This window comes from Sphaerodactylus townsendi, linkage group LG03, assembly GCF_021028975.2.
Source record: "Sphaerodactylus townsendi isolate TG3544 linkage group LG03, MPM_Stown_v2.3, whole genome shotgun sequence".
Lineage (NCBI taxonomy): Eukaryota > Metazoa > Chordata > Lepidosauria > Squamata > Sphaerodactylidae > Sphaerodactylus > Sphaerodactylus townsendi.
The window spans coordinates 44,987,442-45,059,530 of record NC_059427.1 but is presented as its reverse complement, the minus strand read 5'-3'; the positions used below and the strand labels follow the sequence as shown (position 1 = coordinate 45,059,530).

The following is a 72,089-nucleotide window of genomic DNA, read 5'->3' as shown; positions in this document are numbered from 1 at the left end:
ACCCAAATAAGCATGTTAACTTCAGTAGATTTACAAGGATGCAACTCTGCTTATTGTGACACTGTCACAGCAATTGGCCAAGAAAAACCATGTTCAGAAGGATTGTGCTGAGGGCAAGGAGTACCAAACTCATTTCAGATTGCTTGGGACATTCTTATCCTGTGCCTCTGTGACAAGCATCCATTATTTTGAGGTGTCATGTATGAGCCCAGCAGATTAGGCCTTGTAAGGCTAACTGTACTGTTGTGGGAATGATACCGTTTCCTAAAAATAATCAAAGGAATGAATGCCAGCCTAAATATAGGAGATTTATGGATGCATGAAAGTCTGCTGATTTATGGCTGAATTACAGCCTGTGTTCAGCGATGTATGGCTATAATATTCCTATTCAGTTTTCTGAGGCATGAGAACAGGGGCTCTGAAAAGATTGTAGATCTTGGGTGTAGTGCAGTGGTTCTCAACCTGGGGGTCGAATGACCCTTTCACAGGGGTTGCCTAAGACTCTCTGCATCAGTGTTCTCCATCTGTAAAATGGATAAATGTTAGGGTTGGGGGTCACCACAACATGAGGAACTGTATGAAAGGGTCATGGCATTAGGAAGGTTGAGAACCACTGGTGTAGTGGATAAAAGCAGGGGGACTCTGATCTGAAGAACTGGGTTTGATTCCCCACTCCTCAACATGAGCAATAGACTCTTATCTGGTGAACTGGATTTGTTTCCCTGCTCTTCCACATGAAGCCTGCTGGGTGACCTTGGGCCAGTCACAGTTCTCTCAGACCTGTCTCAGTCTCACCTACTTCACAAGATGTCTGCTGTGGAGAGAGGAAGGGAAGATGATTGTAAGACACTTAAAGAGTTCTTACAGTAGAGAAAAGCAGGTTATAAATCCAACTCTTGTTCTTCAGTAGACCAATAAAGATGAATAATACCTCTGTGTTATCTGCAATTGTAAGAGGAAGAAATGGTAGTAACTGATGTTTTTAAGGTACCGTATATACTCGTGTATAAGTTGACCCGCATATAAGTCGAGGCACCTAATTTTACCACAAAAAACTGGGAAAACTTATTGACTCGAGTATAAGTCGAGGGTGGGAAATGCAGCAGCTACTGATAAATTTCAAAAATAAAAATAAATACCAATAAAATTACATTAATTGAGGCATCAGTAGGTTAAATGTTTTTGAATATTTATTTCAAAGAAAAACAGTAAACTAGCTCTGTAAGTGGAAAAGAAGGTCAAAATATGGTATCAACAATAACTTTAAAAGCACAAAAACCTTAGCTTTTTTGTAAGGAAGGGTTTTCAACAATGGATCTTACAATAAAAACTGGAATGAACATGCCTGTTCACTGTGACTCAAAACTACTCTGCTTTTTAAAAGAATAGTTCATGATTTTTAGTGTACATATTTTTAAAATTGGACATGGCAGGTGTCATTTTAGAAGGGACATTCACACAACCTGTCAGGGGAGGAATGTTTATGTTAGCAGTAGCACCATTTCAGAGTATCTTTAGGAGATCCTCCTGATGATACCACCCAGGTTTGGTGAAGTTTGGTTCTGGGGGTCCAAAGTTATGGATCCTCAAAAGGGTAACCCCATCTACTATTAGCTTCCATTGGAAACAATGTGGGATGAGAGCATTGTTTGAGAGCATTGTTTGAGAGCAACTTTGGACCCCCTAAACCAAACATCGCCAAACCTGGCTGGTATCAGCAAAAGATTATCCTGATGATACCACCCAGGTTTGGTGAAGTTTGGTTCAGGGGGTCCAAGGTTATGTAGCCCCATCTACTATTAGCCCCCATTGGAAACATGTGATTGTCCAGAGTATTTATCTAGACTTATTTGCTGAGATGTATTTTCAGGACTTCACTGGAAGTGGATATGAAATCCAAAATTAGAGTGGTTTGTTCAGGATATGCTCCAATCTTAAGGGATTATCATTTTAAAAGTTCTGTTCACTGATACCCCACTAGCATTTCAGAAGCTAATGATCCAGGAGACTGTGAATATAAACAGTATCCTTATCATTTCAGAGGGTAGCCATCTTGGTCTGCAGTAGAACAGCTAAATTTGAGTCCAGTAGTACCTTAGGGATCAACAAGATGTTTAGGATATGAGCTCTCAAGAGTCAAAGCTCCCTGACTCTTGAAAGCTCATAAACCCAAAATCCTACTGGTCTCTGTCATGCTTATGTATGAATCCGAATGCCTAAGACTAGTGTGTGGTCAGCCTCAGCAATTTTGAGAACCTAAACAGCGTTACTCCCATCTAAGCTCTATAGGTTATAGACTTAGAAAGCTGTAACTCTTCTTAGGATTGTACTGTAAATATCCACCAGTCGGCATCAAGTCAGACACGACCTTAATGAGGTTTCTTTTTCCTTTCATATGGAAATGAATTCCTGCATGTGATACTCAGCCCTGAACAATGCTTTGCAACATTGCTGGCATTAGAGTTTTTGTTTGTTTGTATATAGGGTTGGATACAGGTTACATTTTCATTCAGTAGAATGGAACTTCCCCTGCCTCCTTGCCCCTTCCACTTGTGCTCTGTGATCTCCATGGAATGAAGTTTCTGAGAATAAGGGAGTGGGCAATTTTATCTGGTTTAGCCCTTGATTAAACAGCATGGTCCTTCATGAGTTTGGTATGCTGAGGTTGTATTAACCTTAGGGACGCATACACATAGCAGTTTGCACATATGATGGGACATTTGTTCAGTTTATATAACATACTACAAACAGCTGCCAACTGTAATGATATGTTCAATAATTCCTTCACTTATTGTTACAAAATTAGCCTCAGTCTTATTTAGTCAGGCCATTTCTTGTTCCTTTATGCAAAGCTTCTTATGGTCTATATAAGCTTCAAGCAAATAAACTGATGAAGGATGGTGGTCGACTATTTCACTTGTTATATAATGTACTCTTTACAAAGGTATGAGAGGTCTGCTCAGTTCCCAACCAAGGGCTTGCTCCAGTGAAAGTTAAGAATGTTAACTTGACCTTAGATTGCATCTACTGACCATGTCTCCTGACTCTTGCCATAACCAGCTAACTGACTCGGGACTGTACATGTTGGTGGTCACCTGGACTGTCACCCCAGGTTCTGTTGATGGCAGCCTCCTCAGTGGGCTGTTCTCTGGCAATTCTCTTCTGGCTGAGTGATGTGCTGCTTGTTGCAGCTGCTGGGGTGTGGCCATCACCCCTGGCTGGAAGAGGAACCTGCCTGATTGTTTGCGAGCTGCCACTGTGATGTGAGATGCCAAGTCCCATGTTTCTGGGGCTGACTAATGTGGTCCTGTGCCGCCTGACTTGATATTGGGCCGGCTTATGCATAGAACAGGTATTAATTTGGTTGCTGTGTTCCATCACCGGCTGTGTTCAGGCTTGGGGGTTTGTCTGTATGCCTGCTCAAAACAATATTATTTGCAGAAACTTTTGATTAAGTTGCCACTTCCTTTTAGTATGTCTGCTATTTTTATGACAGGCTGTTCTGTTTTACTAGCACTGTTACCTTTTAAAAAGTGCAATTTATTTGTTATTTTATTGAGTTCCTCTTGTTTTGGAAAGTGCCATGGGGGAATAATCTTTCCAAAGAAGAGGGACAAGTGATTTTAAAGGCTTGTCTGATTTCATCAGATCTCAGAAGCTATGTAGGGCTGATCTTGGTTAATATGAGGATGGGAGAACACCTGGCATGTCTAGGGTTGCAATTCAGAGGTAGGCGATAGCAAAGCACCTTTGAATATCTGTTGAAAATCCTATGGGGTTGCCATAAACCATCTACAAATTCATGGTGCTTTCCACCATCATGTAGATATATGTATGCTAACTTCTACATACACACTAATTTATAGCAATAAGGCATTCAGAAATGGAGGACTATCATGACCTCTCACACACCTCTGTCTTTCAGGAACGTTGGGTAAATTCTCTCTCTTCCCTTCTTACATTTGGCCATTAGAATAAAATAATCCATCCAGGATCTGTGCATGAACGTTGCAGTTTTTAACATGAGCACATAAGACACTTGGGAAAAGGAAAAAAAAATCAAACTGCATTTTCTTCTTTTATATTAAAAGGAAATGATGAGGGAACCTCAGGTGCCTGGAGCAATCCTTTTTAAACCTACCAAAAAGAAATAGAAAAGTTTGAATACTTTAAAACCTGAAGAGCTTTAAAGTTTTGAATATTTTGATATAGGCATGTAACGGTGCGATCCTAGGCAGAGTTTTGAGAGTTTAGAGTTAGGGTTAAACAATGGATCCAGATAGATGTAACTGCTTAGGATTCCACCTAACCATAATAATAAATCCAGTCAGGGTGTCCTTCCACCTTCCAGTCAGTCTTCTTGTTTTGGCTGAATCTTGATCCATGGTTGTAATGGAAATCGAAACACGTTTCCACTTTTTAAAACCCATTTTTCCCCTTAGTATCGGCAGAGATCACACGCACACACAGGACTGTTACAATAGAAAACATTCTTAGGTCCAGCAAGACACAGGTGTAAACATAACACTCACCTTCTCCAGTTTGGTGAGTAAAGATGGACTCAAATGAAAATAAGTAGTCCAGCACTGACTCACTGTATGTAGGTGGACCTCCCCCATAAGAAGATTTGAACCCTTGAAACAACCTTAAACACTTCACTGATCATCGGAGCATGGCTGGGTGAAGTATGATTAATCTCCCTTACTACCTGCAATACTTTCTATTCCTCTCAGCATTTCTTTTGTGATATTTTCTTCTAACCCCTAGCCTCTTCCTCTCTGTTTTGCCTGCCATTCAACCACTATCAGACTCCCATCTAACACTCTGTTTACACTCCAGCCTTCCTCCCTTCCTGAACCAACTCTTCTCCTCCTCCTTTCCAGAGCAGCTCTTGTGAAAGATCACAGCATCGCTTGGCTCCCTTTCTATGCTTATCCACTCAACTCTTCTTCTTATAAATTCTCAAAACTTTCCCATCTAATAATCTTAGCCCTAGCAGAGCTTCGCCTGGACCTTCCTCTATACTCCCACACCTGTGCCTGTTGTCCTCTCTCTCTTCATGGCTCTGCAAGGAGTAAGATGCAACTATAGGTCTTTCCTAAAGAAGCCAAGCAGTCCTGCACAGGTGTACTGCTGGAGCACCTAGCCATTTGTAAAAGGGAATAGTATTATTTAAATTAAACTTCTCTCTCAACTTTCAACTGTAATATGAATATATGAAATATGACCCTTCTATAGCTGTGCAACTCTGCTATATTAATTAATATCTATCCTCAATACGACAGAGGATATACTTCTATACTAGGGTTCTGCAACCTGCGGCTCTCCAGATGTTCATGGACTACAATTCCCATCAGCCCCTGCCACCATGGCAAATTGGCTGATGGGAATTGTAGTCCATGAACATTTGGAGAGCTGCAGGTTGCAGACCCCTGTTCTATACTGTCCTCAAAGTCCTCTCACTAAAGAGGGTCTACTCAAAGATACCCCATCCTACTTCTCTTTCTCTATGTGGCTCACCCCTCTATTTCCCTAACAGTTACCAGTAAAAGTTATAGGAGACCCCTTCACTTTTTTCTTCTACCTTACAGCTTCCTCCATTCCCCTCTCCAGCTCACCTGCCTCCAGTCTAGCCTTGGCATGTCCCCTCTTATGCAGCTTTCTCCATAAGCACATGTGCACACGCATGCACACACACACCGGGTACATCATACTTCACATGCAATTATACATGGGGAAATACTGTGCCATAAGAGCATACGCTTGCTACTTCAAGGTTCAGGGACTGCTAATAATGCCCTTCACAGATTCCGTAAGAATCTTTGACACCTACCAAGCAATGGACATTGGTGAGCCCTCCGGGGGAGGGCGGTATAAAAGTGGAACAAACAAACAAACAAACAAACAAACAAACAAACAAACAAACAAACAAACAAACAAACAAACAAACAAACAAACAAATAAATAAAAATCCCCTTAGGTCCTGGAGCCTTTAGATCTCTAGAAATGTGCATCTCTCATTCAGAGTCTCTCAAGCTAATTTTGTGCTTATCTAGTGTCATTTGATATTAATATTGCATTAGCGAAAATGAGCACCCAGAGACCTTAGGAAAAAAAAATCTCCATCCTCAGTACTGGATACACCACAGAGAAGCAATGAGAGTGCATTTTGACTGCACTGCAGTTTAGAGCTCCTGGCAAATTAATTACAATGACTAAGATTCTCCAATGCATCTGGCAACTGGGGCCACTGGGGAAAATGTTTTAAATCTATAGAAAAGAATTTCTTCGGTACTATGGAACATCAATGTTTTTGTCCCTATAATCATTGTTTGCGTGATATAAAAGTGTCCCTTCCAAGTTACACTGCTCTGGTGTTTAGAACCACCCTCCACAGTCTCTGCAAATGTTGAAAACAAGTTTGGGGGTGGGGCGTTGTGGGGTTTCTGGGCTGTATAGCCATGTTCTGTGGATGCCAGAGGATCCTCTGAAGATGCCAGCCACAGATGCAGGCAAAACGTCAGGAGAAAATGCTACTGGAACATGGCCATACTGCCCAGAAAACCCCACAACACCCCAGTGATTCCGGCTGTGAAAGCCTTCGACAATACAATAAGTTGGGGGGGGGGGGGGGACCTGGTAATTTGAAGGATCCTTTCTCTATGATCCTCTTCAGACTTTGTAGACTTGGACTGGTGAACTTCAGATCAAATCCCTAGAAGTGGAGAGGGATCAAATCCTATATCAGGACACATCCAGAGAAATAATTGCTACTGAAATCTTGTGGAAACTAGTTTTTTGCCAAAACGTTAATACTTACAACGACATTACTGTATTAATTCTTGGTGTTTGAACTGCCCCTACCAACTGCTGGGTAGGAAAAGTCCCTTGAGCTCAGCTGATAGAGTCTGGAAAAAAAATTTCCTCCCCAGTGGGTTTGAAATACAAAAACATGCTGTCTCCTCTAGCCACTTATGTTATGGCTCCCTACAGTGACTAATTAATCAGAAGGCTTTTAGAAGTCTTGAAATTAATACAGCTTCGCTGCTACTCACTTGCCTGGGGTGTGTAAGAATTCCTCCCAGAAGAATAATTTGGCACACCCACTATTCAAGCAACCCAGTGGTGCTAAGGGATATGGGAGTGGATAGGCAGAAGAATAAGAACCTTTGGTGAGCAGATACCTTTTTAAATGTGCTTATCGGCAAGGAAGGTCTAACGCCCTAATGAGTTAATCACAGACATTAATCTATTAAAGCTTTTGGGCCAGTTGTTTTATAGCTGGTTGTAGGTCAGAGTTGTCCTTTTCAGTAAACAGCTTTTTCCCTTGGCCACCATTTTTTTCCAGACATTTGACAAAATTGTTGGCTCAGAGATTTAGAGAGGAAATAAGCATTACGGCTGCCAGGCCTTAAAGTGACTGGCCGAGGCCTGAACATGGCTGATAGAATAAGCAGAGCTTTCATGCCACTGAATCACTTGGTTCACTTCACTGTTTGCAGCTACAGAGTGACTCATCAAACACAAGTTAGGGTGTTTCCCCACTTACCTTTGCTGCCCTTTGCTGTGCGCTACTCTCAACAAGCGGCATCTCTGGCACGCGCCCGGGTGTCCCCACGACCCCGCGCTCTGCGCAGGGTCATCAAAAGGCACCATTTCGAGGAGCGCCAGGGATGCCGCGCGCTGAGGGGGCACAAGAGCAGCAGCGTCGGGGCGGCTGCATTGTCACCACCCCTGTAGTGGGGAGTGCCCCGGGACCCCACGCTACTTGAGGAGAGTAGCGCGGGGCTTAAGGTAAGTGGGGAAAGGGCTGTCGTTTTGCTGTCTCTTGTTTTGCAAGCCATAATTGTTATTTTAAAAAATAAAAGAAAATCAAAGAACCATCAATAACATTTCATGATAAGAACATTCAGAAGGTTGGATGGCAACCTTATAGATACCAGTCTTGCCTTTTCACCTAGGAAATGACACATTGATTTTGTTACACAAAATGAACCTGAGAATGTAGAATGCAGACTAACCCTGCTGGATCAGTCCATCTGGTCCAATGTCCTTTTGTGTACCATGGTGAGCTAGATGCTCTGGAAATCCTGCAAGGTGTATTCACACATCTTGTGTGTGTGTAACAGACTTCTCTCTGTGATACACCTCTGAAGATGCCAGCCACAGATGCAGGCGAAACGTTAGGAACAAGATCTTCCAGACCATGGCCACACATCCTGGAAAACTCACAACAACCAGTTGAATCCAGCCGTGAAAGCCTTCAACAATACATTAATATATGTTACGTTTTCATAATGTTATGATATGGAACACTTATGTCAATAAAGGATGGATTTGCACAAAAAAGAAAAGAAAAATATTTTTTAAAAGTGGCTTATAAACTCTTTTCATTTCCTCCTCTTGCAACAAGCACCTTATGACGTAGGTGGAGCTGAGAGAGTTTTTAAAGAACTAAGATTATTTATTTATTTATTTATTTATTTATTTATTTTATATACCGCCCCATCCCCGAGATTAGCTCAAAGTCACTCAGCAGGAATGTAGGAACGGGGAAATAAATCCAGTTCACCAGATAAGAGTCTGCCACTCATGTGGAGAAGTGGGGAATCAAACCTGATTCTACATTTTGGAGTCCACCTACTCTTAACCACTACACCATGGTGGCTGATTGCATCCTCCTCAAGCTAAGTTGGTACCTGTCACAGTTTGTTTAAGTTATGTATTTCTAGGCCATGTTACCCCACTAGAGTATGATATCAGGTAGGATATAAATTAAAGGATACCAGATAGCTTGCACCCAAGGGATTTAGGAGCTGCGAGCATAGCTTAGCAGTAGAGCACATGTTTTGTGAAAGCACATATTTATTTATTCATTTATTAATTTACCACATTCATTTATAGCCTCCTGCTGAGCCTGAAGGCAGATTGCAAAAATTAAAACCAAAGCAATAAAAATAGTGAAATATATACCATAAGAAATGTAACCAAATGGCATCACATTACCACAAACAACGCAATAAAACTGCCTAAGATGTTTTTCAGACATTAAAACCATAAACTTATTCTCTTTAAGAAAATTCCTCTTAGGACAATTCAGTTCCATGCAAGTGTCATTACCACCAGGTAAAGGGTTTCATATTGTAGGCCTGGTGGTATAAGCCCCTGGATAGCTGCTGCCATTCCAAAGAGATAATATCAGACTGTATAAGGCAGGTGCATACCTCCTGTCTTTTTTCTGGCCTTATTTATGTTATCTATAGTCCACCTTTTCCACAGAGACTCAAAGGCCCCTTCTGCACATGCAAAATAATGCATTTTCAAACCACTTTCACAACTGTTTGCAAGTGGATTTGGCTATTCTGCACAGCTTCAAAGAGCACTGAAAGCAGTTTGAAAGTGCATTATTCTGCATGTGCGGAATGAGCCAAAGAGGGTTACCCAGTGCTAGTCAAATATAATCAAAAGTATGGGACATCCAATAAACAGTCAATGGGGTGTGAACTGGAGAACTCTGAAAACAAACAGAAATCTGAAACTAGGCGGAAACAAACTTGCAATGAAGAACAAGCATTTAAACACAGCATGTTAAATGATGCAGAAATAACATAGGAGGCACAGACTTACAGCAACAGCCATCAAAGTCACTAGTTGTGACATCCTAAGCAGTGACACCCTTCTAAATCCCTTGAAATCAATGGCCTTTGAATGGTGGAACTCTGGTCAGGGTGGCATTGTTCACAGGGATTGCACTGTGATTATCAGAAGGCACCAGATGGTTTCACTCTGAGAAACATATCCTGCAGCGAGCTACAGAAGAAAACTCTCAGGCAGGTGCAGCCTCCCAACCTCACACAGTTCCATCTCACTGTCACTCCCAATGACATGGTGACCAGCAGGGGTGCAAAACAGATGGAAAGGAGAAAATTTCATTATTATGTAAAGGATACATTAGATTTAGGGGTGGTGGTGCAAAATCAGTATTCTTTCAGATTGAGATATATTGGAGCGGAAAAATATTGGCAGTCTCAATTTTTCAGGATCAATGGTGGTAGTCAGGTTTGTATTTTAATCAGGAATTTGAAAATGTTTGGCTCCATCATAGCCTTTGGAGAAGTTATCCATGGATTTAGCCAAGGGGGTGGGGGGTGGGAGTTTTGTAAGCCAGAGGAACCGGAACTGCAGCAGAGCTGCTGGAACATGCCCACAGAAGGATCTCCAAGTCTGAAAATTGGGTTGGGGGTCTGATGCTATTTGTTCTTCTGGGATTCTGTGGTTAGACATTGGTTGTGTTGGACTTGCCACATTGGCTTGTGGCTCTGCTGGGATTCCGGGGTTCTGCTCTGGTTCTGTTGGACATCTAGCTGGTTCTTGGCATGGGAGGCATTGACCTCTAGTTGCTGCATGCATGCATCTTTGCTTTTGCCCTGGAGGGAGAAAAGGTCATTTACCCTCTATTGGAAACATAAGTTCTGAGATTGGATACTACAATTTTGGGTATTTTCCAAGCTATTCAACAAATGTAGACTTTTCTGGGATCAGGGTGCTTTACATTAAAACACAGCAAGATAGTATAATTATGGATTAAAACATTACAATACATCTAAAGAAAAGAAATTAAGCAGCCATAAAACCACTCGCTCAGGACAGCTTCTTCATCAGCGTAACCTTTTGAAGTCATCCCTATAGGTCTTATGCTTGTAAGTGTTCTCAAGTTGCAACTGACTTAGGGTGACCCCAGAAAGGGCTTTCAAGGAAAGTGAGAAGCAGAGGTGGTTTGGTAATAGATCTAAAAAGGTATAACTCTATTTAGCAATGCACTGAGACCAGTCCCTTACGAAAGCTGAGGGAAATACATAAAGCAGGTTAGTGGCAGAGATTTAGATCAGCAGAATGGTTGAAGGGAAAGGTTACCCTTCCTTTTCCTGTTACCATCATTCTGATCTGAGTCAGTCTCCCTGACTGCTTTGAACAACAAAAGAACCGCATGAGAGGAAATCCAGCCACAAACCATCTATTTCATGTAATCGGGCCTTTACAAATCACTCCCCTCAATGTTATCTCCCCCTCACTTTCACATTGGTCTGTCTTTTCTTCCCAGAGCCAGTTCACAGAGGCTGTTACACGCAAGCAATTATCATCTCATCTTCAGCCATGACCTCAGTTGATGTGCGAAAAGGTAGGTGCATGACTTCAGCAACAATAATGATGAAGGGAAGGGGGGAAAAAGTATTGCCATAACTGCAGAAGTCAGTCAGTTGTGTCCGTAGACCAGGGGTAGGGAACCTGCGGCTCTCCAGATGTTCAGGAACTACAATTCCCATCAGCCCCTACCAGCATGGCCAATTGGCCATGCTGACAGAGGCTGATGGGAATTGTAGCTCCTGAACATCTGGAGAACCGCAGGTTCCCTACCCCTGCCGTAGACAGATCTACGCCATTTAACTTACAGGAAAATTTCCCAGTAGGCCACTGTCCTTGACAGCCACCTGTGACAAGTGGCAAGAAGTGGAGTCCCAACAGCTCTACCTGTGCCTCAGGGCCCATCTGAGGAAACAATAACCAGTTTCAGCTCTCCATTTGCCACCTTCTGTACTGCTGCCAGGTTGGGTGAGGAAGCAATGTGTGAGTGGGTAATTATTGGTGGTACCTCTAAGCAGAGTGCCCCCTGTAGTGTTAATGTGTAACATAGCATGGACCACACAGCTTGACTCACTCCAAGGCCCTTTGCACAGATGGGCCCTTATGCTTACCAAGAGTACTAGGAGCATCTTTTCAGTGAAAAGAGAACGCTGGTTGAGATCTTTGGTCTGAATCTGCAGTGTAGTTCTTATCATCTAAATTTTAGTGAGAATTCTTAAGACCAAAGGAGTTTGTGGATCACAGCCCAAATTGGTTAGGATTTCTTTTGTTCATTCGCTTCTGCCCTTGGTGGAATCTTTTATAAAGCATTTGATGATGAGCATCACCATCTGGTTCACTTAATATGCTCCCCAGCTTCCCCCCCCCCCCATTTCATCAAACTCTAACTAGTCAACTACTTGTGGATTAGATCAATAGAATATATTTTCAGTTGGGTGCAGGCCCCTCAAGAACTTGGCCTGTTGTCACAGCAATCGGCACTTCAATATTTGTCTGTCTGCAGGTAGCATTGAACATTTGTCTAGTTAATGGATTTGAAATGCTCTTTTCTCTTCCAGCTGTCACTTCCACTTGTGGTCCCTGAAGTAAAGTTAAAATGGACTGTAATGGAACTGTTGCAACAAACTTCATTATCCCAGTTCCCAATGGTTTTGTTCTCACAGGTGCATTGGCAGCCAAACTCTGGTCTCATATTGCTGGTGAAACATTAAACTTCATGAAATTGATGTCAAGTATTGTGGTTCAGTGGCTTCCCATTTTAATGCTAGAAATCCTGGCTGCCGTTCCAAAACCTGCCATGCTATTGACAAATCTGTGCACATCATGTTTATAGCAACAAGTACTGTAGTCTGTTCCTACAGGATATTTCTAATCTTGCAATATTTAAGGTTTTTCACTCCAAAACTTCTTGAAATATTTCTCCAAAGGTCCCCCCTTCCCTCCCTTCCCTTGCATGCCACCCCACACTCCCTTCCTTTCCCTCCTTCCCTCCTTTCCTACCTCCCTCACCTTCCCTTGCATGCCACCCCTCCTTCCCTTCCCCCTCCCTCTGCTAGGGTGGGTGGGCCATGTCCAGATGCTGGGGCCCCTCCCCGTCCCCCTCCTCCCTGAGATGACCTCAGCTGGTTTGTGCCATAGACGCTGAAGCTCGATTTTCAAATCGCAGTATCTAGTGACCTTCTCGTGTTCTTTTTCAATGACCCTGCTGTCACTGGGAACTGTTTTTATTATTATTATTATTATTATTATTATTATTATTATTATTATTATTATTATTATTATTATTATTATTATTATTATTATTATTATTATTATTATTATTATTAATTACATGCCACCCCTCCCTCCCCTCCCCTCCCTCCCCTTCTCTTGCATGTCACCCCTCCCTCCCCTCCCCCACCCTCCGTTAGGGAGACTGATTATAATGTGAAGCCAATAAAATATTTCTGCTGTGTAATGATTGTGCTAAAGCCCAGACTGCTTTTGACTGCAATGGAGGTGAGGAGCCCAGTGATTTACATAGACCTGGAGGATGAAGATGACTTCGAAAATTTCATACCTCCCTCCTCAGTTACCTCCACGGCTCTGGAGCCGCATGCGGCTCTTTCAGCCTTATACTGCGGCTCCGCATGGCCTGGAGGTCAGAGGGTAGCATGGGCGTGTCCCTCCAGCCCTTCAGAGCAGCACTGGAAGGAAAGGTGAGTGTTTGCAAATTGGTCTGAAACCTGACGCACTTCTGTCCTTTTCTCAGGTCCTCCAACCATCTTCTCCAGAATGGACACCAGCACTGCTTCACTTAGACTACTCTGCACAGGCCATTATTCATAAACGCAAGTTTAGAAAGGGAAAAAATCCATTGTGGGTGAAGGGACTTGCACTGATCCTGCTCCTAAAGCGAGTCTGCCCTGTGTTATTTCCCCTAACTGGGTTTTTTGAGAACTGCGCTATTTGTGAGTTTTTTAAAAAATCCTGGGTTGCAGCCACTTGTGAGCGAACGGCCAGGCAGGAGGCGCTTTATTTGGCTACGCTTTCCTTTTAAAAAATTTCACGGCTTGCATCTGCATAGTCACGCAGGTGCAGATGGTTGTATCGTGGCATCGTGAGATGTCAGCATGGCTGTGCGGGTTCATTTGTGCATGCCTGTGTAGCTATGCATGGATGTGAGGTAAATAAAAAAAATAGACGTGCCTCTGGGCAAAGGAGCAACAGCAACTCGGATTGTTTCCAATCGCTGTCTGCACGGATGCTTGCGAACGTGAAAACAGGAAAGCAGGTTACTTTATCTTACTGCAACTCACTATATATTTGCTGTGCAGAGTGGGCCTTACATTTGCCTGATTGTTCATTTATTTATTTGAGGCAGATCCATTTTGTATTTTACATATCTTTGGTAAAAATAAAAAAAATGCTTTTGTACAGAGAATCCAAAATGAATAGAATTTGGATGGATTTCATTGATCTGTAAAATCCATTTTGTATTGTGTGCATTTTTTTCCTAGGCACCAGATTTGGGAGGCATACAGAATACAAACAACCCTGACTGTACGAGCAAACCCTGATTATGCATTTCGTTTCCATCACTTGCATCAAATGATTGATGGTTTGCATGAGCTACCGGCAAATCACAACGTACCATGCTTCTAAATGTTGACATGCATGAGTTAAAACCCGATAAGGTGCTTTGACCTTGCCTGGCTGCCCTCTGCTGCAGATTTTGTATCACTTCCTTCTCGCCCAAAGTATATTACTCTGCAGTGCACATTCAGAAGACTTGGATGCAATTACTCCAGGGATCCCTTCCAGCCTTCTGATGCTATGATTAGCAATGCTCTAGTTTACAGCACTGCATTGTTGTGTGAAGTGAATGACCTGCCTCTAAATCACTAGCTTGTCATCCATGGAGGTATAACACTCAGGCTGAAAAGACAGAGACTTGGCTCTGCTTTTCCCTCAAGACAGCTTTGCTGCAGTGTTATTTATCTCTCTTTCTTTGTAATTTGCTTTCCACAAAGAAAAAAAAGCAGGATTTCTTCTCCGCTCCCCCCTGTGGGAAGAGAAGGCCTGAGAGAGCAGGAGGAATAGCTGGTTTGCTGGTTTGATCAAATGCCACTCGCAAGATGAAGCAGTGGGATTGAGTTCTATTACACATGCAGGGCACAGCCCTGCTCTGCTGTCTGCTAAGATAGCTCTTCTTTCCAAACAGAAATGTCTGCCTATCACACTGCCATGCCACCAAGTTTACTGCTCAGGAGAAACAAAAATATATTTCATGACAGAACTTTCCTGAGCTGAAAAGTTCAAGATGAGATTTCAGCTATAAAAGTCCTAGATAAAGGCATCCAGAGCAGTGGGTTTTAATAGAGGATGAAATGATAGGTCGTCTGTGGCTTCAGACTTGAAGAGGGAAAAAGTCAACATTCACATTTAGGGTCTGCAAAATTTTGCAGGGTCTCCAAGCAGGTCAAGGCAGCGTACGCAGTTTTTCCCTTCACCATTTTATTCTCTCAGCAATCCATTGGGTACGCTATGCTAATGAGAAATGAAATGATGAAAGTAGAAAGTGATTTTGGTGCACCTGCGTAAGCAAGATTTGAACATGAGTTGTCCACTCCAAACTCTATATAACTTCTCTGATGACTCCTGCAACACGATTAATTGCATTGATTTGCTGAAACATTTTAAAATCACGGGGGGGGGGGGTGTTGTACCCTATTGTAGTCACATTATTAAAAGTTATTATAAAATGCTAGGTTCATTGAGCAGCCATCAACGACAGTCATAGGGCAATCATCTGTTAGCTATCCCATTACTTAGTGTGGCCCATCTAGCATCAGTCAGAGCTTGGTCCTTTTTCATTGTGGCTCTGGTTTTATGGGTTGGGCTCCCTGAAGAGGTGAGGGTAGTTCCTCTCTAAAGATCTTCAAAAGGGAGCATGTCCAGGCAAAGCTGGCAAATTTGCCTTGCTCTGGTGGTGAAGCAAATTGAAGTCACAGTAGAGATGGTGTCTCTTGCCGCAGAGAGAATGGAAAGTGAAGGCAGGACTCAGAAATAAATCTGTACAAGAAATCTTGCCCCAACAGACATTCACCTCTGCAGGACAGCAGACGCCATGTGCATAAATTGGCCACTGCTTGCGTGCTGGGGCTTTTGAAGGCGTTTAAAGTTCAAGTAGCTTTTTAAAAGGGGAGGGAAAAATTTGGGGTTGCCATTTTCTTTTTAACTGGAAATGTTAACAATTATAATAAGCTATCTTGAACCACAATGAAAGGAAGGGCATAAATATTTTCATGAATAAATAAATTGTTTTCAGATGGCCAAAATGGCTTTGGGTGCTATTTAATTTGGTCACTCCTTATCCTGACTATATCCCAGTTTATGAGACATTGCCACTCCCTGTTTTGTGATGGATGGAGCTAGGGGTGTGTTGGCACCATTAGTAGCTTGTGAGTACAATGCAATGGTACTATTCATCCCATTTCTTTAAGTGGTTATCAACATGCTAATCTTAAGGTTTACCAAAATGCTAAATTATAAAAGTCTGTGATACTGCCAGGGAAATAAGACAGAAAAAGAACAATAGGACCTTGACATCCTTTAACACTTCCTGAATAGGCATGGCCTTGTGAGCCTCTGTATGATAGACTTCCAGAAATCAGGACATTCTCTTATTCAAACAATATGGATGTCTCACAAATCTTTCTGATAGAAGGAAACCACAGAAATGCATACCAAAACAAGCTTTACATTACTCGGTTTACTTTTTTGTCTCAGCACTTGCTTATTTCAATGAATTGCTAAGTTATACGTTACCACTGCCATCTGGGACATCCTTTCCTTTATGGCTTCACACGCTTTGTAGAGGCTTTCACCTGACACCCTGGTCCCATGAGAAACGTTGTTTCCATTATCTGGAGGGGGTCGGGGGAGGAAGCCAGTTGGCTCTCTATCATTAGCTGTTACCGACCTTGGGGCACCTCGGCTCCACAAACTCCTTTTCACTACTTCTTTGGAAAATGGGAGGGGAAGATTGACAATGGGGATAAAGGGGGTGGCAAAGGCCAGGGTTGTTAGAACTGGCTTTATTAAGCTTTGGTACTCTGACACTGATCAATAAATGTTACTGATTAGCAATACAGAGTCCGTTCATTGGCTTAAAGTTTGAGACCTAACAGTTGCCAGGATAACATAAAACACTCATCCCAGCCATTCATTCATCACACCTTCATGTTCAGTCTGATTTTTTACGGACCTCAAAGCATCCAATCTATGCCAGATCAATGAGATTTCACTTAGCAGTTCCTGGGCTAGCTATAGCTAGATGGTTCAAGCGTATCTACTTTTTAATCCAATCAGATTCATTGTTGACCTTAATAGATAGTAGCAATTTTTTTTGTCCAATGGTATGAACATTTCTAAAAGATTAGAGCCCAAAGGATGGTAACAGCAGTTTTTGCTGCAACCAACCATTTGATAAGTTCTTGCTAATCTCTCAAGCGAGGAAGGGAGCTCTTTAATGAATTCAGGTTTTAGTGGAAAAGGAGGTGTGGGGAGAGTTTTGTTAGATGTTTCTACTGAATTAACGATGTCACAGATTAACATGTCCCAGTTTGATTTAAGAATGAGCGTGGGATTGTGAAGGAGAAAAATATTTGCCAGAACTAATTTGGAATATTTTGAAGTCCTGCTGAAATCCTCTTATAAAAGAGTTCCAGCTCAGTTAAATGTTTTTCAAAGTTTCCTTTTTAAGCGGTGGGAGCTTTCTGTGTATTTTGCAGTCATTAATCATTAACTGCTTTTAGGGACCATTGGCATTTAATAGACATATTGAAAATCTTGTAGACCAGTGGATCTCAACCTTCCTAATGCCGTGACCCTTTAACACAGTTCCTCATGTTATGGTGACCCCCAACCCTAACATTTATCCATTTTACAGATGGAGAACACTGATGCAGAGAGTCTTAGGCTACCCCTATGAAAGGGTCGTTCGACCCCCAAAGGGTTCCCAATCCCTAAGTTGAGAACCACTGTTTTAGAATGACCATAGTTTATATCTGCTTCCTAAGTTTACTTTGTGATTTTGTGTATGTAATTAGATTTTTATCTGTAGTATTGTTTAGAGTTCATCCATAGTTTTGGACTTTCTTATAAAAGACACACACACAAGTGTATTACATTCATTTTATGGATTATTTTTATGATCCTGCCTTTCTTTATACAATTTATTATTATTGAGGTTCCTTTCTCCCTTTGGTTTTTCTGCAGCTTAGCTTTTTCTTTATGTGAGATATTTATATCCTACCTCTTCTCAATGTGTTTGATGTGGCTTACAAGGAAATGATATAGTAAAATATAATCAATCACACAGTCAGCAGTAAACAGCGACGACAGCATGTATAAAAATCTCAAGATAAATTTAAATATTTGACAGAATACTTGCCTTAATAAATTTACCTTTATCTGCCACAGCCTGGGGGAACTGAGAACTTCCAATGAGAGAATATTCCTGAGATGGAGGGAGAATCTCTCTCTCTCTCTCTCTCTCTCTCTCTCATTTGGCAACCCTCCTCACTACATTTGGTAGACATATAAGAGGATATCTGGGCAGGACAATAGGAGACTTTACTGAAACAGCAGACTTTTATATGTTAAAACTAGCACTTGGGAGTGGGCCTAAAGATCTTTTAAAGCTGAGGTAATGCTTTGAGAGCAACTGACTCCTGTAACTGACTTAGCATAGTCTAGTTCAATGTAGCCTACAATGTAGCACATCTATTATTCCATTTGAATATTACAATTGCAAACTTAGAGCTTTGCTGCCATGCCTTGGGTTATATATTTGCTCTCTTCCCTTTTTTATTTATGCTTTTCATACTGAACAAAAGTGTGCCAAAAAATTCCAAAGTTTTAACACTGTTCTGATGATTTTGTGTGTGGGGCTTGGAAGGCATTATATGCCATTTTTGTTTTGGAGATAACTATCATAAGATGTCAGTCTTCCCATGTCATTTAGGGAATGTCTGCATAGTACGACCAGCTATGTGGGTATCTGAACACAATTAATGATCATTGATTAGCTCTGGTAGAAGCCACTGAATTTCTTGTTGACATTGCTCTTCTTAAGAACAAAAGTACCATCCAGCCTGGCAGTAAATGAATCAGCTGGGCTTGTGGGATATAGCTGCCCTTTGGGGAGTTTAGCTCCCTGTACCAGTTCAATTTTACAATTAGTTTTTCGGTGTGGGGGCAAGGAGTCGCATTTGGTTTCTTCGAACACCCAGCTTAAATCCCTGTACAGTGACGGAATACCCATGTCAGATCTGCCCTGGCTCATAATGGAAGCAGTGATCCTCTCCCCTTTTGGTGGGATTGGGGTAGATGCGTCCCTGGATTGAATGTGGTCCCCACAGGGAGGGTTGGTGAGCCTTATAATCCGGTCTGTCCATTTGATGGTTGGATCATGCTCTGCCAGCCAAGGCATTCCCAGAACTACTGGGTATTTGGCTATATTGGCGATTACAAAACTGCACAGCTCCCAATGCTCAGCACACTGCACCAAGACTTACTCAGTTTTAAAAGCAGCTGGGGGCCCCTCCATAGGCCACCCATTCATTTGAGTGAAAAAAGGGGTCTTCATAGGGGAATGGGTGTTAATGCCAGCCCCTCCACTACACTAGGGTGCATGAGACGGTTCGAGCACCCTGTGTCCACTAAGGCTTGGACCAACATTCATGTGCCTTTGGGAGAGTTGGTTACCATCATGGGAAGAACAAGGGGCCCCGTGTCTTCACTCATTCTTTTTGGTGCACCCTGAGGCTGGACCTGGCTACGGGTCTTGTCCATTTCCCGCCGGCTCCCCACTGGATTCAGCAGAAGCCTTGCCAGAGGAGGGCTGTTCCTTGGTCCACTGCTCTAAACAATTACACCACACCGCCTCTGGCTCTAAAACAGAAGTATAGGCTGTCATTTATATTAAAGAGGATAAGGATGGGAGCCAGACCCAGTGTTTTAATCAGGGCTGTGTTTTAATCAGAACATCTGAATCTGTAAGGATACACACACCTGCAATGTCTTTGTGAACACGCTGTAATAGAGCAAAATATCTACCAAGCAGTCCAAAGCAGCCCAGTGAACTAAAGCACCTAATACTTTCTTGAAACCCATTCTAAGCAATAACCAGAATTTTTTTTTTCAGATGGAACGGGAGAGTCCAAAGAGGGGTAAGGATGCTAAGCCAGTCCGTAAGCTGAGTGTGGTGCAGTTGAATTGGCTAAATGGGATTGACAGCTTTCAACTTTCATAACGATGAGCTTCAATTCAACCCAGTCTGACTGACTGGTAGAGAGCAATTCAAATCTCTGCCAAACACCTTTAAGTTCGTTCCTGTCCTGCGGCTTCAATCCGCATTTGAGTCAACGCAGCGGCAGCTGGCATCCGTAAGTTGTGACGCTGGTTATTGGTCGTCGCCTTTCAAAGCTACGACAAAAATCCAAGGGTTGTTATTTCTTAACCACAGCATTTCATATTTATAATTTTCAGAACATTTCTAATAATCTATGAATGGCTGTAAAATCCTTTACAGTAGAACAAACTACCATTTTCTCTCCATTTTTCACTTGGAAGGTTATTGCAGGTTCATTCTTGTTTTAATAATTACTGTTGCTCAGTTCTGAATTGTGGATGAGTGCAAAACAATGAGCATTCATGGTTAACAGTGGAAGGCCGCACTCCAATCTGGGCAATGCGCGAATGCGGTTTGCAGGAAGACAGGCGGTTTACAGCAAGGATAATCCTAGGTGATTGAGTCTGTGGACCGAAGGTGCAGGAGAAAGCCACCTGGGTAACGAAACAAAAAAGTCCAAAATATGGGCAACACAACAGTCCAAATATGAAACCGGTGGAGTATACATTAGTTTAAAGGCTGAACAGTGAGTGGATTATATTCCCTGGTAGGCAGGCCAGGTTCCCTACTCCCTACTAGTTCTGCCCCTGCCCCTGCTCCATAGATCAGGAAATAAAAATCTATCAAAGTCACAATGTCTCATCTCGTTGCATAGCCAGAAGTAACATCACTGCTCTAGGATTTATCTGAAAATCCACCGTTTTAGAAAAATCCACTGCTTCATTATAAATTATAAGTGATTTCTAGAGCAATCCATGATGTGGTGATGTCATTTCTGGTCACCCAGCTGGAAGAGATGTTGTGGCATTGATAGACACCATTTGGATCAGTTCTGCCCTCCCCAGTTTCCTAGGCTTTGGCAGCCCTTATTGCCTAGGCTAGTGATTATTAGAAAAGGCTATGCTGTGAATGAGGAACTGGGTTCTTAGGTAATTGTTTAGAAAACTTGAGTCATTGCATACACATGATTGTAAATGGCCAGAAAGTTTCCTATAAGTCTTAAGTTTGTGACAGAACTGCTTTTGGTCTCTGAAGCATCTCTCTGAAAGAGTGCACTACTTCCTCAAGTTTAAGAGTGTCCAAGGGATAATTCCTAATCATTCAGCAGGTACCTGCTTTTGCGATACTTCAATAAACGTGGATATTTTTTTACTCAAGTCCTCTGGTAGCCAAGGAGTCAGCTATGGGTAACATCTTTCTTCTCAGAAGGGGTAAGCACATACAGGAATCCCCAGGTGGAACACATTTTATGCAAAGGTTTCCAGAGGGGTAGCAGTAAAAATGATAGTTATGGCTGCAGGAAAAGCCAATTGTACTGCACTGTTAAGAAAGCATATGTGTAAATGCATAAACGTTGAATTCCATGACATGATAAAGCCAGCAGACACGCCAAACCTATTTTCACTTCGAAAGATTGACTCCCCTTATTTGTGCGCAATTGGGAAATGTTCGGTTGAAGAACGGTTGACATTCAAGCATACCAAATATAATCTGTTTTGTAAGAAGCTTCTTGGCATTATTCTCCTGACCGTAAGCATTCATGACAACCGTCCCAAGCGAACCAGGTTCAGAGGGTGCCGTACTGGCAGGAGATATTTTAATCCGAGTTCAGCAAATATGCCAGATGTACGAATACGATTGAAACCAGCGCACAACGCTATTCCTGAATTGTCTGTTTTACAGTTCTTTACTCCACAAAACTGGAGTGCCTGGTTTCTGTGTGGTGGTTAAGAGCAGGTGGATTCTAATCTGGAGAACCGGGTTTGATTCCCAACTCCTCCACCTGAGTGGTGGTGGCTTATCTAGTGAACCAGATGTGTTTCCATGCTCCTACATCCCTGCTGGGTGACCTTGGGCTAGTCACAGTTCTTCAGAACTCTCTCAGCCCCACCTTCCTTACAAGGTGTCTGTTGTGTGGAGAGGAGAGGAAAGGAGTTTGTAGGCTCACCTTGAGTCTTCTTGCAGGAGAGAAAGGTAGGGTATAAATCCAAACTACTACTACTACTCCTCCTTCTGTGTGCTTGTGTGAGTGTGTATCACTGTTTCTTTGCTTTGGTTCTGATCACAGTTGCATGATAGCTAGCACCTGGCAGGAGATGAGGAAGTGGACACATGGGATGGGATATCACTTTTGGGAGAATGCAGAAATGATGTTACAATGCTTGAAGAATTGGTGAAAACTTTACGGTGAAACTATAATGTGTCTGGTGTTTTCTAGAATGGCATGACAGTGATATCATATAGTTCTACTAGTGGTGATTTAAAAAAAATTCGCACAGCCTAAATAAATGGCAGTGCAGAGCACTGGTTGCTGACAGCCGCAGTTTCTGATGTCACACATAACCATTTTTAAATTAATCTGGTTTGTATGATAATTCAAACTGTAGATAATTAGAGGCCAAGTCAAAGCTTGAAGTTGGTCTTGACTATGCTATCATGTGAGATGAGGACATCTTGACTTATTCTGAGCTTGTTCTCAGTCTAGTACTACCATTGCTCCAGTGCAGGCTGGGATATAAGCTGTGTTAAATGAGGCAGTAATAGCCAGTCATACCGAAATCCAGTATTCTGTCAAAGCAGATCAGAATTTGAATGGTTGGTCAGCTGTGACTTGAATTCTGTTTTACCAGCTAACCATAATTGATATAATTCAGGATTCTATGCTCTATATGCTCTATGCTCAGCCAATAAGAACAAGGCAATAACACGCTGGGAAATACATTTTGCTTTCCTTTTGGGAAAAAATGCATACGTTGCTTTCAAAGCATGGTAGTATTAGCTGACATATAATTTGACTGGTTTTATAGAAGTGATTTATGGCTCTACAGTGTCCATACAACATAGTTCCAAGTCACAGAATATGGTTTTTATTTAGATGAAATTTTGTGTTTTTTTTTTAAACTAGCCCCTGTGACTGTACAATATGTAAATAAACCATTGTGATTTTTTACGCTGGAACACTTCTCAGAATAGTTCACGCGATACGCAAATAAGAACAAAGTCACCGTACAGGTAACAGTACTGAAACAACTGTGTAACGGTAACCAAACATTTCAAATCAGCAACTATTAATGAAGATGCAAACTGAACTGGCCGAATGATTCTATTTCCCTGGTCATCAGTTATGCATTACGGCAACTTCTTAGGAAGGAATTTATAGCTCTGTTTCCATCGCAGTCTTGAACAGCCTGGGGTGTGTTAAGTGTTCCAATTTCTCTTTGCCAAGATGAGAGAATGCATACATTTGCTTGCCCAATTTATTTAAGGCAGAAGGTTGGGATACAAAGTTTTGATTTTTTGTTTAACAGTCATACAGATCTCCAGAACACCTAGAAATTGCCTGCCCTCCTTGCAAAAAAGCTAGGAAAGTCCGCAAGCAGTGTTCCTGCACTTCTAAACAACACATCAATCCCCGGGAGCTGGATCCTACCCTTGCCTTCCCCTCGTCAGTAAATACTGCAAATAGGAAAGCTACTTTTCATTAGTGCTTGACATTCTTTTATGCAGTCTGATTATCAACACAAAAGGAGAGTAATTAAACTGCAGCTCCATCCCAGGCTAACAGATGGGGCTTTCCCTCAAAGTTTTTACCACAGAACTAAATTGTTACTATAAGAAATCAGCATCTCGTCTATTCACTGCAAAGAGGATCCATATGCCTCACGCTTTGTCAGACGATGAGGACAGGGGGGTGGGCGGGAGATAAAAGAGATCAGATTAGTGAAAGAAGGGCCGAAATCTAGGCTGGGATGAAATAAGTAACCATTGATGCCTTCTTGAACAAGGATTTTGAAGAAAATTCTAAATTCTAAATTAAACACTTAAGAAGGCCCACCACTCCAGTGGTAGCTCCAACATGCACTTAATGAGAACCAAAGCAGCCAGTTACCTTTGAGCACACAAGAACCAAACAAAACTATCCCCAGAACTGCTTTTGGTAAGTTCAATCCGTGAGAACCTACAAGGAGGCACAAACACAACATCTCTCCTTCTAAATGTGCCTAAGATTTTGCTGAGATGATCAACGTCCTGCCCATAAGCACCCAACTCACCCCAACTGTGCAAAGCATGAACTGATCCCTGAGAGTCTCTAATAAAAAAATCTGTTTTGGAATGATTTGAAGAAAAATGAAATTAAAAAAGTGTCCGTCTCGATAAAGATGGGCTAGGAAGATCCAGCTCAAATCCCAACCCAGTCCTGAAGTTCACTGGTGGTCTTTTTGTTCTTTCTCAACCTAATTTCTTCCCATGAAAGGCAGTTCTGTTTATCAGTGCTGGAACGATGAGTGGTTGATAGGTGTGATAACTATTTAAACAAGCACTGTTGTCAGGATTAGTTAGTTGTGGATAAACCTTTGCTTTTATTCCTTTTCATTTACATGCTGTCACTGTGAGCCTTTTATTTTGCCCATATTTCATTGTTGTGTAGGGTTACCAATCTCCAGGTGGTGGCTGGGGATCTCCTGAGATTACATCAGTTTCCCTGGAGAAAATGGCTGGCAACTTTATTGTTGATGTTCTCGAGACTCTTGTTTCTGATAATGGCATTTTTGGCTATTATATTCCACTTATACTACAAAACAGCACAGTAGTCATTCATTGAAGTGATACTATTTCCAACTACTTTTGTTAACTATTCAGAAATTCCCAGACCCAAGCACAAACAATGTTCAAGGAACCTAGTAATAGTGCTAGTTTGAAATGTTAGATTTGAAATCGTTACATTGTTTCATGACCAGAACCATTCTCAATTGCATCGTCTCCTTCGAAGAGGTTGTGTTCTCACATACTTGTTCACCAACAAGAGTCTGAAAAGTAACATTATACTTTATTTATAACACACCCTGAGATTCAAGGTGGGTTAGACAATATAAAAAGATACTGTATGAGGCAGCTCACGGAAACGCTCCAAAGTACCTTGATTTTTTCTGAAGAAGTCAAGTGTAAATTCTATTCTTGTGAGAAGATTGATTTAAAATTCCTTTTTGGAAGGGAAGTAGTTAAATCCTTATATAACTTCAACATCACATTTTTTCATCCCAATGCTCTGACTCCAACTAATGTAGTCTCATTCAGAGGGATTCTCATGCTAGGTTGAATAGCGTAATTGAGATTTGAGTAGCTGATCCCACCAAGTGCCACCACAACATATTTTGAGATGTCCTCTCATATTCAAAAGGAGAAGGTTGTCCTGTAATGCAAAGCAGGGTGGATTTACAACCACTTCCTGGTTTGTATGATAAAATCAAGTAAAACTCTAATTTTGGACTCAGGAAACAAATTTTACAAGTTTTTGCATCCCTGTATAATTTTGCCACACATCTTGGGGAGATAACTGTGCTGCACTCTTCACAATTAAAGTAATGTAGACGGCTAAATTCTAGTTAAGGGAGACTTCACTCTGGTCTACTGATCTTGCTAGTTTACTTGGCTGGGGAATGAAGAGGTGGCCTATTGTGCCACCTAATGGATAAGACTAAACCTGGCACTACATAGAGGCAAGCAATATATTTTGCTCATGAATGACTCTGAAAGCTGACGGCAACCCCTGTTCCTCCTCCCCTTTCCTCCTCTCTGTCCTCCTGAATTCATTTGTGAGCAAACTTGTGGAGCAGTTAGATGTATCACTGGGACTAAAAACTCACCTGAAATTCTTGGATAATCTCCTTTGGACAAGATTAGCCTTCCATATTCCATTGCAGCTGAATGAAAGAATCCTTCGACCCAGGAGTTTTTTTAGAAGAAAGGTATGCACTAAAGGTTAGAGGAAAGAATTCCTTTGCAACTGGGAAAGCAAAGATATGTGCCATGTGTGTATGTGTGTATAACTGCTGGCTGTTCGGGGGATAGGTGGTAGGGTCTTTATCTTCTTTATCTGCATGCAGTGATTTTTTTAAAAAAATATATGCAGATGCTAGAATAAACACTGCAGCTCCACAGGGACTCCGGCAGCCAATGAGCAGTGCTTCAGCATTGCTTTAAAGTAAACTGTAACAAAATGTGGAAATGAATGAAACCCTCTTCAGTGAATGAGTGCCTAGGTGGGTTTAGGAGGGAGATGGGGATGAACAGTAGCATGGTTTTCTGGTAAAGCTCCTTGTTTTGTTTGTCTGTGATTGGAGCAGAAGCCCTGGGGGAACACCTCAACTTGTTGGGAGGATAACAGCACAGAGCTGGATGCTCAGACCTTTCCGGCATCCGACCTTCATCGGGAAAGCTGAGTCTGCAGAAGAAAGGAGAAACTGAAAACTCAGCCATCCTTCCATGTGAAAAACAAGTAAAGGACACAAACTCCACAGTGCATGGACTGGATTAAGAAGTATACAAGGTAAACCCCCAAATGGGACTAGAAGACTTTACAGGAAAAGGAACCAAGAACTGAAAGACCTGGTTCCCACAGGGGAGAGGCTGTAAAGAGGACTGCAGTGCACTGAAGGAGGCTCCTGTCTCAGATCCACTCAGCCAAAGGCACTGGATGGAAAGGAGTTTGCAATGGATTCTTCATGCTTACTGGGCAATGATTTGTGCTCTTATTATAACAGCTCCCTGAGCAACTCCACTATGGAGAATCAAACATGTCAGACGAACCGAACCAAACAGATCAGGAATGAGGAAGTTGCCAAGGTGGAGGTGGCCGTGCTCTGCCTCATCTTCTTCCTCGCCCTAACTGGGAACCTGTGCGTACTGCTGGCCATCCATACGACCCGCCACAAACATTCCCGCATGTATTTCTTCATGAAGCACCTGAGCATTGCTGACCTGGCCGTGGCCATTTTCCAGGTCTTCCCTCAGCTCATTTGGGACATCACTTTCCGGTTCTATGGGCCCGATTACCTCTGCAGGGTGATCAAATACCTGCAGGTGGTGGGAATGTTTGCTTCGACTTACATGCTCTTGTTGATGTCCCTGGATCGGTGCTTAGCCATCTGTCAGCCCTTGAGATCTTTACACAGGAGGTCTGACCGGTTGTCCGTTCTCCTCACCTGGATTGTGTGTCTTCTGTTCAGCCTTCCGCAGCTCCAGATATTTTCCATGAGGGATGTGGGCAATGGGGAGATAGACTGCTGGGCAAATTTCATCAAGCCTTGGGGTTCCAAAGCCTACATCACCTGGATGACCTTGACTGTCGCGGCGATTATCCCTGTGTTCATAACGAGGTTCTGTTATGGTCTGACTTAGCTTCACAATCTGTTTAGTCAAAGTGAAGTCGAAAATCGTCCACTTAGACAAACATGACTCTGACCTCTAGCCATCCTCACAGGGGCACCCTCTCCAGGGTCAGCAGTGTGAAACTCATTTCCAAAGCAAAGATCCGGACTGTGAAAATGACCTTCATCATAGTCTTAGCTTTCATTCTGTGCTGGACTCCTTTTTTCATTGTGCAGATGTGGATTGCATGGGATGCTAATGCACCAAAAGAAGGTACAGTAAGTCCCCTTTCCTAGGTCTGTACAACTTCATGCCGTAACTGTAGAGAATTTCCACACAATAATTTATTTAAAATATGGATGTATTTCTAAATGAACTCATTATCAGGATAGTTAGTCTGCAGTGGAAGAGATAACAGCAATATAAGGGTTGGACAGATATTTCAGCTAGAAAAGTCAGGTAGCATTATTTAAGTGGTCCAGTTAGATTTGAGTCCAATTACAATTCAGAGAGTGATTCAATAATAAAAGTTCTGGCCTCCTCGCATAACTGCAACACCGCTACTTCTCTGACAATTATTTCATGGGATGAGAGCAAAAGATCACCTACAAAGGCCGGTAACAGGGTAGGAGTGCATGAACGAGAGATGTGCTGCTTTTAGACATCTTGAGCATTATCTATTTGACCCTGGTCAGATTATCTGATGCCTTTCCCCCTTACCATCTTGTCTGTCAAATGTGACATTTGGAAACTTCCGAAATGGTATGGTAGGACAGGAAAATAAGTAAGGAATAAAGAAAATGCACATGCATTTAGAATATTAGAAAACTGTTTCTTTTATGGTAGTAATGTCTGTGAGCCTCTTGTGTGAGAGGAAGTCTCCTCATGCCAGAGGAAAGCACCATAATTCATGGGTCCAGGATCCAGCCTTAAGGTCTTACATGTATAGCTTCAGCAAAGTCACTCTGGTCAACTGTGAAGGCATACTTAGTACAGGGATGATCTTGTTCCGTTTCGTAATGTTGGGACTTTGTGAGGGAGCCAGAGGCATTTTGTGAATGTGTGGCCAGGTTGTCAATAGTGACTGATGAGTTCAGAGCTGATTAGTAGGCTAATAAGGAACTGCTTTCCAGGTCAGAGATGGGGTTGCCACATGGGTTTTAAGTAAAGACAAATGTATAGCAACAGCATTCTTTGGTAAAAAGTGCAGTTACCAATGTTCTGATTCTCGTCTGCTTCTAAGCTGCTTCCAACTTGCTCATAATGGGGAGGTTGAAGTTCTCTCCAAGTGCACAAATGTTGAGCAGGACTTGCTGAGGGAATATGACTGGATTCATTTCTTTGCACCTTTACATTGCCTCCCTCCATTATGGAGAAGGTTTATTTCAAACTTGTCCCTCTGGTGCAGGGGTAGGGAACCCAGAACCGTTTTCCAGATAACGGTCCTGAACTATTATCCCCATTCAGTTTCTACCAGCATGGCCAATTGGCCATGCTGACAGAGGCTGATGGGAATTGTAGTTCCTGAACATCTGGAGAGCCGCAGGTTCCCTACCCCTGCTCTGGTGGATTCTGCATGGGCCAAAAACAGCAGTGTGAAAATGGTGTGAAAACGGTGTAAAATGGTTTAAAAGGGTTTACACCATTTTCACACTGCTGTTTTTGGCGTTTCACCCCATCTTCAGTTTTCAGTTCCAAATGAGAGAAGCAGGGAAGAGACAGTGGTCGCATTGCAAAGCACTAGTTTTTAACCTGAGTAGTTTGAGGACCTTTTCAACCACTTCAGCCTTAGGCATATAGCATGCAGATTTCAGTAAGTAAAATCAGTCCTGCAACAGATTGGATTAGTGGGTTTCACCCATGCAGGCTCATGACTTAACAGGTATAACATCACGGGGTGAACTTTCATATCATACCTTGCACATCCAATCACTTCTCTTTCCTCTCTATATATTTTCATGGACACTGCAGTCTGGAGACCAGAAATATGTTGTGCTTTATAGTCTGAAATTCTTCATAGGAAACTAGGATTTGTATTAAAAATTGTGCTACTTAGTAATAAGGACTTAGTAATAAGGACTACTTAGGGTTACTTAGTAATAAGGACTTCTGAACTTGGCTACTTAGTAATAAGGGCTACTTAGTAATAAGGACTTCTGAACTGGGGAAAAAGGTGTAGTCTGGCATTTTTATACCCCCAATGAAACGCTGTGTCTGCTGGCCATTATGGGTTTTCTGGGCTGTATGGTCATGGTCTGGTAGTTTTAGTTCCTTCACCTGTATTTATGGTTGGCATCTTCAAAGGCAGGTCATGGTAAGATATGTTTCTCTCCATGGCACACTGTGTCTACCTCTCATACATTTATCTTCCTTTCAAATGGAAAAATGGGCCAAATATTTAACATAACACTGATCGATTTTTGGCATCATGTGCTATTTTTTTTTTGAAGAACTGGATCTGGGCCACAGATTGGTCATTTTTAGACTAGGGGGATCCCCCATGTTCCTTCCTGTCTTATTTTGTAAGCTTAGTAACAGCTTTCATGGGCATAGCTTCAAATATAAAAGCTAAGTGCCAGGAATCCTTAAGGACCTTATTACATAGGTCTAAGCGGTCATGGCTGGAAACTGTACAAACTGTGTTCTGATTCCTGCCTTCCTGCCTTTCTTCCACACTCAGGAGTCTACAAGTTAAAGCAAAGGAATTGCACAGTGAAGGGATGTTTAACACTTTCTCATACTACCATTTTCAGTTCAAAATTATCCCACCAGCATTTTGTGGAGGGGAAAGGGAACAATGACTGTTATCCCATGTCTAGTTTGATTCTCATAATCTATGCTCTCCAGTGGTTCATGAATTTGGGCCATAGAAACCCAGATTCAAGTCTCTGCTCAGCAATGGAGCTCACATGGGAGAGACCTTGGGCAAGTCACTATTTCTCAGCAGAGCCTACCTCACAGGATTGCTGTGAAAATGCTACGTACACCATGCCATAAATGTTACAAGGCAGAATATAAATGTGATGAAATAAGTCACAGTAACATTTAAATGTGATGAAACAGAGGACCCATCTTTGTCGGCAGGTGCTGACAATTCTTTGAACCTCTTGTCTATGCCAGTGGTAATTCAGGCATGGTAAATCCAGTGACAGCAGCTATTTTTCTACTCAAGAATAGTAGGAGACAATGCAGGTCAGGGGTCACCCCAGACAAATATTTCATTAATGTACGGCTGAAAACTGCTACGACTAGAATCAACGGGCCATTGTGGGTTTTCTTGGCTGTGAGGTAATGGGCTGGTTGTTTTGCTCCTAATGTTTCACTTGCATCTATGTCTGGCATCTTCAGAGGTATGTGACAGTAAGATGTGCTTCTGTCTGTAGCATAGTGTAGAGTGAGTGTGTCCTGGGGTTTATGCTTTGTCCATCTCACAGGTAGGTGTGTTTGAATGTGTGAGTTTTTATTAACATTGAAATGTTTATATTCTGCTTTTTTTCCCCAGTGGGAATTCCCAAAAGGATTACAACATCATTTTTCTTGCCTCCATTTTACCATCAACAACCCTGTGAGTGACAGTAGTAGAAGAAGCTACCTAGGGAGGTGATCAGCTCCTCCTCACTGTCAGTCTTTAAGCAGCGGTTGGACAACCACTTGTCTGGGATGCTCTAGGCTGATCCTGCATTGAGCAGGGTGTTGGGCTAGATGACCTGTATGGCCCCTTCCAATTCTATGATTCTATGATAGGCCCAAGGTTACCAGCGATCTCATTTATAGCTGAACAAGGATTTCAACCTGGCCTTATACTTTATCTGCTGCCCACACACCCCTATTGGTGGACAGTGAGAACCTGGCAACCCAACCACTTCATCATACTGACTCCTGATAAGTTTCTGAAAAATCTGTGTACTTCAACACCATTTTTATTGTTGAATAGCAGCTGACCAGGATGGTCCAGGCTATGATCTCATGAAATTTCAGTATCTAAGCAGGATAGGGCCTGGTTAGTATTTGGATGAGAGCTCAACAAGGAAGTCCAGGGTTGCCACCCAGGGCAGGCAATGGGAAAGCACTTCTGAACCTTTTTTTGACTTAAAAACTCTATCAGGTCACCATTAGTTGGCTGTGACTTGATGTCTCTTTCCACCGGCAGCTGTGGGGCCTCAACTTAGATTGTTGTCATAGTAGAAAGAGGCGGAAAGGATTTAACTCATCTAACCAACATATCTCTGAGCTCCCCTCAGAACTTCTGTTCACCTTTCTGGGTGGGGTTTGGGGGGTAGGGTGGGGGGCACACACAGGTTACAGTACATGCTGGTAGAAGCTTAAAAAACTGGAGGTTCCCATAGGCTCTATTTAAAAATCAAAAACATGTCAGAGATCTAGTCATACATCTTCGTTCATCTTTTTTTTCCTGGTTTGACCCTTCACTTGCTGGTGAAAGTGGAAAGTAGTTCAGTTAGTTGGACAGACATAGCCCCATTTGCTCTAATCAACACATCACCTTGGCCACACTGGGCAACTGCATGTCATGATTGGGTAATTCTACTGATAAAGATGAAATGATTCAGTCTTATGTTTGTGGTGTAATGGTAAGAGGATTAGGATCTGAGAAACCCACATTTGAATTCCAGCTCTGCCATAGAAGCTCTCAGGGTGGTGCTGGGTCCCTGTCTCTTTGTAAACCTAATCTACCTCATTGCATTGTTGTTAGGAAGATAAAATAGAGGAGGGCAGAAGAGGAGTTTGGATTTATACCCTCCCCTTCTCTCCTATAAGGAAACTCAAAGGGGCTTACAAAACACCTTTCCCTTACTCTCCCCACAACAGACTCCTCGTGAAGCAGGTGGGGCTGAGAGAGTTCTGACAGAAGTGTGACAATCCCAAGGTCACCTAGCAGGCTTAATGTGTAGAAGCAGGGAAACAAGTCCAGTTCACCAGATAAGAGTCTGATACTCAGGTGGAGGAGTAGAAAATCCAACCAACCGCATTAGAGTCTGCTGCTCTTAGCCACTATACCATGCTGGCTCTCGTGTTGTAAGCTGGTTTGCAGAGGCGTAGTGCCAAAGGGATGGGGGGGGGGTGCGTGACGTACTTGTTGTGTGCCCCTGCAGAGGTGTTCTGGGTGTGTTCTGGGGACAGGGTGGGAAGGGGTGCTCTGGTGGCAGGATGGGGTGTTCCGGGGGTGGTCAGGGGCTTGGAGGGGCACAGGGCGCACGCACACACTGGGGGCAATTCCTCCTCGCTCTGTCCCTACTGGTTTGGGTTTCCATTGGAGATAGTGATGTGGTATCAATATGTACACACATCAGCATATTTGTACTAAACTTGATTTGGCCCATCCAAATCAATGAATCTTTGCCATTTTATGCAATTATTGCTTTAACATCCCAGGAAAGATAGAGGATTTTTGTGACAATTACCTGAAATGATTATGTGGATGTTCTGCTTTCTGGTCAGAAAGACAAAGGTATTTTTGAGGAAGAGCCTGGTGAAGTTCAAAAACCTTCGCATACCCTCTAATGAAAAGGGATTTCACAAAAGTCACTTTGTCCATAAAAGGAAACAAAAATAAGAGAAAATAAAAGCAGTAGGTGGGAAAGGGGAGGGAAGAGATGCTACTGTGTCTCTCAGCAGGGGCAATAGCAAAATGAAACATGAGGAAGAAGCTCATTTAGAAAAAAACTTTAAATAGTCTAGATAGATATATCAGAGTAAGAGAATGGGGCTGGTTGGCTCTGTGATCTTTTGTGAGGGCAAAAGTGCTTGAGATTACATCACTTTCAGTTCTTATGTTCTCATGGTCCCTTATGAGCCAAACAAATTTATAAGATAGTTGCCAAACCTAATATGTCTTTGGATATTTTTCTTACCACCTATTCCCATAGCGGATAAGGACAGAGGAAAAATAAATGAAACTCTAATTATGTTGGTGACCTTCACACTGAAAAATGCCGGTGACAGATTGAGAACAAGAAACATCCTACTTTAGTTTAAGGGGGGAAATAGACAAAAATCCTTTTTGGAATACCTGTTCCCAAACTCTGATGTCCAAGGACATTGTCAAGTGTACACTCCAAGGTGTGCGAAAGGATCAACATCTTAGATACTGAGTTGTGTTTAGCATGGCAGCCTGCTGTTTTAGTAACTTCCTGCTAAAATTGGCTGGTTCACGGATGCATTGACATCGCTTAATTACATACCAGTCGATGGCTCACAGTTGTGGATTAAGGGAAGTGCTTGTTCTTGTGTCAGCTTTTTAAAAGATGCTCCGTCCTTTCTGGAGAAGAACCTGGTGACTGTACTCTTTTCCACAGTGGAATTCAGAGAGCAATCCTAAGCAGGTCTATTTGGAAATAAGTCCTATTTCTGTGGTGGTGAACCTTTGGCACTCCAGATGTTATGGACTACAATTCCCATCAGCCCCTGCCAATTGGCCATGCTGGCAGGGGCTGCTGGGAATAGTCCATTACATCTGGAGTGCCAAAGGTTCACCACCACTGTCCTATTTTATTCAGTGGAGTAAAGTGTTCTTGGGATTGCAGCACTAGCAACAATCAAACATGATTTTGCCACCCAAAGGCAGACAGACACGTAGAGAGAAGGGCTGACAGGTCCTCCCAGCCAGTGACTACATATGGGAGGCTGAGCTGGGAAACACCTGAAGATTTGAGAATGGAGCGTGGGGAGAACAGGGACCTCAGTGGGGTACAATACCATAGAGTCCACCCTCCAAAGCAGCCATTTTCTCAAGGGGAATTCCAAGGTCCCACCTGGAAGATAAGCTGTAATTCTGGGGAATCCCCAGATCCCACCTGGAAGTGGGCATCCCTATGAGAGAGTTGAAATAAGTTTGTTTAAAAACTTAAGTAAGATTGCTAGTTAATCAATCCGATCATTCAATGGGATGCTCATGGACATAACAAAACATTCTGCAGGATTACACAAAGGGATCCCATGCCCCAAATTTCAGATGAAACAGGAGAAAGCATCCTATTTCTATTGACAATTACATTTCTTATTTATTTGTGGCTCAGGAAAGCTTATAAACCAGAATGAAAAAACACAATCTAATGTCGATAATTGGAATCCACAAATAATTCTCTTCCCAGCAGAAAACACTTGCAATTTACACCTCATTAAAAGCCCTGGAAAGGAGCCACGTGGTGTAGTGGTTAAGTGCTTGCACTGCCACTCACATGGTCAGGAGTTCAAGCCCACTGTGGGTCAGATATCCTGGCATCTGGCTCATGGTCAACTCAGCCATCCACCATTTCTTAGTCGGTAAATGAGTACCTAGGGTCATTAATACCAGGGCCATTATGCAGAGAAAGGTTACAGTGAATTACCTCTGACTCTCTCGTGCCTTGATAACCCTATGGATGACTTGACAACACTTTCCACCATCATCCATCTAACTTTGCTGCACTCGGGTGTTTCCTGCATTTTCTGCCAACCTCGTATCATTACTTGGCCAGAAGAAAATATTCTTCAACTAGTAGGGTGCAGCCAGGTAAGGAGGGTGGGACAACAAGGTTATCTCCCCTCTTCCATTTTTTAAAAAATGAAGTTTTACAGCTGTACAGATATCCACAGGTTCAAAACAGCACATCAGATCTTCCCAGGTCCAAAACAGCCATTTCCTCCTGTCATCGTTCTCTGTCAATTGGAGATCAATTGTAATTCCAGGAGATTTCAGACCTCACCTGGAAGTTGGCAACTCTACATATGAGTCTTTTTGACAGCTCTGTACTAGAAAATACCTGGAGATTAGGGAGAGGAGTCTGGGGAGGGTGAGTTTGGGGAGGGGAGGGACCTCACCTGGAGGTCCCACCTGGAAGCTGGCATCCCTGACCCTCACCACCCACAAGCATGTAACAATGGTGTTAGAAAACAGATGCTGTGTACATATGAGAAATAATAAGGACAATTCTGTTTGGTGGGGTAGACAGACAAAATGTTTGAGATGAGCAGCAGCATTCCTTTCAGGCATAGTAGTCTACCCCTTCCACACCAGCTGCCTAGGAAAAATCAATAGGACAACTGTCAGTTCTGAAGGTTTATAATGGTTGGATTGTTGTTGTTTTTATCCCAACTGTCCTGACTAAAGCCAGGTTCAGAGTGGCTGATAACTTGGAATTACAATTAAAATCATAAATATTATATAAATATTTAAAACATTATTGGGAGTGAAAGAATTTATTATATTTATCAGCTGCGTGTGGCTGGGGTGAGACTGAGCAATCATTTCTGATTGCTCAGACTGAGACCTAAAACAGAGATGAACAAATGGCTGATCAGCATCCAAACACAGCAGATATTTTATGAAACTGCAAATCCGGCTGTGATGTAACAGAAAGCCCTTGCCAGAGTTTTTCAAGGCCCCTTAAACTTTCACAAAATATAATTTCCCATAAAACCTCCCCTAGCCCTTTAGTAGTTTCTCTCCAGCTGATCACACTGGCCTAAAAAGGTAACACCCTCAGAAGAAAAAAGGCTTTAAAATGCTTCCTTAATTGCAGTCTGATGTTGGGAGTCAAAGAACGGCTTATTGTTATTGTTAAGCGTGTTCTTACAGATCTTTTTTCTCAGATAGCCAAAAAGCCGCCACATGACCTTTGTGTGTGTTTGTTTGTGTATATGTGATGGTTCTGATAATGGGGAAACAAGATGCTGGTTGGTGTGTCAGCTAACTGACCAGGAAAAGGCTCCAAATGGTCCACATTGTGGCCAGAGGAAACTGATGTAACATGATGATAAACCTATCATTTGCAAGCTCTTGTAAATATTCATCTAACCAGTGACTAAACTTCACTCTTTGGAAGAAACTAGGGTTTTTCAGAAAGATACATTTTTTTTGTTTTAATCCCACCCTTGCTCCAAGGAGTTCAGAACAGTGCATGTAGTTCTCCTCTCCTCCGTTATACCCCAACAAAAATCCTGTAAGGTTAGTTAGGCTGAATTTTCTTGTACGGTTGCTTATAGGCTTGGAGGAAAATGCCCTGCTCCTTAATAGGAGATAATGGGCAGATGAAGCTTTTATGGTATGGTGGAATCTAGCATCGCCTGGTTGACGACATTCTATCGAAACTGAAAGCATTTTTTTCCCTCCAAGCCTGTTGGCAATCACATTCTGCACAACACAAATAAAATGTCTTCAGGACTTTTTTTAAAAGCCTTTTAAGGGGGAATTCTGCAGTTTTCTCCCAAAAATGTTTGGAAGATGCTTTATTTTTACTCAAAATGGACTTTTCCGAAAACGCTAAACTAGCGACTTTTCCTCCTGAAGTTATTTTGAAAACATTTCCTGCTTGCTGTGTAGAGCGCAGGAAACATTTTTCCCATCTGACTCATATTGAGTCTTTGAAGATATCTTATTGAAAACAAATAAAAACAACAAAAGAGAGAGGAAAAATGACATCTGTGCAGAATCAGCAGTCAAAATCAACTTTATTCATATACTTTCCACACTGAAATGGTAGGCAGAGGAGCTGCTAGCAGAGGAAACTTCTGTGGGAACATTCTGCAAATGGCAGGTGGCTCTGAAGCAGCAGAAAATGGTGGGCACAAGCAGCTCAGAAACGAAAGTGAGAGCTGGTGAGTGAAGGGAGCGGACAAAAGAAACATTTACCCCAAAATGCTTCCCCCCCCACACTATGCAGACAAAAAAAAGCCAAAAGAGTTCTTTTTAAAAATTATCTGCAAGATGTTTTATTTGTGTTGTGTTGTGTGTCGAGCCCTTCGGGGAAGAGGCGGCCTATAAATCTAAAATATAAATAAAATAAAAAATAAATGGGCCCTACTCAGTGACCTTCACAGTGGCTTGAACATGTGTCTCCCTGGTTCTAGTTTAATTATACACAGCTTTTAGGCAATTTCTTGGTTTACCGTAAAAAGAGCACTGATACATCAGACCAGTTGCCCATCTAATCCAGCATCCTGTCTCACTGTGATCAATCAGAGGGCTGACAACAAGGCCAAGGCTTTCCCCGATGTTATCACTTAATGTGGAGGCTTACTTTGGTTTTATTTTGCAAGTACAAAAACTGATTTATAATTTTATATATATAAATATAATATATATATAATATATATATATATATATATATATATATAATATATATATATATAAAATATAATATATAAAATATAATATATAATATATATATATAAAAATATATATATATAAGCGAATTCCACTCACTGACTCACTCGCCAATGTAACTCAAAAATCGCTGAACCTACGCACTTGAAATTTGGCATGCCAGCTCCTCCTGTGCCCGAGGCGCTAAATAAGGATGTGCCCGAGGCGCTAAATAAGGATTTCCAAAAATATTGACTTCAACTTGAGATATTAGCTATTTACTGTTTTTCCTATTCATCTCTGCCTATCTGCCTCAACATTTCATGGATGACAGTTGAGCACCAAGGCACTTCAGCTGGCTTCCCAGTTCCTCTGATGAGTCACTCACTCTAACAGTGATTGGTACTCCACATTTACATCTACAGCTTCCTGTCACGGGACTTTTCCGTGACCGCCACGTTGCTGTTCTAACTCCACTATCCCCATCGACCAGTTGTGGTACTGCCCACCAAACAACAGGCACGCTTGATCCACTGGTGCGATGTCTTAAATACACACAGCAACTTACACATTGCATTACACACAGACAGCGCCAGAAAGCTGCTGCAAAATATGCAAAACCCACCCCGCCATTCCACAGGCATGCTGTGAGGAAACAAGCTACATGTCACCCCTCAGTTCACAAACACACTGTACAGAACTATGCTGACTATCACTCTGAAATTCACAGAGACACCACTCTCACCAACACGTAGCAAACCACAGGTGCCCTGCTATCCAACAGCAACCTGGTCCTTCTGCTGCAACCGCTACAGGGGGACTCAACAAATTCATGCAGACGCTGTGATCACCAACATGTAGCGATTCACAGGGGCCCTGTCTAACATTGCGCTCCTCAGCACATAGGAACCTGTTCCTTCTGCTGAAACTGCTAAAGGGAGAACATGCTCCACTGCTGTGCCACCTGCCTTCTAACACAGCACTCCTCAACACATAGGCTGTGCTGAAGCATGCGCACTGTCACCCCAAAATTCACACACAGCCTGTGTGGGAGCATGCTGAATGTCACCCTCGGGACAACAGACAAGTGAAAGAGAGCAATTTCATGCCAACATTCAAAGTGCACCGATAGGTCTACTACAGGATAGGAAGCCTCAAACCCAGATTCCAGCACCATGACTGTACCATGGATCACACAGGAGGTATCGAGGCCCTAAGTAGGATGCTCCAAGATATTACTGGCCACAACCGTCTTATGGATGGAGTTCTTTGAATTTCTTTTGGGTGGAGTATTTTGCATTTCTGCATACCACTTTTCTCAACTCCCCGTAGTGAAGCACCCTGCTAGTACTAATATATAAAAGAAGTATTCAAAGAAATTGGTCCAAATAGGTGACATAATAAAGGGAAATGGCATTAAAATCACAGTCCTAAGTACTGGACAGTAATTTCTACAGAATTTAACTTTTAACCCAACAACATCAACATTCCCATAAATTATTTTTTACATTTTTTACAATCTATATATAAAAATATGCCCCCATCTTTGGATATTTAAATACAGAGACTGGAGCCATGGACAAACAAGTCAGAGGTTTCTACTAAAAGCCCCAAGTTTGCAGAAAAATCTGAAATCTAAAGGAAATATATTAGAGGGTTAAAACCAGAGGTGGGATCCAACCAGTTCTCACCACTTCTCTAGAAGTGGTTACTAATTTTTTCTGAGTGCCGAGAAGGGGTTACTAAAGCAACCTCCTTGCCCAATAGGGACTGAAGGTGCGTGTGTGTGGCAGCACCACTGTTTGAATCCCACCACCATCGTAACCTGTTATTAAAATTTTTGGATCCCACCACTGGTTAAAACCAGTTGTGGGATTCAGCAAATTCGCACCACTTCGGCAGAACTGGTTGTTAAAATAGTGCTTGTAAATAAACAGTTGTTAAATTATTTAAATTCCACCACCAGAACCGGTTGTTAAATTATTGAATCCCACCACTGGTTAAAATCCTCCTAAATTATGGAAGCAGCACCTGTAGCTTTTAGAAAGTGATGCCTTCAGGGCCTGATGTTAGGAAACAACAACAGTACCAGCATTCAAGCCTTGCTTTTAGTCAGCAAAAGATGAGGACAGGAACAGGGCCTTTTGGACATCACTGCACCCAGGCTCAGCAGCAACCACCACGCATCTTGCTGCCAAGTGACTTACTTGTCTCACCTGGGCCTGGTTGGCTGCTTATGTTTAACAGCAGCCATCCCATCAAAACCATTGTGGTGTTGTAATTAAAGTTTCAGATTACGATCTGGAAGACCCAGATTCATATCCCCATTCTGCTGTGGAAGCTCACTGGAAGATCTTCAACTAATCCCATACACTTAGCCTAATATACCTCAGAGGGCAGTTGTGAGGGTAAAATGGAAGACGGAATGATGTTTTGAATCTCTATAGTGGAGAAAATAAATAACATATAACTGAAGATGGGGGAGCACATAAATGTAGTTGGCGGTTGGGTGAGAAGGAGAGAAGGAAGCAAGGAAAGTTAGTGATATCAGAGCTGCCAAGAGGAGGCAGAGAAGAAATAGTGTAGGGAGGAGGAATACAGGGAAAAGTGAGATGTCCACATAAGTCCTTGCTGTTCCCCATCATGCAACTGAGCCTTGCCTGGCTGGCACTAAACAACTGGGCCCACCTCAGCTGACACTGCACAACTGGGTCCAGCCTAGAGATTGGTGCCACAGACCTTGGCCATAGTTTTCGTGTAGAGGGTCTGCCAGGGAGTCAGAAGTGCAAGCTGAACACAAAAGGACAAATAAAGGTAGGTTGTCTGGTGGATGAGAAAAAGAGAAATAATCAGGAAAAGGGGAGAGGCTGTGGAGGCTTTTTGTAAAGGAAAAATGAGATGCCTTCCACAAGTCCATGTAGGTGCCCTGCTTCTATTATATTACGTCTCTCCTATCCCAATTCCACGAAATGTACTATAAAACAACTGTAAAGCTTTGTCAATAGATAGCAGGATATGAAGCTGCCTCCGTCCCTTAGACTGTATTTGTCAGGATATTACAATATTTTGCTCAGTTATGTGACTTAGTGTAATAAAAATGTGTGACTGAATTATTTGATTCTGGCAATAATGGGAATAAAAACTCTTTCTCTTAAGGGAGGAACTACCAACTTCTATATTTTCAAAGGAAGATACTCCCTTTTTGTGTCTTCATCCCAGAATCCTCTGGGCATCTCAAAATCTATCTTCTATACATAACCCTATAATCTAAATAAATTTCCACACAAATGTTTTGTTCCTTGTTGGCTTGCTTACAGCAGTGCTTTTCAGGGAGCATTCACATGATATCATTCTAAGTTTGTCCTGCTTTAGTGTTTTCTGTGTCTTGTGAGATGAGTCCCAGGATTTTTTTTAAAAAAACTTGTACTCCATGGCAAATTATAATATGCATTAAACAAACAAAAGCCAAGAAATGCTGATTACTCTAAATACTAACAGTAGTGGATGCTTAGGGTTTTTCTTACAGTGCACCAAGCCTCACCATTCTTTTGGTTGCAACTTCTCTTAATATCCACCGCTTTGTTGAAATATTATTCTTTGTGTCATTTTTATCCCTAGTTGCCAAAATGAAGGCTGCAGACATAACCCCAAAGGCCACACCTTTATCAATGCCATTAACTGATCTGCAGGTGAATAATAGTTAGTAAACCCAGTGGTGGGATCCAAAAATTTTAGTAACAGGTTCCCATGGTGATGGGATTCAAACTGTGGCGTAGCACCAATGGGGCTGGGCGGGGCACGACAGGGGTGTGGCCGGGCATTCCGGGGGTGGGGCATTCCTGGGCAGGGCTGTGGCAAAGACGCAGCCACTGCGCTGGTCCTTGGGCGGGAAACGAATGCACGCAGGCACAGGCTGCCACGCACACCGGTGCACCTCCTGCTAGACTGCTTCAAGTTCTGCGCGCCACTGCTGAGAGGAGGGTGTAACTAAGGCAAAAATCACATGGCAAAATCACCAGTTAGTAACTCCCTCTCGGCACACGCAAATAATTAGTAACCTACTTTCAGGAACCTGTGAGAACCTGCTGGATCCCATCTCTGAGTAAACCTAACTGTGATGAGTATAACATGCTCCATGCTCTGTGCTTCCCTTATGGTTGGTGGAGCTTCTTCACAGTATTACACATCCAGTACATACATTCAGTCTGGAAATGATGGCTATGCAGATAAAAAGGGAGATCTGGCAATGTGTGTGTATGAAAATCAAAAAAGTGATAGTAGCAATAGAAAACAATGGCCAAACTTGGGGAGGAGAAAGGAGCAGTGAGTAAAAGTTTGGGGGTAGTGGATGGAAAGCTTTCAAAGTTGTGGGAAACCTAACTTTCTAAACCTGGTTTCTCTACAGGCCAAATGAGGGTTTACTTCTAAAGTCTTAATATCTGGAAAGAACTGATTTTGTGCATTAAGTGAAACATCTGGAAATTCATGCCTAAAAATGATATGGGATAGTCTGCCAGTTTTCTCTCAACAGTAAAACTGAATTAGGCACAGTGGGATTACTAACAATTTATTTTTGAATGAGTAAAGAAGTTGGTAAATTTAATGGATGTAGGCAAAACCTTTTTTTCTGAAGAGGCTGCAAAATATTATTTCCTCACACTTGAACACGCAGTGGCTTCCTCTCTTCTGTGTAATTTTTTTCTAAGTTGTCCCTCAGGAAATAAAACAGTTTGAGTTCAGTGTTAAGGTGCGGTTGAGCGCCACCAATTCAAAAGGCAGGGCGGAGATGTTCATTCAAGCTGCTGCCCAAAAACAACAGCCAATCAGAACGCGGGATACTGGGGATGTTTGTGCATGTGAAGATAGATTTGCGGTGTACATACAAAAAGGCCTGGGAATGTGCAAAACACACTGCAGTATTTCCTCCTGGTCTTCACTTGATTCCTTCACAGAAACAGGCAGCCATGCAAAGGGAGAAACCAGGATAAAATAAACCCAGATTGTAAGACACTGATTGTAGCCCAGTATATTAGTGCTGTGTGGAAATAGCCTGAGTGCCACAAAAATTCTGTTTACTTACCTTGTTGGATTTACTAAAGCATACTATGTTCTGACCTCACACCTACCACACATTATTTCATTCCATCTGTCTTTCTGTTGCCATTGCCTGTGCCATATTGTCACAAAGAGTAAGGGTTGCCAACTTCCAGGTAGCAACTGGAGATCTCCTGCTATTCCAGTTGACCTCCAGACAACCAAGATCAGTTCCACTTGAGAAAATGGCTGCTTTGGAAAGTGGACAGTATGGCATTATGCCCTGCTAAGGTCTGTCCGCTCTCCAAATCCTGCCCTCCTGAAACTCCACCCCCAAAATATCAAGATATTTCCCAGTTCAGAGCTGGCAAACTTAGGTAGATTCCGCATGGGCCAAAAACAGTGATGTGAAAACAGTGTAAAAGGGTTTACATCGTTTTCACAACGCTATTTTTGGCCCATGCGGAATCCGCCTTAGTAAAAGTTGCAATTTGTTAAACATTTTTCCCTGACTCTCATGACCTTGGGAGCATTGGTAATTTCTGTTTTACTGAAAATTCACAGAACTGCAGAGTATTTATTTCCTTCTTAATTATTCTCTTGAACAGCATTGCCATTCATAATAACTATGCTGCTGGCGAGTTTGAACAGTTGTTGCAACCCTTGGATCTACATGCTTTTCACGGGTCATCTTTTCCATGACCTTTTGCACCGATTCGTCTGTTGCTCCTCCCACTATTTAAAATCACGACAAGGATGTGACCTCAGCGTCAGCAAGAAAAGCAACTCCTCCACATTTGTCCTGAGTCTCAAGAGCTCCAGCCAGAGAAGCTTCACACAACCATCCACAGCATGAAGGACAACCTAGGTCTCCATGAAGTGCATCACAGTCAGCTGGGTGAACTGATTTCAGTATGTGTGTGTTTATGGATGTAAAGCAATGGCAAATGGTGTTTGGATGTAAATACATATATACATACATATATATTATATACAAAATATATTAAAATGTGTGTATGTAAATGTGCAGGATATTCATTATTTAACTGAAAAACAGGATAACGGGAAAACTGTTGTAGTCTAAAGAATATTTCACATAAAGGCTTGGATTCCTCATCCTGTGAAGAGAAGGAGGGAGTTGTTGATTTCCTTCTCCCACTGCAGAACTCCAATTGAAGAAGAAGAGTAGGTTTGTACACCCTACTTTTCTCTAGCTTAAGAATATCAAAGCAGCTTACAATCACCTTTTCTTCCCCTCCCCACAACAGACACCTTGTGAGGTAGGTGGAACTGCGAGAATTCTGAGAAAATTATGACTAGCCCAAGGTCACCCAGAAGGCTTCATGTGGAAGAGGGGAATCAAACCTGATTCTCCAGATTAAAGCCTGCTGCTCTTAACCACTATGTCATGCTGACCACTTCATGGTGAGCCAGGTCCCTCAGAAGCAGCATTTTGGGATCATTTAGGCTATAATGGGAGGGGGACATGAGGAAGGATGGAAGTCCTTTTCATTGGCAGTAATTGACCATGGGATCATCTAAGCCAGGGGTAGGGAACCTGCGGCTCTCCAGATGTTTAGGAACTACAATTCCCATCAGCCTCTGTCAGCATGGCCAATTATCTAAGCCAATAAATAATTTACAGCAAGCTTGCTATGCTTTTACAAGCACAGGTCAGTGAAGTCCCAAATCAGTCAAGACACACATGCTCAAAGAAGGGAGAAGAGCTTTCCTATTTGAGAGGTAGTGGAGCACTAGCCAGATGGAATTGGTCATTTTTCATGCCAGACCACATGCGCAGCAGAATCATATGGCACAGCTGTTTGCCGGGGGCGGGGGCATGGAGGGGAAGGGCTGTCTGTCCTTTTCCTTTACCTGGGCTAATAACTGCTTGGTAGGAGTCATTTTTATTGGGAATGGTGAGGATGGAGCATTAAGCCCTTCCTGCGGCTATTTTAAATAAAATTAAAGATGATGAGGGATCTGGTCATAGAACTTTCACATGAAGTTTAGTTGTGCCCCATATATGAGTCTGTGTCAGTTGTTTATTTTTTAATCTACATTTCAGCAAGTTCTAATGTTTGTATTCTTCAACTAGTTTAGGGTGGGAAACACATTTAAAAATTAATGAATAATGCTATTTGTGCTGAGATTGTGATCTGTTTAAAAGGAGTACCCGACAATGGCCAAAATAGTTATGAAAATGCAGGGCTGGCTCCATGGTGTCTCAGTGTACTGTAATCAACTCAGTAGGACTGGATTCAGAAACCTTTCTTTTAAGCCTTTTCTTTTTCAGAGAATGGACGTTTGTGTGAATATTGTTTAAGAGCGAAGCTTGTGTAAGCTTACTTACTCAAGAAAATGCACTGAAGAGGTTGGGCCAAAGCACAGAACCACAGATGTATTTTATGGACCTGCATCAAAATGAAAAGACTATCCCAGTGATTCTGAAGAATTCACAGTGACTTGTGGGAGTTGTAACTCCACCAATTAATAATATGAATGTCCGTAGGGCTTCTTTACATATCAATGCAACTTTTTCATTTTTGAAAGATTCTTATGACACATAGACCTAGCTGGATTGATTGTAGGGGAAGATCGGACTCAGTTCAAGTGACGGCAGAATTAAATCTGAGTATAAATCATTTGATGGCTACTTTCAAAAAGCTTTATTTAAGATGGATACTACTTTATTGTACATAGCTTTGATGAATCTGATGTGGATATAATTTCTCTTCTGTGTAACTCATTCAAGCACTATGGGAAAAATCTTCTTTGTAAATAAAATTTTATGTTCTTGTTTAAGAGAAAAACGTGGACAATAAAAAACAGATATTAACCCATGGGGGAAAAAACCAATGCATCACACACAAAATGTAAAACAAATGTAAATGTAAAATGTACAGTAAATGGGAAAATAATGCACCAAACATGTACCACACGATGCCTTCACAGATTTTATGGCTCTTGATTTCATCTCTGCAGCAAATCTTCCTGCTCCTGCTGTGACTACTGTAAGGTAAAATAAGAGTCCTGCTTTCCAAAGAATATGAAGGAGTAGGGTGGAGGGGACCACAAAAGGAGAAAGGGGGCAGGTTGGAGCCTGTTTCCTGTTTCAAAGGCTCATTCCGCACATGCAGAATAATGCACTTTCAAACTGCTTTCAGTGCTCTTTGAAGCTGTGCGGAATGGCAAAAACCACTTGCAAACAGTTGTGAAAGTGGTTTGAAAACACATTATTTTGCGTGTGCGGAAGGGGCCATAGCCTTTAAGCACAATATATTTTAAGCCTATAAGGCAGCCAGGTAAGCAGTGGTACAGGGGGAGAAAATGGCACTTGGCCCCTCCCCCAGCACCTCCCATGGCACCCTGCCCCCTGCAGCGCCCCCACTCCTTGGGGCTCGCAAGGTCTCATGGGAAGTGTAGTTCCCACCAGGGCACTTTTTCAGCCTGAACTGGCCACTTTTTCAGCCTGAATTAAGGAAAGTGGAGGTGGGGCGCTGAGGGAAAAGGGAGGGGTGTTGGGGCGATTTTCCACCCCACATGCCCCCAATGGGTCACGGCACCACTACCACCACCCCGCCCCATTGTAGCTCTGCCTATCTAGGTAAGAGTCATCTTTGAAAATTATTGTTCATGTCATCGATGTCAAAGAAATCCCTATAACAACGGGTCTTTAACTGGTCTTTAACTCTGTGAACCAACTGCTAAAAATATATGGTGTTACGGTGACATGCTGTGTTCAGAATCTCAGATAAGAAACTGACCATGCATTATTATGCAGAATAAGCACTTTCAGAAAGGTGTAATATAACATAGTTTGGTACAATTGGCATTAATCATGACAGATACTCTGAAACGACATTCCTAAGATTAGCTAAGTTGACTGCGTGCAGGCAAAAGAGTAAAGAAACATTGAAAGAGTCCTTTAGGGATGTTTGAACACCCAACAGTGTGGCTCACATCCTATTTGCTGGTAGTGTATAGGGAGCTAATTTTGCAAGAAGTGGTTCAACTGTTGGTTGGCACTTTCAAGACCCAGCTTGTTCTTGTTTCACGATATTCTTTCCTAACCATGCAGTACAGTGTAATGAACTCTTTGTCCATGCATATTCTCACACAGTTCGATTGAGTTCCATTATTCCCCATTCTTTCTGCATAACTACTCTGCTCAGCAGGCAATTATTTACATAAACAAATAAATCAGTCACAAATCATCTAAATTAATCATGTTTTAATAAAATCCTACCCTTTGTCGTTTTGTGAAAGTAGCCTCAAGTAATGCATTTTGCGAAGGCCTTTTCCACATACACGGCTTACCACAGATTTTCCCAGTGGTCAAACACGGTGTCTTGGAAATGTTTTCTGTTTTCTGCATGCCTCCTTTCCCTCCCCATCATTTTGGCTCCCCCCCCTTTGTCTCTTCAGTTGTACTCCACATGCTGTTGCTGAGAATATATACTTCCTAATGGCAGTTACAGAAAAACAATCCTCCCCCCCTTTTTTCACAGACACTGTAATGTTTCTGCACAGTTACAATAGCAATTCAGAAATGTCCCAGTCTTCATTTCTACTATTGAGAAACTCAAACAACTGCTAAAATAGGCAGCAAAATGAAAGCCCAAACCATACCTGGAGCAGGCACCAATACATGAGGAAACAGCAATACATAGGCCCGTTCCTCACAACCAGTGGTGGGATCCAAAAATTTTAATAACAGGTTCCGATGCTGGTGGGATTCAAACAGTGGCGCCGCCGCACACACGCACCTCCAGTCCCTATTGGGCAGGGAGGTTGCTTTAGTAACCCCTTCTGGGCACTCAGAAAAAATTAGTAACCACTTCTAGAGAATTGGTGAGAACTGGTTGGATCCCACCTCTGCTCACAACACAAATAAAATGTCTCGCAAATGTTTTAAAAAGAACGTTTTGGCTTTTTCTTTTTTGTCCTCATAGCGTGGGGGGGGGGGGTTGGTAGCATTCCAGGAGAAAATGGCTCTCTTGTCCACTCCCCCACCAGATCTCACGTTCCGTTTGTGCAGATTGTGCCCCCCATTTTCTGCTGCTTCTGGCTTCTCCATGCCACCTACCATTTGCAGAAGGTTCCCACAGATGTTTGCTCTGCTTGCAGCTCATCTGACTGCCATTTCCATTTGCACATGAATAAAGTTAGTTTTGACTGCCAATTCTTCAGGCATGCTGTTTTTCCTTTTTCTGTTTTGTTTTCAATAAGATGTCTTTGAATCTACGACTCAATATGAGAATTGGCTATGATTCTCACATCGTGTCTTCATAGCTTTGAAAACACCTCATAAAAAAAGAAAAATGACGTGTGTGCAATCAGCAGTCAAAACTAACTTTATTCATGTATTTTACCAAAGAAAATGGTGGTAGGATGAGTTGCAAGTTTGATATGAAATTGTCAAAAACTGATCCAGTTGCTTCTTCTTCTTTTTACTGCTGCCTCAACATTACATCACTCGTTCGATGTGACAAAAATAAAGATAAAATAAAATTCCTTTTGAAAATGGAGGGGGAGAAAAATGGCTGAAGGGGAGATTGGACAACTACATGGGGTGTGGATAAGGACCATGCATTTTGTGGGGTGGAGAAATAAAGACTCTTTCAACATGATCACACACTCAAGGGAAGCTGGCTCAGAGATGGGAAAAAAAAACACTGCACTTAAAGTGCTCAAGAAAACAATGGAGGAAAAATGAAGGGAAAACATTTCCTAAACCGAACAGACGAAACAACACGTGGAATTCAAAGAAAAATAGTAGCATTTGGTGGCAAGAAATATTGGAAACATCTCATGTATAAAAGGCCTAATTCCTGATGCAAATAGCAATGTTGCTTGGCGCTCGGTTGCAGCTATTTGGCATGAACTGAACTAGCTGGCTGATTGGTTCACATCTGACTGGCACCTTTGAACATAATAAATTCAACAGCCTAACATGTTCATGGCAAAATCTGCAGCCCTAGAGTCCTTTCCTCATGCCTACCACCAAGTTATTCTGAAAATATAGAGGTGAAGACCAAGGAAATAATCTATTTCCTTCAGAAAGCCCTTCAGAGAGTCAGTGGAAGGTTTTGGCTTTTATAGCCAGTTTGTGGTCCCTCTGTGGCAACTATGGACGCTACACTAGATTAATTACAGATCTGATCCAGTAGGACTTTTATGTCCTTCCAACCAGTGGGTTTTTACAAATACATTCACAGAAGAAGGCAATTTCTGTCTCCATGCTGTTCCTTCACCATTCAGGTATTAGAAAGATAGGCAGTATATAGAAGACATTAAGGAACTGCAAACAATTGGAAATGCGATGGAAAAGAAATACAGAGAAATTTATTTGGGGTCTAGCTCTTTCTGCAAATGAGAAACCCAAGAAAAAGTGAATACATTATGATTTAATGTTCCTCTATCACCCCCAACCACTGGACATGCTAGCACATCTGAGAAGAAGGCTAGGCTGAAACAGCATGCCCTGACAAGCAAACTTGGGATTTTAGGGAGTAGAACAGCACTCTATCATTTGAGGAGTTACCCCAACTTGTAGCTTAAGGGATCACAACTCAGACACAGTTTTATAATTGTGTAATGAGGACTAGGCTATAAAAATACTGTTAAACCTCTGGATTTTTGTGATAATTAAACTAGGGCATAGCATTCTTACAAAAAAATTATCTTGGATTTGTCTTTAGGATTTAATTCCTCAGATCTCTGGCCTGGTGGCTTTCAGAATTTTTTTGCCAGCTGGTTTCCCACAACACCAGGTGTCTCCTGGGAAAGAATGTGCCAGCATCAAGCATGCTCCTGAAACAGTAAATAGCATCTCTGAATTGCAAGGCATGTCTCAGTTGGTTGAGTTGGGAAAGGAGGTGCTCTTTGAAGATAAAGTCCCAGATGTTACAAATGCTCATTTGCAGGCTTCTTGTTAACCTTGTTAACTAGCATGAAGACTGTTTTATCCATTATCCTTACCAGTTGGCCAAAATAGAAAAATTAGCATTTAGCATGCCACAGCTATGGGCTATTAATATTCAGTTCCATTCTTAATATCTTCCTTCCCAAGGCTGATCTGCTGATGTAAGCCTTACTCGTAAATGAAGTGAAAAGCGTTCATTTTTAAAATGGAAGTTTCTATTGCTCTCACCAGGTAACTATTTTTCTTCTGTCGTTCTGCCTTATTGATCAGGAATTGAATATAGTTTTTCAAAAAGAAATGCTGAAGATTTATTGAGATCCATAAGTCAAATATTCAGGGTTTTTTTAAAATTTATTCTACAAACAGCACTTGCAGTCCAAACCTTAAATGAAAGACTGAGGCTTCAAAATCCAGTCTATGACTATCTCTTCCTAAAGTCACCAATTACTCAATAGTCATCCATGTGAAGATCTGGGCTGCTAAAATGCAGGTTTTTATAGAAAACAATTCCCTTCTAATGAGTGGGTAATTTAAGGAGAACTGGAAAACTGAATGGAATAAAGGAAAGAAGTTGAAACCTTGTTGCCATGAAAAGCTTAAAGATCAGTTGTCTCTTGGGGCATTGTGGACTTTCTTTCTTTCTTTCTTTCTTTCTTTCTTTCTTTCTTTCTTTCTTTCTTTCTTTCTTTCTTTCTTATTTATTTATTATCAGTTTTATATACCACCCCTCCCCCGAAGGGCTTCTTGCTTTCTTGCTTGCTTTCTGTCTCCTGCATTGTGGAAATGGGTAAGAGGTCCTTAGGGCAAGAAAAAGCAACACACAAAGAATGCCTAAAATACTTCAGAGGCACATCTAAAGAAATATGTTTGAAACAGCCCTGGTCTAAGGTGGGTTTTTCCTTCTGTCCATACTTTTCTTTTTGGTTAAACACACACATATGTGCATGCATGCACACATGCACACACACCATTATGTACAGGGCAATCCTAAAAAAAGTTATACTCCTAGTAATGCCTTCAGAATCGATTGAATGTACCAAACCCGTGCTAAACTGAATGAGCGAAATGAAGCACAACTGCCCACTAGTGGAAAGAAAGCAAATACACATATATAAATTCTCCTCGCTTCTTCCAACTACTTTGTTAAACCAAACCCTGTGCAGTACCTATTCCCATCCATACCATTCACACAGTGGTATCAGTGAAAATAGTACTGTTGGGTCCTCAATGCTAGGCATCAAATTGAGGAGGCAACACAATTTCAAACAGGAACATAGTTTAATAGGTCCAGTTTTTTTTCCTCTGTCTGGAGCTGCAGTGGCAACTTCTTTTCTTCCTATTCCTGCCCACACCTAGTCCTGGAATAGATTATGAGAGTCTAAAGCTGAGAATGGAGGACAAATGCCAAACATGATGATCCAGTAGTAGGCGGCAGAGTTTAGCGAGCTTCTTTTTAAACATGGTCTCTATAATCATAGCTTCCCTTCCTGTTGTTTATGCTTCATCACAGACTCTCCAGTCCCAAAGTTTCAACAAACCTTGCAACTTTATCCTGAGTCCCTTTATTTGTACACCACCTTGAGGGCCCAATTTGGATTAAAAAGCAAACTAAACATTAAAAAAAATACGTTTTCAATATCCTGTTGAAACAGATTTCAATTTTAAATATTGCTAGCCAAGCTTTGTACATATTTTCTGATATTAAGACTGTAAAATCCTGGACTTTTATAAAAAGGCCACACATAGACTCTGAGGTAAACATAACTCAAGTTTATGAAAAAAATATTTTCACATTTTGGGGAGATTTTTTAAAATGTTTCTAGAGCCAGCTAAAGACATTTTGCTTGCACAGGTTTTTTTTGTCGATCGTAACTTTTAAATGTGATTTTATTCCATGATCATTGTATGCTGGTCTTTTAACTGTTTATATTGGTTTAGCTGTCCACTTCAGCTTTTGGACAGAGAGACTGCTGACATTCTGGGTGAGTGGAAAAAAACACAGAGAATGGGCAAAAAGTAGGATCAATCATAAATTGTGGATTCTCTGAGGGGAAAAAAGCCACTGAAGACAGAATTAATTATTTTTTCCTTTGTGTAGCAAATGCATTTAGGAAGCAGCTTCAAAGCAACACAGCTAGGATGAAATGTAGTCATAAGAGAGGCCTGCTAAGATGATGCCTTGATAATACATAGTGCCGATGGTGCTGATACGTTTGGAGATTGCCCTTGAAAAGAAGGGTAGCAATATGAACAGCTTGGCATATTCTGTTTTTTTTTCCTCCAGAGGGAGGCCGTCTTTGAAACCCAATGATAAAGATAGGTAGAACAGAGAGAGCAAAGCTTTTGAAGATCTGGTCTGTTTTTGGACTATGAGATTACTCAACTGTTCTAGGATGAGGAGAACCACAATCCAATTAATTTAAGGGTTCAAGAAGGAGTAGCAGGATTCATAACAAGACTCAAAGGCCCATTCATAGATATATCCGGTTCAAATTCCACAACAAAGTATAATTTAAAACGTTTGTTGTGGTAACTACGCATAGTTCAAAATTATTGTAGAACATGCATGAGTTTTTGTCAGTAGGAAACCAACGAAACTTGAAGGAGAGTCAGCTTTGCTCTTGCTGGATATCCCTGCCACAACTGTCACTCTCTGCTATTGTTTCTCTTATTACAAACCATCTTTTCTTTATGTAAAGTGCTTTATAGCCTCCGCTTTTATGATCAAAACAACCTTGTGTTGTAACTTTGGCAAGGACAGTAAATAGTTCTGAGCTTGTACAGGGGTTTCTTCTGGGATCCAAATTGTACATCTCACCACAGTTCATCACTATACCACATTTATGTATGCATCCCTGTGTTTGCAGCATCTATTCACATGTATACAGGAACCACATTCTGACCTTCTATATGCTATAATCTTAGTGCTCCTTCACAACCCATAAAATTATTGTATTGAAAGAATTTCAGAGTAGGAGTTTGACGGAAACTTGAGTATGAATTCTAATGTTGACAACTGTATGTTGTGAGTGCTGCGATGATGAATGGCCATCCTGTGCTTCACCTTGACCAGAAACAAAGAAAATGATTTGGTAATATGACCATTACCAAATAACGACCATGCCATTAATGGTTGTTCAGATAAATTCCAGATCTCTTCTTTCAATCAGGTCAACATTGCAATGTATCCATCAGAGACTCATCAGCTACTTTCCGGAGAATATTGGATTTGTCTCACTTTTAGGGATTTCCAGACAGGGACCCTGCAGGATCTTGTGTGTGTGTGTGTGGGGGGGTCATTTTTCCACAACCCACAAATTCCATTTTCTCTCCCCAGAAAGCCCTCATAACCCATTCCTTTTTCTTCCTGCCTCCTCTGCTTTCTACTACTGTGCAACTACTTTTATCTCATGCCCCCTCCCCTTGAGCTTTCCCTTTTTATCTTTATCCTTCTACCCTAAAAAACTAGGGCCCAGTTGTGTGATGTTAGACACCATCCCAACACAACTGCATGGTAGGCAATCCACAGGGACTTATGGAAGGGCATTTCACTTTCCCCTATATCTCTTCTCCACACCATATCATTTCCCCCTTCTCTTGGCAATCCCTAATATCCTCACTTTCCCCTGCTCCTTCGATAATGACAGGCCAGCTGCTATGTGACAAGCAAACCAAGCTCACCTAGGGTTGGCACCAGTAAACTCACACAATTAAAAGCTAAAAGGAGCTTTATTAGACAAAATTAGAAGAAAGATTAAAACACGATGTAGAGAAAAACAACAAAGCTAACTTACTGTCTACTTATGAAATCCTAATACAGCATAGTCGGTTCTTAAGGCATAAAGTTTTATGAGCTTAAAACAAGTGTCTCTCCGGCACCATGAAGGGGGAAGGGATAGGAGACTATTCTTCCTATGAGGACAGAGATCATGAGAGCAATATGAGCCACCTTTGAACTCCATAGGTGAGAAAGACAAAGCATAAATGAAGTAAATCAGGAATTGAATTAAATAATCTGGATTTTACACTCTTGCTTTAACAGGGATCTATTTCACAATTAATATTTTATTTTAATCAGATGTAGTTCTTTTTCATTTGTTATCATGAGCCCATGTGTTGGAGTGGGATATAATTTTGAGCAGCTAATAAGAGCTGCATTCTTTGAGGTTTTCATTTATGTATAACAGAGAAAACTAACTGATACAGAGATCAGAGTACAACCATCTATGTGAAATGAAGGAAAATTAGATTATTTGAAGGCAAGGGCAGAGTCCATAAATAGCTCCAAAGGAAAATGAATTATCACAAAACAGCAGAACAAATTTCTAAAGAATTATTAGGAACCCCTGAAAGCAATATTCTCTGTGTCAGGATTCTTGATTCTCATCACAAGCTTGTTGCCGTAAATACAAGTCCAGTTCAGGCAAAGACAAATATAATTGAAGGAAGTCCCAGATTTCTTGGACTGTACCTATTTCAAAGCAATCAACTTATTGAAAAACCAGATAAAAAATAATTTTGTCCCAATTGTTCCTCTCTTGCATTATATAAGCTTCTACCGCACTGGATTTTGGAATATCAATTAAAAATAGATTAAATTACAATTTGTACCATTTTGTGCATAGACACTTGATAAGAAAAAGCCTGGATAAGATTATGAAACTTCAATCATGCTTTTAGTATTCATAGACAGACATTTTATCTGAAGACCTTATTTTTTTTTTGCATTGGGAAAATACATTTTAACTGAGGTGTTATCTATCTATATAAATGTGAAATACCACTCCCTCCCTCCCTCCCTCCCTCCCTCCCTCCCTCCCTCATCAACAGAACTCAAAAACCACTGAAGCCACACACATGAAATTTGGCACACCTGTTCCTTACGTACTCCAGGTGCTCACTAAGAAAGGATTTCCCAAAATATTCACTTTCACTCAATTTATTACCTATTTACTGTTTTCACTGCTCATCTCTGGCCATCTGCGTGAACATTCTAAGGGCAAACCAACCGCCCAGTCCACAGACATGCTGCATTAACATTCTAAGGGTGACATTCAACACCACCAGCTTCATGTCCTTCACTGACTGCACTCTACGACCGCCCCCCACAACGCATGTGAACCTATTTGAAAACAAACCCATCAGTCCACAGACAGGCTGTGAGGAAATATGCTGCATGTCACCCCAAAGTTCACAAACAGGCTGCAAAAAAGTATGCTGAATGTCACCCTAAAGTTAACAGACAGGCTGTGAAAAAGTACTCCTCCACCCACCCTCATGTTAACAACACTGCTACAGCCAAATACTATCAAAACAGATTATAAACCACACTATCACCTTGGACTACTAACCATTTGTTGGGTTTTGCATATGGACATCAGATTGCTTATTGCGGAGACAAGTTTATTGCTCTCGGCCTCCGATCACCCTGTGCTCTGAAGTGGCGGGATGAGTCCCCAGGAATGTGCTGCAGTGGTGGTACAGTCCAGCTCCCTGCCCTTCAACCCTACCCTGAACCTCTTCACAGCCTTCTCACTCATCAGCATCCAGTTGCAGAACACTTCCTTTCTGCATCCTGAAAATACAACAGCTGCTTCCAAATTATGTCTTTTGGAGCCCACCAGGTGAAAGAGAAATTTCATGCCAACTTTCAAAATGCACGGACAGGTCTACTGAATGCTGAATGTCACCCCAAAATTCATAGAGAGGCTGTGATGAAGTATGCATACTGTCACCCCAAGATTCACAGACAGGCTGAGAGGAAGTATGCTGAATGTCACCCCAAGGCTAACAGACAGGCTGTGAAAAAGTATTCCTCGACCAACCCTCACGTTAACCAGACTGCTACAGCCAAATACAATCAAAACAGATTACAAACATATTACAAACCACGTAGCGAAGCACAGGCATCCTGCTAGTCTATTATATTGGCATGCTCTGAAAGCACAGAGGCAGTTAGGGGAAAACTAAGTTCCTCCTTGGCTTCCAGACCCAGGTTTTTCAAGTGTGGAACAGGGCTCTTTGTTAGTGGGAACTGTTCCCACATGTAATCAGAGGAAATGTGTACCCTTGATCAGCATGACTGTGAATATCTTCCAGTTTGTGTGCAAACCAAGGTTAAAATAGCCTGATCATAAGCAAATTTTGCAGCACTTGTTCTACTCTAGCAGAAACAGTGTTTAATATGAATATTTTATTAATACATTTACAGAGAGAGGTGTTTGTGCTGCTTTGGCTGGTTGCAGTGTTATTACAGTGGCACTAGTCTGCTTCCTGTAGGGTTAAATTATGCTATGGCCAAAAGGGATATAGTGGAAGTTGTTTAGCTTTCTTGGGGGGAAACCACATCAGCAACCCCAGCAACTGCTCTGCAGCATTCTGTGGAGGTGTTGGGGGCAACTCTGATGGACAAAGTGGTTTCTCAGCAGATTACACTTTGCTCCTTGCAGGACCTCCAGTCATTGGTTCTGCTTTCAACTGAGGGCCCGCAGTTCAGTGACAGAGGGCCTAGCATCTCTACGGCTGATTCCGCATGGGCCAAAAAACAGTGTGAAAACGGTGTGAAAATGGTGTAAAAGGGTTTAAAATGGTTTAAAAGGGTTTATACTGTTTTCACACTGTTTTCACACTGCTGTTTTTGGCCCAATGCGGAATCAGCCTAAGTTTGCCCATGCAGATCTGTCCCACACCCATTAGCAAGATGATCTCCCCTTGCTCCGGGAGCACATTACAGTATCTACAGTGCAAATACCACCCCCCCCCCCCCCCACACACACACTGTCCAACAACCCCCAGACTAAGGCCCCTTCCGCACATGCAGAATAATGCATTTTCAAACCACTTTCACAATTGTTAGCAAGTGGATTTTGCTATTCTGCACAGCTTCAAAGAGCATTGAAAGCTGTTTGAAAGTACATTATTCTGCATGTGCGGAAGGAGCCATACACACACAAAGGCACTGTTGTGGCCAATGAAGATACTTTATTGGAGGGCTGTCAGGGCAGTGGAGCTGAGAGAATCAAACTCCACCTCTGTGTGTAACTCTTCTTCCAAGAGGGCTGGAGGACCGAGGGGGGCATTCACTTCATACAATTGGTGCACAGGGGACCAACATTCCAGCTGCAGAATAGTAAAACACAGGCATGCACATCTGCAGCAAGTTGCCAAGAACTCCTTGGTGGGCACAGAAAGATTGCCAAAAAGTCTATTTGGCAGTCCTTGGGATGGGATTCTGCAACAGCAGCTGCCCCCCCTGGCAAAAGGCTTGTGTTATCCAAAACAACCTCACCTATCTGGAGCTGATGACTACACCAACAGCATAAGGAGTCCTCCTTTTCATGGGAACCTGCTCCTGCAAGGGAATGAATTCAGTTACTATATGACTAACCACTGTACTCAGAAGTGGAGCTCCAACTCCACATCTGCCCTGTTCGGGGTGGGTGGGGGGGTGGCAACTTCTTACGCTGCCAGTCCAGTGCAGAACCAATGGTTTGGGCTCCCTCCCCCTGCTGCTGTTCTGGCCCACTCTCCACAGACTATGCCACCTTGTGTTTGGGGGTGATGGTTGTGAGGTGGTGAGGGTCTGGGGCTCCTACTGACCCTGCTGGCTGTTGGGCTTCATTATGGGTGGTGGCATTACATGATCAGCCCTCATCGATGAGTAAACAGAAAGAAGAAAGGAGATATCAGGGAAAGTTCCCTGCTCATCTGTCGGGGTGTGGCTGCCCCTTTGGTCCTGGTTGAGTGTTTGTGTAAAGTGTTTGCCCAACAATGCTCAGTGCCCACTCCGAGCTTTTCCTACCATCAAGGTTCCCCACCATTAGAGTGAATGTCCTCATAGCAGCACCCTTATTTGGCACCACCCTTATAAGTCCTCATAGCAGCACCCTTATTTGGCACCCTGAGCTGCTTGGGCATCATGGGTGTATCAAGGCATTTTTCAAGGGGTGTTCCTGGTATGAAAAAGCTTAATGAACCAACTGACTTCAGCCATGTTTCCAGAATCACCCACTACTATGCCAGTGTGCAACCTCGTGCCTGTGTTGCACTGGCATGGAGCCACTGCAATGCTTTGAATCTGCACTGGCATAAATGGCCCTTATGCTGGCATATCTCCAAGATATGTTGGCATATGGGCCAGTTGACTTCCTGAGCCAACCTTCCCCTTAGAATTGGGCTGTTAGCCATCCTTGGGTATTCCTGAGAGCTAGAATCTTAGTAGAGTTGATTTCTTTCATTGTTCTGACACGTCAAGACAAAGTTTTTCTTTCTTCAAACAGATTCTGTAACATGTAACAATGTAGCTGTCATTTTATTGGAAAACAGCTGATACTGGAGCATAGAATATTGATAAATAAAATTGCATGAGACAACTGAGCTAAATCAAAGGTTTAAATCTACCTCAAAGCTGAAACTGAATCCAGTTTATTAATTTTGACATTTATAGAGTTTTTGTAAAAAACACAGATTTTAATCTCCATCCCACAGACAGACAGACAGACAGACAGACAGACAGACAGACAGACAGACAGACAGACAGACAGACAGACTTTGATTCTGTATTAATTTCTACAAGCTTGCAGATATAATGAAACAGCTAGTGGTGTTTTACATTGTACTGAATAAGATATTCAAAATGCTGCTCATGTGGAATTACATTTATGCAGAATTTTGGGCAGCATGCCAACATTCAACAAATTCATTATGGATCCTTCATTGCACATGTCTGCTTTGTATTCTGCCATTTCACAACAGAGTGGAAATTATAGTGCTTAAAAATGCTGAAAAGGCCGAATGACTACTGGATATAGGTATTTGACATTGGTATATTGATCTCCTTTTAGTCCTTCCCCTTTTCTAAGAAACTGAAGGCAATGTGTATAGTTCTCCCCTGCTCCATATTTCCTGACACCAACCCTTTGAGGTAGGTTATATTGAGACAAGTCAAGGAGTCCAGATGCAACACTCAGTGAATTGTCCTGGCCTTAATAATATGCATGTGCTAGATTGGTTATTGCAAGAAGATATCATCATTTATTTCGTTTAAAAGACAAAATGAGGATGAGCATCTGGCACTTTCATGGAAGTATCCTGGGATTTTGCAAAAAACATTCAACTGTTTTGAATGTTAGTCTTCCATTTGAATTCCCTCTGTTGTGAACTTTGGTGGCAGCACTGACATCATTAGAGCAGCGGTAGTCATAGCAGAATTATTCCTTGGTAAAAATATTAAAATAATGCATAGCAATTACCTACCCAGTGCCCCAATTTGTGGTATGGGAGGTGGTGAAGTGGGCTGGTCAGGGTGGGGCAGACTGCCATTCCCTCAGCCTGCCACATCAGGGGCAAGACCAGGAGTCAAGGACTATTTAAGGTGGGCCCACACGCAGCTCAGGCCTCACCTTCCTTTGAAGGATCAACGGCTGGAAGATCACTGGCTTTGCTGCTCAATGGCGCCACATGCTCCCACAACTTCCCTTAAACTACAGAAAAGCACAAAGTGAGTGGGCGCCATCTTGACAGACTGGCTGTGTGGATCCTCGGCTTTGCTCAGGGTGGTGGTGGTAGCTTTGCATGGCAGGGAGCAGGCTCCTGTAAAGATCGTCTGCTTACCTGATTGCCCATATGCTCGGCTTTGCTCAGGATGGTGGTGGTAGCTTTCAATGGCAAGGAGCAGGCTCCTGTAAAGATCATCTGCTTACTTGCTCACCCATATGCTCCTGATCTTCAGCTTGCTCGCTTTTTTCATGTGCTCCAGATCTTCAGGATCTTAAGGATGGCTTGATATTGTGCCAATGGCTTTGAGTGACAGGGACCAGCCTCAGTCACACTGCATCCCCCTCCCCAGCATTTTTTTGTTTGTCAGGTTACCTGGATTTCAGAGGGTGGATATGAGGGCTTGCATGGGTAAAGTTCCTGTGATATCAGAGACTGTGGGAAGCATCAATTGTGGGTGTGTGCGTGGGTGGGGGGCTCTTTGCATGTTTTCCTCAGTGGAATGGAATCTTCCCTAGTTAGTCCCCCCCCCAGCAAAGATGGATTAGCAATGAAAATCAGACTAAATCAAATGCCAATTAGTAAAGCTAAATTTGCAGTGGGCTTAGTTATGGGTGGTGGCATTACAGAGCATTATTACCAGAGGAGGCAATGGCAAACCATCCCATAGATCTGTGGTGGCGAACCTATGGCACTCCAGATGTTCATGGACTACAATTCCCATCATCCCCTGCCAGCATGGCCAATTCGTCTGCTGCATTGGAACCATTAGGTAACGTATCACCCTGTTGACTCCCAATGCCCTTTCTATCATCCAAACCTATTTTTCTCACCTTTTTATATCTCTAGGAACTTGTGTGTATGTGCCTCCATATCTCACTGTATGTGTGCTTGAAACCAAATTTATATAAACATTTTAAACTTGATTTGGACTCCTTGTGTTACTCTGTGGAACGCTACATGCCATATTTCCCCATATACATAGTCTCAAAGATTCCAGCCTAGCCTCCTCTCGCATTGCCGAGTGAGTTATCTCCCCAAAGCTCTGCCAAGCTGAGTTGCTCTCCCCAAAGCTCTGTAAAGGGTGCAATTAGCAAGCTAGACTTGCATGTGTTGGGTGGGATCCACCCATTTAGCATATGAGTAAACATAAAGATAGCATAATCAATTAGTGAGGGCATCTGCATTTTACTCCAAACCAGAACCCTGGGGAGTCCAGCAGTTCATCTTCCTCCAGGTCAACCTGCAGCTCTCTGGCCACCAAGATCTGAACTTAGAGATTGAACAAGGTGGGCATATGCTTGTGCCTGCATCTTCTCAGAGCCTGTTCTTGGTGGTTGGGTAAATGCTCTTTCCACATTAAACTAGCTGTAAGGGCAGTGTATCAGTTCAATTGGCAGCCCACTCCCCAGTCCCTGATGTGACCCATCCAGAAGCCTTCACTGAACTCTAGCAGCTGTGCAACATAGAGAGATGTTCAAGGTGATTCCAGGCTCATCCTCCCTGTGGCCCAAACTCAAACTGCAAGCTGACAGTGGCAGCTGTGCCTAAATTGTTCCCATCCTTATCTTGTTGGAAATGAAATGACCCAGTAGGATAGGGCACAATTTAGAATATGGACCAGGGGAGGAGAATCCAAAGGAGTACCACAAGCTACAAAGTCCTCAGTTGCTCCTGAGCCCCACCTAAGTGTGTTTATGTTGAGTTTTGTACAGGAGAACAAGATGTCAGGGAAGAACAGAAGAATACTGGAGAGAGGGACTGCTTTTACAGGAAATTTGCTTGCAGCAGAACTGGGCAGCACAGCACTCCTCATAAATCTTTCTCCAACATTCAACAAGGTAGGTACATCTTTTAATCTCCTACCAAATTAGGAGGGGTTGCTAATACCCTAGAGGACAGGGGCAGGATTCAAATTGACCTGGACAGATTAGAGAGCTGGGCCAAAATTAACAAAATGAATTTCAACAGAGATAAATGTAAGATTCTACACTTAGGCAGAAAAAAATGAAATGCACAGATATAGGATGGGTGACACCTCACCTGGCTTGACAACAGTACATGCAAAAGGGATCTGGGAGTCTTAGTAGACCACAAACTAAACTAAACATGAGAGCAGTGTGATATGGCAGCCAAGAAAGCCAATGCAGTTCTGGGATGCATCAATAAATGTAGTGTCTAGGGGCCTTTCCCCACTTACCTTAAGCCCCACGCTACTCTCCTCAAGTAGCGTGGGGTCCCCCAGCACTCCCCTCACGACAGGCGGGTGTGACAAGCCATGGCCATGCTAACGCTAAGCTGCTGTCGCGCCCCCTCCAGCATAGAAGAGAAGCAATCCCTGGCCGCTCTTTTAAACGGGCGCCTAGCAGATGATGGCGTGGGATGCCAGTGCGCATAGGGGATTAAGGTAAGTGGGGAAAGGCCCTAGATCAGGGGTAGGGAACCTGCGGCTCTCCAGATGTTCAGGAACTACAATTCCCATCAGCCCCTACCAGCATGGCCAATTGGCCATGCTGGTAGGGGCTGATGGGAATTGTAGTTCCTGAACATCTGGAGAGCCGCAGGTTCCCTACCCCTGCCCTAGATCGAGGGAAGTAATTGTACCACTCTACTCTGCATTGGTCAGACCTCACCTTGCGTACTGTCTTCAGTTCTGGACAGTGCAATTTAAGAAGAATATTGACAAGCTGGAACATGTCCGGAGGAGGGCAACCAAAATGAGAAAAGGTTTGGAATTCATGCCCTACAAAGAGAGACTTAGGGAGCTGGAGAAGTTTAGTCTGGAGAAGTGAAGGTGAAGTGGGGATATGATAGCTATGTTTAAATATTTGAAGGGAGGCTATGTCAAAGAGGAAGCAAGCTTGCTTTCTGCCGCCTCAGAGACTAGGACACGGAGTAATGGGGGCAGCGGAGCGGGCCACGGGGGTGGGGACCAGGTGCCATTTTGCCCTAGGCACCATTTCTCTCTCACATCACTGGTTAGGGGGATATTTATTTTAGCAGTGTATAGAATTCCTGGCACAAACAGAAGGTTCATTCCTCCATTATTTGTTTCTGGGCCAGATTTACTTGTTATTAAGTAAACTAAAGGGAAACAAAATTTTAATGCAGTCAAGGATCTGGTAACTTTTTGGCGCAACTGCAGTTTAGAAGGAAAAGAGTAATATAAATAGTTGTTGGCAGCTGGTTCATACGCTATGTTGAGATTTTTATTTGTGTTTTGCCTGTACTCAAGGGAATCAGCCAGTGAGTGAGCAATCTAATGTGTGAGACTGCTTACAGACTGAAATAACCCCCAAGTTCCTCAGTGCTATTAAATGTGTAACTGACATCTGAAAGTTGTGGCAGCCAAAACCCCAGAGTTAGCAGTTCACAGATTAGATTGCTTCGGATGAATGGAGAGTGAAAATGTGGCCCAATGAACAGGCTCTCAGTTACGAGGCTTAATCATACGTCAAATGTGAGGTGGTCTCCCTTGAGAATGCCATTTTGAGACATTTATCAAGTTTTTATACAGCTGGTATTTGTGTTGTGGAAAAGACTAACAGTTCCCGTATTGTAGAAAAATAATACCAGGACCAAAATTTAACACAATGGATAATACTCCAGACACCCTCCCTTAATCCCATTTTTATTGTCTGCACTATAATGTGAAAAGTTTCCCTGACACTAATCACTACACAACGAAGGCCTTGTCTGAAAGGAAGGCATGCCATTAGGTGGTAATTATAGTGTCAGGGAGATTTATGTTCAAATTCCCATTCAGCCTGCATGGAGCTGGCTGGGTAATTTGGTCCAATAATTAGTTCTCAGCCTAAACTACCTTGCAGGGATATTGTGAGGATAAAACAGAAAACAGCAGGGCAACATATATTGTTCCAAGCTTACTAGAGAAATTGAGATATAAAAATGTATAGATAGGATCAAACACTTATGGCGGTTGAAAAGGAAGAGAAAAAACCTGTTGGGATACTTTATGTTGTTTTCAGGGATATTTGGTATCCCTGTTGCAACTTTTAAGAATCAACACTCTATCCTAATTTTCCATCAGGTTTTATTAAAATTTTGATCAGAGCACTGCAGTTTCCTTGTCCATTTCTTTGTACTTGCTTGTGCTATTGTGTTGCTAAATGACATGTATTTTTGTGTTTACTTATTAAACTACTTATATTTTAACACTTCAAATCTCATCTTTGTTACCTCATTAAGGCCTATTCATTTACTCTTAACAAGGAGTAGCACATGACCTGATAATGGTTGATCTTTTCATTTGCTGAACATGCAAGTGAATGTTCTAGTACCTGCATTAGCTATGGCAAGTAGAGGGAGATACAGAAACAAGGTGGATCCTTTAAGTAGTGAAGCAGTATAGGAAACCTTGCTGCTGGTACTCAATGTGGATCACTATCAGCACATAGAAATGTACTTGCTGGTGATAGTGGAAGTTAATAAATAAACCCAAACCTGCTACAGGTGAATTCACTCAGTGGTCAATGTCCTCTGTAGCCTGGGTATAGCAGGTTTGGGTTAATTTATTGGCTTTTAGTCCACTACACCTCTCAACCTTTGATATTTCTTAGGCAGAGAGAGAGAGAGAGAGTCTAAAGTTTGGGAGTGGAGAGAGAAAGTAGTCTGACTGGCCAACAGACCTAGGACTGCTGAGTGAGTTTCTCATGCCTATGGGGTTGAAACAAAGGCTCGCCATTTCCCCACATACTGCAAAAGTCATCTTTAGAAAATTGGTTGTAGAGGTTGGAATGTTAGATCACAAGGATTTACTTTGCCATGCCAGTTATGGAATGACCTTGAGTATGTCAGTCTCTCTCAGCTTGATTTTTCTTCACAAGGTTTTTTAGAGGGCCAATACAGCCAGTGTGGTGAAGTGGTTAAGAGCAATGGACTCTATTCTTGAGAACTGAGTTTGATTTCCCACTCCTCCACTTGAGCAGTGGACACTTATTTGGTGGACTGGGTTTGTTACTTTGCTCCTACATATGAAGCCTGTTGGGTGTCCTTGGGCTAGTAACAGTTCTCTCAGAACTCTCTTAGTCCCACCTACCTCACAAGGAGCTTGTTGTAGAGAGTGGAAGAGAAAGGAGTTTGTAAGCTGCTTTGAGGTTCCTTACAGGACAGAAAGGCAGGGTAGAAATCCAAAATGATCTTCTTCTTATGCTAATATTCTATTCTATACCTTTTGCTACACATCTGCACTGTTACAAATGATGCAATCAGTACATGTTGGTAGAATCCTAGTTTGTCTAATATAGTGTTCCATTTTTGGCACCCTTCTTCAAGTCATCAATATATTTAAAGAGAACAATTAACCACAGGTGGCTTATTTGTTTAGATAGAAAGTAGTTGATTTTTCTAGCTGTTTATTCTATAAAAGCAAATAATGACAGACTATATTTAGCCTGCCATAATGAGAATAATAATGAAGCTCAAACATCTAATTATAAAATGATCTTTTATCACATACTGAGATGTCATTGAGCAGATATTTAAATAATAACACGCAATCAGTTATCTTTTCAGATATCTGCCTTCTTATTCCACTTGGTGGTGCTAAGCCTTTGGTCTCTTGAATTCACTCAAGGAAAGAATTTTGACAGCTATTTGGACTGCATATTTACACAATATTTTTCCTCTTCTCTTTGTGTTTAGGAAGCAATTTATAAAAACCACTGTGCTAAAACCTATGATAATTTTAAAACTGAGGTTTCTTTAAAAAATTGTTTTACCCTGAAACCATGAGAGGTAGAGACGCAACCATTGCAATGCCTTGTGTGAAAACACTTACAGAATTAATTATAAAGCTCATTAGAAAGAAGTCAAAGGGGCGGGGGGTGCGATGTGCAACAGGTGCACGCCTGGGGGAGGAAAATCACCCCCTGCCCCTCCCTTTTCTCTGTGCCCCCCGCAGCCCCCCGTGGCGCCCCCTTGCAGTGCACAACACACACCCCGCCTCCCCGTCACACACTTACCTATGTTCCTTTTTTTAAAGTACTTTTTGAGGCTGAAAAATGCGGCCTATTTACAGTTCAGGCAAAAAACTGCATGAGAAACTACAGTTCCCAGGAGACCTTGGGGCTCAAAAAACACACTGCGTACCGGGCACAGTTTGGCCCAGCTACACCTCTGTCTTCTGCCACTGTGTGTGTTTATTTCTCTTTGATTTTTCCTTTTATCAGAGGCTGTAGTCTTCTATATGTGTTTATGTTTTATAACCAATGGCTGCTTATAGAATTCAAGCTTAAAATTTCTTTTCATATCCTGCCTGTAGTCTTCTTTTTGAGTAAAGTAGGCATAGTCAAGTTTCAGTTTACTCTCAGAAACTGAGACGGGCAGCCCCAACCACAAGGCAAGGTGGCTGGCTAGTGTGCCATGGCCACCCCGTCACTCTCAAAGGAGCTTTCTGGTGGTGCAGGGAGGTTGTACAAGTGTGTCTATCTCCTTATCAGAGAGAAACCCCAATGGGTTTCATAGACTTACTCTACCCAAAAGAGTAGCATAAGTATGGAATCCTGGCCCGCCAGCTTAGCATGCCGAATGGCCAGGAGGGAGCCAACTAACATTGGCTACTCCCCGGCCACCTGGGGAATGGCAGAGTGGGGAAAGGGGTGCTGGGATGCTGGCACCACATTCCATTCCCCGAGGGGGGGGGGGCACAGCGGCTGCACACTGCCAGATTCTCCCCTCTTCCAGGGCAAGTGCTCTGAAAAAGGGCAAATCTGCCAGCATGGCCAAAGTGGATCCCCCCTGCTTTGAATGGGACTGCAAACCTCATTCCTATCACAGCAAAAGGAAATATTTTTTTCTTATGATGGCACAGTCTGCCAGCTGTTGTCAGCACTTGAGCAATATACTGAGAAAGAAGTTCCCTAGAAAAAAGCAGACTGGCTTCAATTAATTGATAAGGACCAAAGTCATGGTAACAAAAGAAACCTAGTTCCTGAAACTTTCCATTTCCAAACTGACCTCCAAAAGTTAATTATTTCTTTTGCTAAATGATGATTATTATGGCTGGAGAAGAAAACAGCTCAAACAGGTGCAGACAGTACATTTTAAGGTTTAAAAATAAAATTAGTCTTATGAAACTTTGTTTTGACTACCATCTTTGAAATACAACAAGGATCTCTGGTGCTGCCAGAATTCTATCTTTTCACCTAATCAGTACAGAAGGTGTATGGAAAATTCAGCAGCTATATATGCATATATGTTTGTATAAGTTTGAAACTTATGATTGTACAAGTTTGTATAAGTTTACACTCAATAAAGACACTTCACAAAACCTAGAGTACATAATCTTAATTTGTATGGGCTGAATATTCATTTCACCATCTCACATTATCAATAAAATATTGTGATTTTGATTGTAATGTTGTTCCACAAATATTTTTAATTTCATTGTAAATTCCTATAAATTCTTTGTTAATTAATGCTGAGAATTATCATCAATGCTGCCAGTGCTGGTATCAGAGGCTTCCTTTATTTATTTATAGTCCACATTTTCTCGCAGTGATGGCCCAAAGGAGATTACAATACTCTCCTCTCCTCTATATTATCCTTACCTGTGTCACCTCACCATAGGTGCACTTTTCATGCTGATGGTATCAGAAAGACAATGAAATAATCCTTCCTAGCTTGATGGTAGAGTTCCAAGAACTGCATTTGTAAAGAATATTTAAATATCTGCTATGATTGCTGGTGGAGAGGGCAAACGTGTTGGCAGCCGAGCGCTCCTCGGCTCCACTGTTGTGAAATCAGGAAGTGGGTGCTTCCACAGAGCTATGCTGGCATTCAATTGGACACTGGTATGATGGGGGAGGGCTAGGGCATGTTCCAACTTCTCTGTGAAACTGAACTGGAAGTCTATGGTATTTTTAGTTTAAGGTTTGAAGCAGATGAGATGAATGACTGAACTTCTAATTGTTTTCTTTCAAAAAGTAGGTGCCCCAGATCAGGACCACGGTGCAGAAGTGAAGGAATTATGACCCTTCCTCGCTTCACATCACTTTCCTGATCTGAAACAGCCCTACAGAACCACACTCAGTGTCTCTACATCAAGTGTGACTCAATGACCAAATCAGAACTAGAGCAGACACATAACAGAATTACACCCCCCCCCCTCCCCTGCCCAAGTCAATGTTACTAATTAGAAAGAGACAAGAAGTTTTGGAACAGTTGAGGATGGCTTCTCCATGGTGGGGAAGTAGGTCTTGGTGGGGAATGATACTGTACTTTGCCGAGGAGAGCAACGTGATGCAGAAAGCAGGATATCTGGGTGATGTTAGAGGACAGGCATTCATTTGTCAACATTTTTTTCCCCTTTAGTTTGCTGTTGTATCAATATATCATTATAGCAGTACAACAAAGGATAACTTTCTAATGAAAAACTGCATATTTTCAGGGAAACAAAGCATTTAATGCACTGAGTGGCTCTCACACCCAGCAATATGTGTTGCTGAAAAAGAAACTTTGTGATTAACATTTTTAAATATTTCGCTGTTTGTTGTCCCCTTATCTGTTGTATAACAATTGCTTTCAGAATGTTGTCATTTAACCCCTGGATTCTTTCACCCATGGACCATGGATGGCTTTGCTTATTTTGAATTTCTACACTGCAGGAGAGTGAGGGAGGGGAGGGAGGGAGTATGGGGTGGCATGCAAGGGAGGGGTGGCATGCAAGGGAGGGAGGGGGAGGGGTCCTGGCATCTGGACATGGCCCACTCCCCTAGCAGAGGGAAGGAAGGAGAGGGGAGGGAGGGATGGCATGCAAGGGAGGAGAGGGAGGAGAGGGAGGGGGCCTATCATCTGGACATGGCCCACCCACCCTAGTGGAGGGAGGTGAGGGGTGGCATGCAAGGGAAGGGCAGGGAGGGGTAGCATACACATCCCCATTCCTGCACATAAAACCCACTGGGTGACTTTGGGCTAGCTACAGTTCTCTCAGATCTCTCACAGCACCACTTAACTCACAAGGTGCCTGTTGTGGGGAGGGGAAGGGAAGGTGATTGTAATCCACTCTGAGACTCCTTTTTAGAAATATAAATTTTATTCCATACACCTCTGTGGACCATAGAAGCCTATTCATTGATGCAGAGGTGGAGTAAAGGAAGTATATCGTCATTGTATTCTGAAGTTCAGCAATCTGGATGGCAATGGATGCTTGTGGATGGTGGGGGTTGTTTCTGAAAACCCAATCCTCACCGTAGCTGACATGCAAGTGCCCGCTTTCATGGTAACTGAGTGAGCTTACTTCACTCACAGGTAGTTTGATGAAGCCCTTTGAAAAAAATTGGGAGAGATTAGAGACTATTTGAACGTACACTCTGTAGGACAAGAAATGTGTTAAAAGTGTGTCTTTGGACACCCCACAACTCTCTGGAGATGCCTCACATCCCACCTTGCTGTGTTCGAGAAGACCATCCCCCCCTGTGGTTAGCACGTGTCATCCTTCACAATATCTCTGAGAAGCAAGAACATACTGTCCTGTTGACCTCTAGGGTCCTGAACCCTTTCTTGTACCCAGTGATGAGAAGAAAATAAAATGGGTCAGAAATGCCCACATTATACAATGATTGACAAAACATCCTGTAGCAGTGGCTGTGATATCACTTACTCGGTTTGCAAGTTGAGAGTTCAAGCACTGTCAATGAACCTTAGGAGTTACTTTAATCTTGGACAGTCAATTGAAATCATTATAGAAAAGTTAGATTAACTGGGATTGGTATTCTTGTCTTGCTGAATCAGAGGTAACATGTGCACATGCTGATTGGCTTAGCTGCACTTATGTTATCACATAGTTAATTATGAACTAAACAGTTATTTAGATAACAGCCCCCTGATTTTGATAGAACATATATTTTTGTATATGCACTCCTGTGATAAGCAAATCAGGTTTATCTGGATGGAAGTTCCAAAAGAAGGCCAATGGTTCAATCCAGATCTCTCTGGTGGGTGGGAATGCTGCTGCTGTGGCACAGCCCCACTGCCTCCAAAGGACTTCTCTGCAGCATGGGAAGCCCAAACAAACAAACAAACAAACAAACAAACAAACAAACAAACAAACAAACAAACAGACAAACAGACAAACAGACAAACAGACAAACAAACAAACAGACAAACAAACAAAACCACCAGCTGGCTGAAATCCCCCAAAGGGGATAATGGACATGCACCATGAAAAATGTGGCGTACATCCAAAGCTGGTTTCATCAGCATGCGGTGGCTGGGAGGGCAGTGGAAGTCATCTACAACCCCTGGAATGACCTTGAAACAACCGTAGCCATGCCAGGGAATCTTCCTGTGCCATCAGGGCTAGGGAATGATGGTGGCTTCTGGGATCAGGCACCATGGAGCTGTGCTGCATTCGCCCATGTATCTCCCCCTTCCACCAGCACATTTGCCCCTTGTGCTGTGGGGGGGGGGAGCACCTGCCTTGGCACAGGGCTGCACCAACTCCTAAGGTGAACCCCCCCCCCCGGTAAGACTTGGCTGAGATTTTTGATAATCCCTAAAAGCAATGAGACAGAGAGATGAAATTTGATTTGCTTTTAAAATGATTACTTGCTATAATATGATTAATCAGTGCTAGGAACTTTGATGATTTCTGCATTTATCTTCACAGTAATTCTAGACTTTCATGCCTGTTTTTTTTCTGTCTTGCTGAATAAAAAGAATATTTTATTTTCTCAATAAAAGATTCTACAGGTTTTCTGTCTAGTCTGCTGATTAATAGTTCAAAGGACCAAAGTCAACCCCCTTACTGTTTGCATTATCAGAATTAAAAGTTCTTAATCTCCCTTTAATAAATCTTGGAGAACTTTGTCCGTGAGCAGTTTACGGAGGCAAAGCCTTTGGAAAATGTTTAGTTCAGACCCTCTAATTGGTTGAGGGAGGGGATCTCTCTTTACAACTTTCCAGGCCAACCTGGAAAATGAATATTGGTAGGTTAATGGTGCATCCACAATGGGAGAACCATTTTTTCCCTTGGACAATTTCACAGCAACATATCAAATATATAATGTTTGTGTTATGTGCCATTAAGTTGCTTACAGCTTATGACAACCCCATGAATTAACAACGTTCAAAACATCTTTTCATTTACAGCCTTGCTCAGATAGTAGTTTTATATCATTCAACTGTCATGCAATTGTAACTTGTTATGCTTGTGAAGTATGAGTATTTGTTCACATAAAGGGATAAGTTATTGAGGGCTGGATGATTAGTGTGTGCCACCATGCTTTTGCATTCTAGCGGCAAAACCTTCATCTTTGTTCTGTACTCACCAGCTGAATGCTTGTTGCCACAACTACCCATGTGCTCTGGGATCTTTTCAAAGGAAGGGAACTTCAAGGGAAGCTGGTTTGGAAACGTTTTAACAGAAGCAATGCAGTAAAAATGTTTTCAAAGACAAAGTAAAAGCTGCTTGGGTAACGCTTTCAGAACCAAATAGGGGGGAAACATGCAGAACTCCATGGAGGAAACATTTCATTAGTGAGCTAAAAATGATGCAAACGGCTTGTGCGGAAAAGGCCTTAGCATGCTAATACATTTGTGATTGGCTTAATAGACTTGGCAGTGGGGAGTGGGAGTGGCACTAATCTCTTTGGCCAGTCCAAAGTGAACATGGGTCATAAACAGTGTTAAATAAATTCCCCAAACCCTTAACAGTCTAAGATTAGCTACCCCAAACCACTAACTGTTCCAGGTCTGAAATGGGGATTATAGAAATAGTGATGATGTGGAGAAATGGGCTCTCCCCCCTTCTCCTTTTCTCCAATCAGGTATCATAGATTTGGAGGACATAAAAGATGCCAGAGGGACATCTGGAAGAGCTACCTGACCTAGGGGGAAAAGATATCCTGACACAGCCTGACCAGGTCAAAAGAGGGTGGGGCCAGGAAACTGATAAAAGTGCTGGGAGCCGAGAGGTGCGGTCTCTTCTCTTTTTCTTTCTGCTGGGACACTGAAAGGAGCAGATCTCTTGCCAGGGCTGTGCAAAGAGCAGCCATTTTTGAACCAGGTGCTCATCCAGGGAGCTCACTCAGCCTGCCATGTAATAAGAACTCTTTGAGAATTGCAACCTTCTAAGCTTTAAGGGCCTACCCTATTTTCAACAACTGCTAGGTTATGTTTAGGGAGAGGGGCAGAGGATTTGCGTTTATCTCCTTTGTTTCAGAAACCCTTGCTCAATCTGGTGCAGTGCCAAAATATACTTGTGACCATTTTATTTTTAATAAATACTTTTAAAACCTTAGATGTGGGGAACAGTTTTCTGTACCATGAATGCCCCACTGTCTTGGATGCGCTATCTAAATAGGAGGGGGGGAGATGGCTGGCAACTGGCAAACAGTTTTTCCTCTGGGACCTCCAATCTGCCCTGTGGAACCCAGGAGAGGGGAACCAGGGAAAACTGAGGCTGGGCCTCACGGTTGGAAAGGAAGTTGGGAAATCCTGACCTTCCCCAGTGGGCAGTTCCTCAAATGGTCAGGTGGTGGCAGCAGTTTACCCAGAGAGAAAGCTAGCCCTCCACAGGAAAAGTTGGCAACCCCTGGGAGAGGCTTGGGATGCGGAATAGGACCTGCCAGGCAAAGCAAGCTCGTTCCACCACAGATATATTGCTAGAAGAAGGGCTAATTTAAAAGGGTATGGAGCAAAATCACAGAACCTGCAGAGAAAGATCAAATATAGGCTGCCTAAAAAGCACACCAAACTGTCTTTGATAATGTCCCAGCTGCCTACCCCACCCCCATTCCCTGCCTGCAAACCTTTTCATGTTTGCTGGAGAATATGCGGCAGTGAGATTTAATTCAAAGTGAACATTTGTAGTGATCATATTGTCTACTAGCCATGATGACTGATGGGGGCTTCCCAATAGAAAGGTGGCAAACCTGGAATTGCCAGCAGTTCTTTGAGAATTTCAATTGATCTCCAGAGTTCACATATCAGCTCCCCCACAGAAATGACAATTTCAGAGGGCAGACTCTATGGTACAAGATAGATTTTTGGTGAAATCCTTCCCTACATTCCCTCTCCACAGTTACCAACCACAAATCTCCAGGAATTCCTCAGGCCAGAGTTGGCAACCTTAAGCAAGTCTCTGACTACCAGTGTTGGGAAGTAGCAACTGGGAAGAGCCTCTATGCTCTGTTTGCCCATGAGGAAAACTGGTTGGGTGTTCTGTGAAATGGGTTGGACTAGATGGACCACTGGTCTGATCAAGCAGGCTCTACTTACATTCATGTTCATGTTCTTACAGAGGTGCTGCTGACTGCACTGAAATTAACAAATAAAAGACTCCCCCCTCCTGTGTATGGTCATTTGTTATATCAACATATGTGCAAGGGTGTTTTTTT

At 42.4% G+C, this 72,089-nt stretch overlaps 1 protein-coding gene across 1 annotated transcript; it reads left to right on the top strand.

The window, feature by feature from the left end:
* Positions 1-25,646: 25,646 nt before the first annotated feature.
* OXTR (oxytocin receptor) lies at positions 25,647-43,328 on the top strand. Its single transcript, XM_048492048.1, is given in 4 exon segments — positions 25,647-25,788; positions 26,167-27,215; positions 27,218-27,463; positions 42,914-43,328. Coding segments are annotated over 3 exon segments (1,176 nt in total). The 5' UTR covers positions 25,647-25,788; positions 26,167-26,533; the 3' UTR covers positions 43,162-43,328.
* The last annotated feature ends 28,761 nt before the right edge of the window (positions 43,329-72,089 follow it).